The sequence below is a fragment of the Chaetodon trifascialis genome, chromosome 19 (assembly GCF_039877785.1).
Source record: "Chaetodon trifascialis isolate fChaTrf1 chromosome 19, fChaTrf1.hap1, whole genome shotgun sequence".
NCBI classification, from domain to species: domain Eukaryota; kingdom Metazoa; phylum Chordata; class Actinopteri; order Chaetodontiformes; family Chaetodontidae; genus Chaetodon; species Chaetodon trifascialis.
In genome coordinates, this window is record NC_092074.1 from 9,818,351 (window position 1) to 9,889,159 (window position 70,809).

At 42.7% G+C, this 70,809-nt stretch overlaps 5 protein-coding genes and 1 long non-coding RNA gene across 7 annotated transcripts; 2 read left to right on the forward strand and 4 right to left on the reverse strand.

Moving 5' to 3' along the window:
* Positions 1-1,067: 1,067 nt before the first annotated feature.
* Positions 1,068-10,608, reverse strand: LOC139347727 (E3 ubiquitin-protein ligase pellino homolog 2). The gene is made up of 7 exons (XM_070987480.1): positions 10,247-10,608; positions 5,660-5,789; positions 5,166-5,267; positions 4,597-4,794; positions 4,215-4,400; positions 3,898-4,103; positions 1,068-3,769 (listed from the first exon to the last, which is right to left on the reverse strand). Exons 1-7 carry the CDS (start codon positions 10,324-10,326, stop codon positions 3,385-3,387), a joined length of 1,287 nt encoding a protein of 428 aa, XP_070843581.1. The 5' UTR covers positions 10,327-10,608; the 3' UTR covers positions 1,068-3,384.
* A 10,125-nt stretch (positions 10,609-20,733) lies between these two features.
* Positions 20,734-23,462, reverse strand: arf6a (ADP-ribosylation factor 6a). The gene is made up of 2 exons (XM_070987478.1): positions 23,274-23,462; positions 20,734-23,142 (listed from the first exon to the last, which is right to left on the reverse strand). Exon 2 carries the CDS (start codon positions 22,495-22,497, stop codon positions 21,970-21,972), a length of 528 nt encoding a protein of 175 aa, XP_070843579.1. The 5' UTR covers positions 22,498-23,142; positions 23,274-23,462; the 3' UTR covers positions 20,734-21,969.
* Positions 23,463-25,509: 2,047 nt separating this feature from the next.
* On the reverse strand, positions 25,510-27,563 carry LOC139347889 (uncharacterized). The gene is made up of 3 exons (XR_011603355.1): positions 27,482-27,563; positions 26,284-26,411; positions 25,510-26,147 (listed from the first exon to the last, which is right to left on the reverse strand). It is a non-coding gene; the product is annotated as an uncharacterized lncRNA (long non-coding RNA).
* A 673-nt stretch (positions 27,564-28,236) lies between these two features.
* prpf39 (PRP39 pre-mRNA processing factor 39 homolog (yeast)) lies at positions 28,237-36,585 on the forward strand. Of its 2 annotated transcripts, none has more exons than XM_070987013.1 (15): positions 28,237-28,374; positions 29,765-30,202; positions 31,157-31,350; positions 31,536-31,661; positions 31,951-32,069; positions 32,249-32,416; positions 32,570-32,750; positions 33,189-33,296; positions 33,403-33,567; positions 34,008-34,134; positions 34,281-34,549; positions 34,977-35,161; positions 35,259-35,342; positions 35,582-35,696; positions 35,914-36,585. In XM_070987013.1, exons 1-15 carry the CDS (start codon positions 28,362-28,364, stop codon positions 36,001-36,003), a joined length of 2,382 nt encoding a protein of 793 aa, XP_070843114.1. In that variant the 5' UTR covers positions 28,237-28,361; the 3' UTR covers positions 36,004-36,585. The 2 variants fall into 2 exon arrangements, with proteins under 2 accessions (XP_070843114.1, XP_070843115.1); XM_070987014.1 differs by having other exon boundaries at positions 35,259-35,333; positions 35,914-36,581.
* A 558-nt stretch (positions 36,586-37,143) lies between these two features.
* On the forward strand, positions 37,144-38,949 carry faua (FAU ubiquitin like and ribosomal protein S30 fusion a). The gene is made up of 5 exons (XM_070987016.1): positions 37,144-37,212; positions 37,679-37,760; positions 37,921-38,065; positions 38,493-38,548; positions 38,720-38,949. Exons 2-5 carry the CDS (start codon positions 37,686-37,688, stop codon positions 38,843-38,845), a joined length of 402 nt encoding a protein of 133 aa, XP_070843117.1. The 5' UTR covers positions 37,144-37,212; positions 37,679-37,685; the 3' UTR covers positions 38,846-38,949.
* Positions 38,950-39,182: 233 nt separating this feature from the next.
* fkbp3 (FKBP prolyl isomerase 3) lies at positions 39,183-41,220 on the reverse strand. Its single transcript, XM_070987015.1, has 7 exons — positions 41,090-41,220; positions 40,607-40,708; positions 40,382-40,483; positions 40,145-40,280; positions 39,953-40,020; positions 39,739-39,836; positions 39,183-39,528 (listed from the first exon to the last, which is right to left on the reverse strand). The coding sequence occupies exons 1-7, from the start codon at positions 41,192-41,194 to the stop codon at positions 39,474-39,476; spliced, it is 666 nt and encodes a 221-aa protein (XP_070843116.1). The 5' UTR covers positions 41,195-41,220; the 3' UTR covers positions 39,183-39,473.
* Between the last annotated feature and the right edge of the window lie 29,589 nt (positions 41,221-70,809).

Consider the following 70,809-nt stretch of genomic DNA (forward strand, 5'->3'; position numbering starts at 1 on the left):
ATATAAAATAATATAAAATAGCTGTACATAACACAGATGTATTTAAAGGAATGCATTATTAACTGTGAGGTTTTACGCTGTATAATACGTGTCAGCTACTCACTCACCTGTGGTAAGATGAGTTCATAAGTTGAGGTTTTGCCATCTGGAATAAAAGTCAATTGATATATATATATATATTTAATAAAAAAAACTGTTAGGGAAGAGCTAATGATGTCACTGTTGGTATTAAACAACCCAAAGTTAAAATACTGGATCGGAAAAATTCATCGATACTAAAAATCTAAAAACAGAGGGAAAGGAAATTGCATACGGACGCCTAAAGCCCAAAGAGGGCTCAAACGGAGAACAGGGAGAGAAAAATCAGCTCAAATAAAAGTCAGGTCATAAACTAGAAGCCAATGAGGGTGCTGCAACGGTTCTCCCATCCACATGCCAATGCTGTTACGTTAATGGTTGTACATATCTTCAAAAGCAGGATTCACTGGATTCGGCGTGCTTAGTAAAGGGCAGCTGATCGAGATGTTCTCATCGCCTGTTTCACTAGACCCCCTTTATTATGACCCGTATGTGACCTGTGGTGATCTACCCCACCGTATGCCCTCTATAATCTGGCCCATACGTGATGTGATGGCTCTCACATCGAATGCGTCGCTGCTGTGAAACTTTTCCGCTCAAAGCGTCTTCTGCCGGGCTTCCTTCAGGCCTCTCCAGCTGTGAATCGGAAATCTCTTATCCTGAGCTACAGTAATTATCAACACCGCGTCAATCATCCACCGCGCTGTGGGGAGTTTAAATCTTGCATTGAGACTTCAGATGGAAAATACAGTATTTTTGAAAGCAGCAGGCTGACTTCCAGTAGCTTGAAATGTCCCACGATTGTCTAAATGCAACATGAAAACAAGCGTGGACGCCTTTCCGCAGTGGAGTGGTTTGGTGGAAAATATTAGCATAGTAGTACAAAGTGGAACTGAACAGGTCTCATTCACAAACCTTACGCATCTATCAAGTATGAGGATTTTTTTTTTTTTTTAGGCTCTCTGTATTTTTTTTCCTTTTTTTCTTTTGGAGAGGTCTTCCAAATAAAGACAGAAATGCTGCAGTTTTAACAGCTGAGCACTCGGAAGACATCTTGGTCTGCGCCAAAAAAACGACAACAACAAAAAAAAAAACGCTCTCAGCATGAACAACAGGTTGGCAATCAACCGTGCAAAAGTTTTCCAGTAAGTGTGTGTGTAGTGTACATACTGTATGTGTACGTTCAGCACATGCAAGCTAGACACAAGTCCCGTGTGAGTGTGTGTGTTATCAATTATACGTCTTCCACACTTGAGGCTATTTTGAAATCGTCTGACTGTTTCAAGCTAGTTCACCAAGCTACACAATAATATTCGGTTACAAAAATAGTATCACAATATAGACCATTCAATATGAGCACCAGGGAAGGCTAAATATAGCCTGAGTATTTGGCTACATTCATTGTCTGGGCAATGTTTTTTTAACGGTAGCAGTGTGTTAAGTGTGTGTTTGTTGGACACAGTGTTGGCAACGTTTTCTCACTCACAAGCTCTCCTAGATCTACCACACGATAATATTCGGAAACATACAGAACTTGCTTACACTGAGTAACAACGGTTAACTAAAACCAATTATCAATTATAAAAATAGTTTTTTTTTTCCTTTTTTAAACACTCAACATCGAAAAGAATTCCTCCCGCTTCCCCAAATAAATCCCGCCCCATTTCCTAACAAAATAGTTTTCTTTGAAACCAAATAACAAAAAAAAAAGGGTTATCTTTTGAGGTTATACAAGGTCAAACCTTTTTGACACTCCATCACACTAACATGGACCCTGTTTAGCATAATTCAGCAACCAGAGGTGTGTTCAAATTCAATGACAGTAGAAACTTTCAGCCTGAACACGCTGCTATCTGTCAGCAGGTCGGCGACTGATGCATCTGAAACGAGTAGTGAAATAAATCAGGTATTTACTCGCATCACCTTTAAAATCTAGTGCTTTGGTTACATCACACATACTCCATATAACCGGCCAAAGACCTCATTTGGAAATCAAGGAAATCACGATTGAACACGCCTCTGGTTGAGCCCTTAACCTGGAAACCATTTCAGCCATGCTTGAAGTGACCGCCGACGTAACACTTGGCTAAACGCAGCACAACATCTAGCTTATCTATGCGAGTGCTATTATTGCTGTTGAGAGTTCTGAAGTGGGCTGTAACCAGTTTCATTGCCAGCCACTGCTTATCCTTTGTTTGGCTGATAATCGGGACACGATCTGGCCTGAACAGGTGAGTGTGAAGATGCGCCGTGTGCTCTTCCCTCTAGTGCTTCACAGATAATCAAAGTGTCTGCAGAATTTCATTCCAACCTAATGATACACAAGGGGTCTCATTTACGGGGTCTCTCTGCATAGATTTCACACTAAAAGGATGCACGAAGACAAAAGATGAAAACTGCATACTATGGTTTACACAGAGCAGAAGCACCAGCCTCTGATCTCACCTTGTAATGTACTTACAATAAGTGGTGAGTGAAACAAAAGGTGGTTTCTGCAGGAGCTGAGGTCAGATGGGGTAATGTTTGCTGATCAAAGTGCTGCCACAACCAATAAAGAGCAAACAATCGTTGAGTGGTGGCATTTCACAACTACAGCAACACGTTTTAGAAACAGAGGCGGTCTGATATCAGGCCGAGAAGTGCAAGAGGTGGCATTTCACCGAGGTAAGGACACAGGGACGCTGCAGATCAGCCAAGTAAAAAAGGCCATTCCTTTCTTATGTGCAAAAAGCTACTTGTCATCTTATACATGGCTTCTGAAACTAATTTAGACAAGTTTAGATCGGTTTGATCATGTGACATATAGAATAGAATTAGTGGAGGGTTGTGTCATTTGATAATGGAGTGAAAAGAGTTGTTTAGGAAGGAGTCGAGCAGCATCGTTTGAGTTTCTGTGCAGGCACAGTTCGACCTATGAGAATGCTCTCTAGTTGAAGGGTTGGGTCGTTGGTGAAATCAGCTTGTGCAGGATTTGGTTGGAATGAAAAACAGGATATTAGACTGGACATCATGCAGAGAGGACAGTACTGACTATCATTCTCGCTTTGTCACCTGTTCTTCAGATCCTGTACCAATCAACACACACCAAAGGATAAACAAGGGGAAGGATTCTTCGGCCTCGAGCTGCATTCAATAACAACATTTGACAGTGCTCGTTATATACAGAGAACGTGAGGCCTGAGTGTAGAACACGCATGCTGCACACATCAATTACTAATCCACACCGAACACTGATCAACGCTTGCAACCTGAATGAAGCTCAGGCCTCTTCCTGTTACTGTGACAGTGGTTGCTGAGGAGTGGCGACTAGTCGATGGGGCCCTGGAAGATGAGCCGCGTCCAGCCGGGGGAGCTGAGGGCAGTGGAGCAGAAGGGGCAGATAGGTCTGAAGGCGTGCGTCCCGTGGGGGAGCGGAGTCTCCGCCCAGTATCTGGCTGTCCTCTCCGAGCAGACGTGGCCACACGGCACAAAACCGTGAGTGGGGGCTCCAGCGTCCACGTACACAGCAGGCTCACAGCCCAGCCACAGGGGCACGTAGGGGCCCACACTCCTGCACAGGGGACATTCTCGGCGGGCGGTGGAACCGTCGCCCTCTCCTGGCTCCTCCACTCCCTCGGATCTCTGGCCCCAGTCGTGGCGTCCATGGACATGGCCGCAAGTGAGGTAGACCCAGGGCTGACGCTCCTCAAGGCTGAATGAATGCATCAACAGAGTTTCGGTATTTTCAACTTTGTGTGGCACATAGAGACGGTTATACGCCCTCTACAGGCAGGCTTCAGGACAGAAAATAACATGTTTGAAACAGATCATGGCTCCCACCTGTGGCTGCGTGGCAGGCTGGGGAAGGCCAGTGTGCTGAGGCCAACAGGACACTGGGGCCGGGACGCATTCAGCTCCTGGCGGAGTGCTTCCAGGTGACGCAGGGTGGGAGCACGCATCAGCCCCTCACCTGTACGCCACAGCAGGGTGGCACCACACAGGTCAACCAGGGAGCCGTCTCGTAGTGCACTGCTCTCACCCTCCGCCTGCAGAGGTCGATACACACACAGACACACGCTTACAATCGAACCAAGAATCAGGTCACACCCTTGATGTGGCCAAACGTGGACACGGTGACCAAACTGGCTGTGGCTCACCAGTTTGCCCCGGCTGGGTCCGGAGCGTGTCTCCCGCAGGGCGTACACGTCTCCACAGACCGAGATCTCCCTCCACAGACCCTGCTTGGGGTCCTCTGGGAAGCCCTCTGGATGCATCACGAGTACTCCGTTGGTGGTCAGGCCATCCATATGCCCATCAGGGTTTTTCCATTTGGTTGCTTTCTCCTGCACAGACATGAAAGCACACAAAGCATTCATAATCAAATGAAGACGATTTATCACAGGTGAAAAATGAGTTTCAAACCTTGACTTGATGTTTGTTCATGAAGCTTGTCAGCGTTTTAAATGACTTCAGCACTCTACATAAAAAAATACAGTCTTCTTTGGAAACCTTTGCATGTTGAATCTTCAGCCTACTCACCCCTAAGAAGATATTTTTGGAGGAATCAAAGCCGGCGGCGTAGATGCGTGCTGTGTACGGTGGATTGCGTTCACACACCACTCTGCAGGCAAACCGTGAGATAGTGCTGGGGGCGATGGAGGGGTCCTCCCCCTCCTTCCCCCCTCCAGAGGTGTCTGTCACCACAAAGTCGATGGGACTTTCTGTGGAGCGTCCGATCTGCAGGGGATAACAGAGAAACTGTCACTGTGATCCAGCAACATACCTGGCTGCCATTCATTAACACAAATGTCTTAAAGTGATAAATTTGTTGGAAACTAAATAAATCTGTGTTACTATTATAAGAGCAGAACTTTGTGCATAAAAATAGACTTTCTTGGAGATTTTCCACACATGTCTCTATTCTTAATAGTCCCAGTTTTGAACCAAAATAATCTGCCTACTGTAGAAGTTCCTTTGATGATATTACATAACCGCATATTTTGGGAGAAACTTGCTCTTGATGACAAATCCAGGATTATTTTTGTCATGAAACGATACTTGTGTGAAAAAGCTGACCCTCTGTTTTCTTGAGTTTGGTGCTGTGTTACCTGGAACATGTCTGTGTTGTTGTCATGGCAGTACTCCACCACCACCGTCTGGTTACGGGACAGAGTGAAAGAGATGCTGTGCTGCCCCCTGCTGTGGACGGCCTGCAACAACAATGGCAACAAGCAGAGTTGATGCACCCCTCTTCTAGAAAAGTCTTTTTTTCTTGAATGCTCGTGCATCGAATTGAATAACATTGTCTGTAAGATGTGGCTACATGAACGATTATAACATAACAGTTTCATACTTTAATGTCGCATTTGAAAGCAGCAACTGAAACATTCAAATGCCATTTTTCATAAAGTGACATTCATCAAGCAATCACACATCCATATGTAAGCACCCACGCACACACTAAGATGGACAGCTCACATGCTCCAGTCATCATGCTTAGTCATCCTTCCTCTTGCTCATTTAAAATAGACAACAGGGAATCAGAGGAAGGAAACCATTACACACAACATACAGTGCACACATACACACACATTCACAGTACCTTGCTGTCCTGTGGTGTGTTGAGGATGTGCACGGCGCTGGGTTTGACGCCGTTGGCCTTGGCCCTTCGGTACAGAGCGAAGCGGCTCTTTCTGCGCCCACGGTCTCCGCTTGGAAGAGAGCCATTGTACCTGAGAGAGGCAAACAAAAACAAGAACAGGATGAATACGCGAGCGCAAACACGAGTGCGTCACACTCAGATTAATCCAGACTAGAATTTAACTCAGACCGCGCCACACAAGTTCACGCATGTTCGTTCCAGTTCATCGAGCTTTATTGAGAATGCTTAATGGCGGAAAAGACGCTGTCAGCTCACTGTTTGCATACTGCACTTATGAGCTGACGTCACTTGTGGGAAAACTGAAGCTATAAATAAAATGTCACTGATGCTTCCAAGATGTCTGAAGAAATAACGGCAACTGGAGTGTGAGCTGAAATGATTGTGCGCGTCTTTACAGCCACATTATCGCAGACTCTTAAACGAATTGGAACAGCACACCCAGGCCACTCATGATTCATATTAAACCGCTGAACCTCAATGAAAAGGACAACCACCACTTGATCTTGCTCACTCGGTCTGTACTTGAGGCTCACTCTTGCTGAAGAGGAGCTCGCTCTTCATTTAAACTCCTTTTAAAGCAGTGCACAATCATTTTCATGACCTTCAGACTTGATCAGATCAGAGGGCATCTGGTCTGGCTCTGCTCTGATCTGTGTCACAGTGGCCTCACCACCATTGCCTGCTTTGACAGTGTTTGAACAATAAAGCTGAAACTATGACAGTCTGTCATAAGGAAGCTAATCAATAGCAATTTTGCCATAATGACTAATTAATTACTTCATAAAATGAAAATGTCAATAATCTGCTGGTCATAGCTTTTCAAATGTAAAATGTTCTCTCATCTGGTAACAAATTGAACACTTTGGCTGTTTTTTTTGCTGGTCAGACATCGTCAACAGTTTTAAGAGCTGTTGTTTTTTGCGCTCATCAGACAACAGAATCAGCAGATTCACCAATAATGAAAATAATCCTTAGCTGCAGCCCAATGAAATGAAACCTTGTACAAGCAGAATTGTTGATCTGAACTCGAGCTGAAACAATTAGTCAACTAATCAAATGGCAGAAAATGACCAGCAACACATTTTCTAATCATTTAACATTTGGTTCGGGCTCAGCCTCGTAAATGAATATTCTATTTGTCGTCTTCGCTGACAGTAAACTGACGATCTTTGAGTTTTTTTGTGTCGGTCCGACAAAACAAGACATTTGAATACGTGAACTCACTATATCCTGACATGAATCAGTTAATCATGCAAACCATGGGCAGATAAATCAACAACCAAAATAATTATTCGATGCAGGCCTATGCTGAACATTCACTTGTTTTACTACCGCCAACTACATAAAAAGCATTGCTCTGATAAAGCAATAGATGAGAGTGAGCTTTTGCTGGTTGCAAAATCTCAATATACTTAATATATTCAATACACGGGTTATAAATATCATGCAAATAATCTCTACCGGAGGGAAAACACACATTTAGGGGGAAGTACAAGGTGGGGCCATTGCCAACATGGAGCAGCTTCGTAAACAGCAGTTAACATTTGAGGCACTTTTCTTGTTCTGTTCGAAATATGAACTGAGGCTCAACAACCATTCGTCGCTAGCTTGGAATTCCCCTTGAATAAATTTAGGAACAAAAAACACAAATTCTGACCAGATAAGACACAAACTGAACAGGTGGCATGTTTTGAGCTGAGCAAAAACAACATGAAACCTGCAGTGGGCTGGAAAACTTCTGACTTATCTTTCTTATATCATCTTTATATTTTATCATTTCAATGAGAGCAGTGCCTTTTATCCGTAAAAACTACATGAATTGGCGTTGCTGGTTAAAGCTATGTGTGTCTCTGAAAAGTTTGTTGACATTATGCATTTTTAATGAGCTTTACTTCGATGAATCTCAGGACCACAATTCACTTTCAGTGGGCAACAAATATGAGGATAGTCAATAGGGCGTTGGTGAGAAGATCAGTTATGCTATCTTCAATAACCTTCAAACAGATCTCATTTTCTTATGTTTTTTTTTTTTTTTTAAACGTTGAGTCCAATCACAGAGGATGACTCAGTGCTACCTGCTCCCTCCATGGCCCTGTCTGTCAGTTCAAACTGGACCTCTGGCTGAAAAGAGAAGGACTGGGTCAGGGGAAGAAGATGTATGAGGACAGGCTTCTGAGGGGTCTGGTTAAAAGGCAAAAGATGTGAAATGGGAGTGAGGATAAGAGGGCACAGGAGAAAGTCAGCTTATGGAAAGAGAAAAGGTGGCCAGCGCCTTGACAGAAACAGAGACGGAAAAAAAGCCAGCAGCTATCAGGAGTATTCCAGACACAAAACTAAAGCTGAATGAATGAAATGAAGTGAAGGGCAAAGTGCAGGGAGACACGAAGGACAAGGAAAGCTGAGAGACAAGGCGAGGTGGAGGGTCGAGGGAAAAGGCCACTGGGAGAGCAACAAAGCAGGATTTGCCTGGGCAGCTCTGGCCTGCATCACGCATGTGCGTACATCATAAAGCACAATATGAAATATTCACTCCCTCTGCCCCTCGACACGGGGTTTATTTTCGTTGAGGGCAAGCCACCAAGGAGGCCTGCCTCTGTGAAAGTCAGCACTCAGCAAAACACTGGGAGGCTGGCTGGGAAGGGACTGGTGAGAGATGGAGGAATGCGACAGGGGCAGGGTTAAGAGGGGTTACGCGTAGAGAAAAAAAAAGGTGTGGGAGAGATAAGTATGAAAAACAAGAGGGTGTTTGCATAGTGGAGTGGGTCATAAGTGACTTGTGCTTCGCTGGGATGCTGGACAGGGGCAGCGAAGTACACGGTGTCCAGGCTAACTAAGGCAACGAGCGATGGCAGGCAGCCACTGCAAGATCACATGGCCTGCAGTGAAGCAGGCATCGACCACACGGGGCATGTGATCATCAAGGCTGACAGATGCAAAGTTAAACCACACTTGTACAAAACAGGCCAGGAAAATGTGATATCTGACAGGAAGTAGTGGAGAGAACAGCCTGTTCCAACACCGGGTATCTGCTGTCAAAGCTACCTGCATGAACTGGTCATGGGCCTGAATCCTAACGCCACTTATCTGGATGTGGGATCACCACTGTGATAATGCTAATATTGACATTAATACTATATTGTCTATGACTGTAATCAGACTGTGACATTTTTAACATGCTGTAAATCATGTTGCGTAACAAAATAACTGCAATAACGGAAAAATGGTCTTTCTGTCCATTTTTCAGCTATCATACAGCCCCTGTTCAAAACCGCAGAGATGATACCCACAACAGCCTGCAAGCCTGTGGCCGTCACTCTGGCAGAACAACACCAAACCACACCTCAATCACTACAGTTTTAAAGTGAGCTGATGCAAATGCATTTTCAACGCTCAATGAGGTGCATTACACACCGTGGCGCACACCGCAGTGCAAGCTTGTGTTTAAGTTGCATCGCCAAAACCTCAGGACGGGCATTAAATGATCACTTCCTTCCTCTGATCTGAGGGTGTAAAGGACTGCTATGTTCAAACAGTCAGATGACGAGGAGGGCGACTAATCAGTATTCTGATGTGGGCAGGCTACAGCTTCCTCTCTCCATGTTCAGCCGGAGGGGAAGAGATAGGCCATTAGGTCAGTTATCTTTGGCATACACAGGAAGCTCTGCGGGGCAAGAGGGAGGCCTGTGCAAGCCTGGATATGACTCTGTGTGTGTGTGTATGTGTGTGTGTGTATTGTGGCATTTCTGGTCCCTGCAGACCCTGCACAGTGTGGTGGAGCTGCAGGGGTGGAAATGCCGTGGAAGCTGGTAGCTGTCATCAGCACATCCTGCCTACTGTGTGCTTGTGTGCGCTGGTGATGTAAAGGGGCTTTTCTCCGCCTCCTCCTTCCTTGGCATGGATGGTCATCTGGCTGCGACGTTTGTGCATAAGTAATAAAAGAGGCTTCGTGATTAATATGGGAAAGATGCGCGTATTTTTTTCAGACAATGATATCATCCCCAGTCCCACTTTTAGCAATCTCGGATCCGGCATAGTATGACATCATTGGGATTTTCAGCCCGAGCGATCCAGCGCTGCTTACCCCCACTACAACCATTGATGAAAAAGCGGCTACATCCGTAGTAGCCTTACGTGCTATGGCCACAGCAGATTTCGCACCTTTTACACTCAAACGCACCACGCAGGTTGTGGAAACAATACGGTGGCATACTTTCAGAGAATATGCCTTCATTTGGAACATGAAGTTAAGTTTGTATAATTACCACAAAGCCGCAGACTGGTGCTATTCAATGGCAAAGGACAGTAAATGAAAAACGAGCTAGAATGTGTAACTATAGTGGCTTTTCTGTCCGAAAAACGACGATAAAGGGGATTTTCTGTCAGAGCGGTGGATTAAAGCTGAACTCACACGTCATCTGTTGGTTTATTGTGCTGATGGTGCCGCTACATGTTTAACGTTCATTTGCCTATGGAGCTTTTCTCCGTCCTACACAATTTTACTACCAGTTTAGGTTTTAAGAGACTTACCCCAAAATGACCAATTCGCCGTATTTTACCGGGTCTTTAACGGGCACATCATCATCTCCGTCTTTTTTCGGTGAATTCATCAGACTGGACTGCTCCAGGGGAAAAAACGCGTCCAATGGCAAAGTGGTGGGATAAAACAATGCTAACACACTCGAAAGTGCAGGGAAGTGATTTAGGTCGTAGTCTATCAAAGTTTGGGCACTGTTGGGCAAAGTTTTTCCGGACTTCTTCTTGTTTGTTTTATTGTTTTAATCCCGTGAAGGCGCATCTTTTCGTGGCTTTAACGCCGGTGTGTAGCTAGTTAGTATCGCAACATATCTGCTCAGTAGCAAAGGATACAACAACGGCTAACGGCAGAGAGTGGGGCGTACCAAATTTTGCGGGGGTGGTTGTGGAAGCATGTCCCAAAATAGTTGACATGGTTTCTTCAAAAAGGACAAACACACGTTTGTCGGGGTTGTAACGATTGACAATACTGTACTAGCGATTAGGAGACAAAAACATGGTCAGAATTCAATATTCATTTGCATTAAAGCGTGGACCCTCCTATTGAATCAGAAATGGATGCAGCCCTGATGAGACGCTGGCTCCCACTGACAGAATAAAATGAGGCATTTCGAAATCCAGAGGAAGTGCCCACATCCCCTGGCATGTGGAGGCGTACTGGCACATTTAAAGTAAAAGACTAGGCCGTTTGATGTTACGTATGGAAATCATATAGCTCAGATCTCGTGGGTGATTATGGAGTCTGACGTAATGAGATGCTTCGGGGGGTGTGGTGGAGCTCGGATGTGGGTCACCATTGCGCCCCAGACTAGACACCTTCTTTTCTTCATGTCTGCATTTCATGTGGGAGTCGGGAGACAGATATAGGCCGACTGGAGCCCACTCTTCCACCTCTCTACATGTATTTCTTTCTGTCTCACACACACACAAAGAGTGGTGCCTGTGTACTCATAATACTGTGACCACATGAGGGCAGTGCACTTCAGTTGCAAAGTACAACTTTCCAGTCTATGAAGTGTAGCTATTTACACTAATCTGTATGTGGAAGCATCAGTTTTACATGTGCACACCCACTGTATTCCACCATGTGTTCTGTGCTGTCATACTTGACAGTTGAGTGACATGACTGAAAGGGACAGAAACCTGCAGCTGGGTCAGATACAGCTGCCTTGTCACATACTTGGCACATTTCCCTCCAACAACCTGCTTGCTGTTCATTGTTATTTGATGAGAGAGAAAGCAAAGCCTTCGCTGCAGGCTTTTTGAACACAACGCATGGCTGGGGTGTCAGTAAGAGAACCTGATCAGTCTCAGCAGCGGCATAGCTGCCTTCATCTGGGACAGTAGCCTGTGTTCAGGCTGGGTGGTATGACATGTCGTGGCTTGCATGCAGGGTAAGGCACAGAGGCGCCATGCAGTATGCTGCATGTTGCTCTGCAGCGTGCAGTGACGTTGGCCCTCGCTATTAGATAAGCCATTTTCACATTTGCCTGTGCAAATTTACGGATGTTACCTGAGTGATATGATAATATGTTCAAAATGGAAATGGTCATGGCCCTCCCTCACACATTAGCAAAGGTGCTGCAAGCACAGGGAGACTATTCAGGATACTGGAAGGGGTGATGATTCATGCATGACCTCAGCATAAGACAAACCAAACAACCACACCCTCAATCTACAATCCTGATTCCTAAGAAGTTAGGGAGCTGTGTAAAATGTAGGCTAAAAGAAAACAGAATCCATTGAAGTGAACATCCTTTTTTGACCTATATTCAGATGAACACAGCACAGAGACAGGATATTCATTGTTCAAACAGATAAGTTTTTTTTTTGTTTTTTTTTTGATTAATAGACACTCATTCTGAATTTGATGTCTGCGACCTGTTCCAGAAAAGTTGAAGGCAGGGGCAGACTGCTGTGTTGCATCACCTTTTCTTAACAGCACTCAGTAAGCTTTTAACTGAGGACACTAAATGTTGAAGTTTTGAGGTGAATTTTTTTTTTCTCATTCTTGCTTGAAATATGGCTTCACTTCAAGCAATCTGGCATTTCCTCTCTTGTATTTTGTGCTTCATAATGCACCACACATTTTAAATGGTGGACAGGTCTGGACTGCAGGCAAGCCAGTCTCATCCATGCACTCTTTCACTACAAGGCCACCCTGTTGTAACCATAGACTGCATAAAACATGGACAGAGTCTCCATGATGTCACCCTCGCTCCATCCTTGCCTGTGAACGACTGAGCCTTTCCAGGATGCCCCTTTTATACCCAATCATGATATTATCACCTGTTACCAATGAACCTGTTCACCTGTGGAATGAGCCAAACAGGGGTTTTTGGAGCATTCCACATCTTTCCCAGCCTTTTGTTGCTCCTGTCCCAATGTGTCTGAAATGAGTTGCTGGCATTAAAATCAGAATGAACATATGTTTACAAAAACCAATGAAGTTGATGAGGTAGAAAATTAAATATATTGTCTTTGTACTGAAATGTTTTTTGGCCATAGCATTCTGTTTTCATTGTTGTTTTACACATTGTCCACACGGTTCACTGTGGTTGCAAAGTAATTAATCAATCATTGTATACCTCTTCAGGGTTTACAATGGTACGTGTTCACTGTGTGTATCAGAAGTTAACCTCCAACATACTTTTCTTATGAGATACAAAGCAGAAACTGGATGGACCAGATGTGTGTGCGTGTGTGTGTGTGTGTGTGTGTGTGTGTGTGTGTGTGTGTGTGTGTGTGTGTGTGTTTCAGTGAATGTGACTCTCTTTCTTTTCCACTCTGAGATTAAGGTCACACCCTCCTCGCTGTGTCTCTCTCTCAATCTCTCTGTTCCTCCATGCCTTCCATTTTCTGCCTCTTTCCTCTGCTCTGTCTCTCCTCTCTGGCTGTCGCTGTCCTTGTTTGGCTGAATTTCAGCATTAAACTGGAAAATATGTCTGGCCTCCACCACGCAGGATGAATCCTCCCTGTTTCCCTTTAATCTACGTGGTTTATGGCAATAATAATAACGTTTGTGCTGTGGGGATTATTGACTAAGTCTTGTCTGACCAGGAATTAACAATGTAAACAATGCTCTGAATGGATAAAAGCCACCCTATGTTAGGTAATGAACTGCATCTGATACAAAATATTCAATGTAGTGCTTCATTAATCCCCTGAAGAGACTTTCAGCAACAGAACAGTGGGTGGGATTCATCAACCTACTCAAGGAAACTCAGCAGGTCAGATTTTTGTCATTACAGAGCTGACTTTCTGTTCATGAACCATTTTTCCGCTGACAGAACCAGCCCACTTCTGCAAATAGGCAAGAAAATCATTCATATCATCTTTCCATGATGTCATCAGTTCTGTCACCGAGATCCTCTTGCAATTAAACTGATTTAAGAGAAACTGACGTGAGTAATTAAAAAACAAATGGACAAGGCAGTTGTGATTGACGGCCACTTTGCTCTACGGTGGCCTCGTCAGCCAGACAAATCCTCATGAGTTAAAACACAGCGTGAGGTCTTGGCTGGCTTACATGTCCTGCTGCTGCTGCTGCTGAGTAGTATTTGTATTCAGAGTTCACAAAATATACAGTATTGACACACAAATGCCACGCGGTAGTTTAACTCTGTGAGTCCGAAGCATGAAACAATTTAAAATCTCCATTTACGGTGCTTGCTTTGACATTTATGTCACCGGCATGAACATGAAGGGTCTTAGCAGCCAAACTGGAGAGGAATTTTTAGTCTACTTTGAAGTGTGTAGTAGTTAACAACAGTGTTGCATCACACAAGTCATCTTGAAACCATATTTGGGGAGCAAATCACAGATCAGATTGTATGCCTAATTGTGAACATGTGGAATGCATTACCTCTGCTATCATTATGCAACTTTCGGCATGCTGTATTTCAAGTCAAGCAAAATGTGGTAGAAAGAGTAGCCACTGTTAGTAACTCTATACTTAGATGCTATAAATAACAGCGGATCTCTTGATATACACAGATATGGCCACATATTCACAAATGATAATATATACAACAACAAAATGGAAACATCCTGAATAACTAAATGGTTAGGGACACTGGAATAAATCACACTATTAAAGACAGACGAGATGAATAGATTAGAAAACTCTCACAGGCTATATACTCATAACTGCATGATACCACTAATGCTTTTGGCTTACAAGCCCGTTGTACGGCATGGGTCTTGGGTTCATGGTGAATGTGACTTCTGGATAGCTTCTGAATCGTTTCTATGATTTATAACCAGAACGTCAGTGTACAAGTGACGTACAGACACCTCAGGGCCAACTGGCCTCAATCTGGACTTAACAGATGCTGATTTAAAAGACGGAAACATGGTTTTTTGTAGAAAAATGGTAAGGAAAGGATGACAGTGAATTTAAACCACTTAGATGTGCTACAGCCATCTGCCACCGAGTCTTTGTCAATGTTGCCATAGAGACAAGAGCAAACAAAGAAAAGGTATTCTTGCAATTCAGCAACCCCGTTGCCCCTTGTCTGTAGTTAAATCTTAGATGGGCTGCTGAAGCAGAACCTCAGACTTCTGGATGTAATGCAACCAAACAGAGCAGCAAGAGTGATTAAATCACTTTAATCCAAATCATGATAGGATCTCTTATATGTATGCAGCAGTGTTTTACTTGTGTGAGTGCGTGAAGGCTTGCTTGCAACAAAAAGGCAGTGTCCTACCTGTGATGCACGAGTGCACACATGCCTGCTGGGCGTGTGTCTGAGTGTGTGAGAGACACCATACTCCCTCGACTTGATGAGGAGGCAGACTACACAGAGCAGGCACGATACTGCAGATGGCTCAGCATATTCCCATTCTCTGTGGGCACTGGGACACAACAGGCTCCGCTAGTGATTTTTGGCTCCCTACAGGGAAGACTAATTGCATACACAAACAGGTTTGTTGCAAAACACTGAAAATGAATGGCATCACTAACTATGGCGGTTGATTGTATAAACTGTAGATAATAGCGTTAACAGACACAGTCACACAGAGCCATATGCAGTGTATTTCAAATGTTTTGAAATGTGTGCTGATCTGGGGGCAGTTTGATTGCACATAATGGTGATTTTAGATTTAGCACATCATTGAGCAAGACTAGAAAAGATGATGTGAGATCATGTGAGAGGCGGGAGAAGAGGAAGTCATTTGAGGGCTTCATAGAAAGGACTGAACCAAATCAGTCAGAAATGGACCAAATGAAGCTGCTGCACACGTGACAAGCTTCACTTTGTGTTCGCTTGGTTAGGCAATACACTTTATGTATTCCATAATCTCAATTTGAATGAATTATCAGTTATGTTCCATCATGATATACAAAAAAAGAGAGAGCTGAATAAATGCAACACTTGCGAGGAGACCTGTTATTATAATCTAATTCCAAAAGTACCGTGGAACACCTACAAACTGTCATCTTCACGGAAATAGGAAACATTGTCCCAGTGTGGGATGTGAAACTGCTTGTGTATCCTGAGGTTTTTTAATAGCACAACTGCAGCTCAGCTTAAACACTGACTAGTGAGCTGAGATGTCCTTTCACAAATCACTGAGCTCCATGGAGCACCTGCCAACAAGCTGCCATACATGCACACGTATGGACCCGAGCACATAGGCTACACACACAGCTGCCGGCGTGAGCTGTGCTGGGAGCTGCTACATGAAAGCAGATGGCTCCTCAGACGGGTCATTAATAAGAGCCGGTGGGGAAGGCTGTGTGTGGTGGGTTATTTTTGGATTTGGTGTTGTGTGTTATTTAGGGATGAAAGTTGTATTGGTGACTCTATTTCTGTGTTTGTGTAAGTGGGAGGTTGCCAACAGGCACCAGAGAGTGAGCGACATTTCGAGTAATTGGCTTCCCTGTCCAGCCTGGCTGTATTCCACAGCGGACCTATTAATAATTACACAATGTGTGAGTGGCAGCCCTTGACCTGACTTCAACAGGTTGTTATCACCACAGCTTTTCAAGAATGTGTTAAGGCATAGTGACACTAGTTGATTGTTTTATCACGGCTCCACATGAGGTAGCAGTAACAGAGACATAAATGATGCTGGTTCTGCTCCTCTGAGCTAAACTTATATTGACAGCACTGCACTGTGTCTCGGTTTCACAGCAGAAAGTCAGTCCAGATAATTACAGTGCTGTTTAACAGACACATAATTTTCTTCAGAATAACAATACTTTAACCCTCTTGTAGCGCCCAGGCAGGCACGGCTGTTGTACTTCTCACTACTACGCTGTTAATCGTTTTATATCTCAATGAGTCCATCTGTTGCTGTGGCGTGCCATGTGTCACACAGGAAGGTTGCAGCATATGTCACTTCCTGTCACAAGCCAACATTTACACATCAGCTCAGGCCTTTATCTATAGAGAAAAAAAAAGAAAATCATGCAGCTTCCTGTTTTTTATCTCACATTGTTTTTATCTGCTGAAGACAAGACATAATTTTCACTTATCACTCCCTGCTCACATATTTAGTTAACTATGCTAGAGATCGGTTTACTAATCTTGAACACAACCTCATCAATGAAACTGTAGATGAAAACATGTGCACCAGACCTGGTTGTCAAATAGGTTCTGTTAAAATCAGGCTTTTTCTGAAAGATATGAAAAAGCAATACTTTCACTTCTCAGCCACCATTAATTATATCTGTGAGCCCCAATCGTTGCACACATCCCTCCCACTGCACAGCTCCTCTGCCAAATGCAAACACAGGCCTCGGGCTCCCTATAATCATTAGCACATTGTCCAAGGTGGAGGGAAACGCAATGTGTGACAGATTCTGAGGAGCTTAAAAGTGCGTGGAAGCTGAGTGTCACTCCGCATGCTGCTTTTATGACTCTGTTTAAACAGGCCCCATGATACACTAAGACTTGTAGCTGCAGCCCATCCAGCCGGTCCTAAAGTCCCTTTGTGTATGTCTCTAGCAGCTGGACAGGAAATGCCTGTGAAGACAACACTGCATAAAATCATTCAGTCAACAGATTTTGAAAAAGGTGCAAAACAAAAGCAATCCAAGGGTGCATCTTATCCTTGATGAGCAGAACAAGAATTTGTTAGATAGAGATATAAGATGGAGGGGTGTGTTTGAGGAACACACAGGAACTTCTTTACAGGAGGGGATTAAAGGAAGCTGGGAAACAGGTAGCCAACAAACAAGGTAGACCTGTTTGATATATGTATACACACACACACACACACACACACACACACACACACACACACATATATATATATATATATATATATATATATATATGTGACTTGGTATTTATCACGTTGTGGGGACAAAAAGGCTCCAGGAAATGAATGTAAGTCTATGTAATGTCCCCGCAAGTGATAAAAACACAATGTTTGTGTGTGTGTGTCTGTGTGTCTGTGTGTGTGTGTCTGTGTGTGTGTGTGTGTGTGTGATTATATGACAATATATAAATTATCATACAGAGTGAGTTAAAAAATGTTAATTAGTGAGCTTTAGAGGTGCTGGTTAGCAAGTTTTGCTACCTTAAGACAGAGCCACGCTACCTGATTTTAGTCTTTGTGCTGTAGTTTCACATTTAATAAACAGATGAGATCTTATCATGTAACTCTCCACCAGGAAGGGAACAAGCACATTTTCCAAACATTCAGTTGTGAAATACAACTGTAGTTTACATGCTCGTGACTGGACTTCACTGTCGGTGGTCCATGAGCTGCAGCTATGTTTTCTAAATGTTATCAGAGCTTCTCCCTCCGTTCACTTTTCATTCCACAGATCCTGTACATACTGTATCTACACCGGCCAACCAAACATCGAAGCACATGTACACATTTGTACAAACATGATGAGAAAAAGCTTGAGGCTGAAACTCTGAGTGCTCTATGGAAACAACTGTGGGTTGAGACAGACAGCAACCGTCTGAGGTGTCCCTTCAACTCTAGATCTCACTATATGAGTGTTGGCGTATGTGTCTGTTTCATTTGTGGCTGTAATTAACATGAACACAATCAGTACATTTTACAGTGCATAGACTGATTATAGTCAGCCAAGATTTACACAGGCATGACACACATCAGCTGGCTCCGCACCGGGCAAACAGACGAATGTTTCCTAGAAAGCAAATGTTAATGGCTTTTAAACTATGAGCTCTTGAGCAACTGAGTCGGATGAGATGAAATGCACATTGTCTGTGCATTTCCTGATTTGCTGAATGAAGAACTGCAGGGAGATTAAAATCAAAGAGGAACGCCTGAGTAAACAAATGACAGGGGAACTACCAATGAGCCCCATTTCAAAGTATTGTTTGAAACCACCCCCTCCGAAAAGGCGTACAATAGTCTGGTCCACCCCCACCCAGCCACATACAATGGCAGAGCTCTGGGGCTAAACCTGAGCGAAAATGAAGCAGGTCTGCTCAGGCTTTCATTCAAATCCAACACTTCCGTAGCAGCTTTCACTGAGGGGCTGTTTGCAGGAAACACATTCGTAGTGAATCACACTGAAGTCCTGATGTGACTGTTGATGATGATGACTGTGCTAGGGAGGTTGCAGGCTAACTGCGTCGCGTATGACCACAAGTCGAGGACAGAATGACGGTCTGCAACTTCTACGTCGGCAGCTCTACTCTGAGGCTGTTTTTTCTTGACAAAACCACAGCTGAATCTCCAAATTCTAGCTGCTTAAGAAAGAGCGACAATGCAAACTCTCGCATCGTGCCCTTTGGCTGAGGGGCCACAGGTGAGCCTGACAGCCTTTGACACCAGCCGGTGTGTGCAGTGCATCTGCTGCTGAGTGCAGTGACAGCTGTACAAAAGGCCTCTGACATGTGCAGCATGATTCACCGGCTCAGCGCTGATGTAATATCAGGAGCCGTTTCAAGTGGCTCTCCCTTCCACATTTCCTCTCCTGAGAGAAGACGAGTGTTTCTAGATTTCACTTTGGAATTTCCACATCTACAATGGACGCCACAAACGGAAAAATCATGAGCAAAAACAAGATCGGACTCGATGCTGCAGAGGCACTGCCCTCAACTGTTCAAATAAAGTGCTTTCATTATGACAGCACGCAATGCAGGAAACTCCTGTGAGTGGCCTGATTCCCAAAACAAAAGCGGAAAGTGACGGCGGTTTCAGGAGAGGTACCAGGCTGCAGCTTTCATGCGTCTATCTCTCGTTTAACTGCTCGTCCCTGTCCTTCATGCTGGTATGTCACATGCACGGCACTGCTTTCAACACAGCAACAGGTCAAACTCCAAATCAGCAGCTAAAGAACAAACAACACACGGTCAAAGAGAGCAAATACAGAGACGGAGAGCAAGCATTCCTGCACAGGAATTCCTGGACTGGGACTCTCCTGGACTTTGCTACAGGAACATATTAGGAAAAGAGCTGAAAACCTTCAACATGTCATCTTTTCAGGAAATTGGAGCGTGCTACTGTTCAGCAAATGAGCTTCAGAGACGGACAAAACACTGGAATCAGATGTTTTCTGTCTTCAGAGTTCAACCTGACACACTGTTGCTGTTTTCTCTCACCTACAGACTCCTAAACCACCAATTACCATGACAACTCTTCTCTTCCGTCTAGCGTTTCCTGACTTCACACGACCATATCACTCCCCACAATTCTCACCCGCCTCTTTCGGTGCATGTGTAGAGGGGAAGCTGACCAAATGCACACAGCTATTTTCCTCCTCCTTATGGCTTGGAAACACATGAAACAAAAATGAGCGGCCTCAAAACTGTATCTCAAGCCTGTGCCTGAGGCGACTCACATACGTCACATACGGCACGCCAGGCTGGCAGGGACCTTTGCAGAGGCTGTCACCCTAACCTCAGCAGTTACACAAGACACTGTGCTCATCCAGTGTTCAGTTATCCACTCTGCTCATGAACACATTTTCACCACAGTCCGCTCTTTATTATGATGACAGTGTAAATCTTGGTTGGTAAGAAATGTGTCACTTCCTGCTTATGAAAGCGTCCTAATTTACTTTACTTTGAAGCCTTGTTTAAACAGACAAACGTGAGAGTTCCCCGTTGCCAATAGAGCAGCGAGTATCCTGTTTTTTTAGTGTCGTTAAAAGTTTAGGCTTGTTGACTTTTGCCTCTTTAAATTTGCTTTCCGTGTTTGAAAATGTCAGAATTGGCGGAGTCAGTTCCCTGACGGACAAACTGATGGTATGAGACCTTCAGCAAAGCAGAGGTTTACCTGACAATCACTACACTGAAACCAGAGATCTCATCACTTATTCACAGCCGGTGACTCACACATGCGAGCGCAGAAAGGAAACCGGCTGAGGCTCACTTCACTTCACAGTTCGCTCTGACTGGTCCCTCTTTCAGCCATTCTAACGCCCTAAACTCTCACTTCCTCTTTGAGCAGCTCAACATTTTCAGAAGAGAAACGTTACTTTCGCTACTCCTCCGAAGACAGCAGCCGCGTATTGAAAAGGCGTCACGTCCGTACTGATCTGGATATATTTTTTTTATTATTTCATCAGCATAGGAGAAAAAAGGGGAACAAAAATAAAACAGAGCAGTATCCATGATCTATTAACAGAAGGTTGGTGTGTGTCTGCAGGAGCTTAGAGAGTACAAGAAGAGGATGACGATGGGTCAAAAAGAAAAAGAAGAGGAGGGTTGCAGTGACTGAAGCACCTATGCTGGAGCTGGTGGGGGGTTGGGACTGTTTGAAACACTTGCTGGGGTCCAAAAGTCAGTCACAGAAAATCTAAATGTGCACAGCCAGCCAGCTGGTAACCCCCAGCGCCCTCCCACCTCCCTCCTAAAGTGTAAACTCGGCAGTCGAGTGTAAGTGATTTTGGGGCACCTGTAACCTGGGTCCCTCCTAAGGCAGCTCAAACTACAAACACCTGACAGTGATGGAAGCTCTGGGAGGAACAGAAGAAGTGACAATAAGACTGGTGGTAACAGATTCAGATCCTGAAACAACAAAAGTATATATCCATATCACAGTGTGTGTGTGTGTGTGTGTGTGTGTGTGAATATCCAGCGTCCACATAGTGTCTTCCAAACAAACCGCCACAGCAGACATGATGGATGTAATCACTGCACAGGAAATAAGTACGAACACACTTCTTCAATCATCCCAGTACAATCAATTAGGAAAACAGTTGCCTCTTTTTGAGGTCCTAACAAGTCCACAAGACACATTCTTACAAATGAGAGGCAGTTTGAGCCATGAAAGTGATATGCTGATGTAGGCAACAGTTTTCTGGACGTTCCCATCCTTTGGATCCGTAGCTGGGTCATGAGAATACTGAACGAGAGCTGAGCAGGGGGCGAAACCGTAAAGAGCGTGTCCCAAAGTCCCCGAAAAGAAATCATACAACGAAACAAAGGAGGAGGAAAACAAAAGAATTTGCACCAAGAGCTCAAAAGTAAGCTTATCGTATATTTAAACAGTACTGATTATACAGAACGTGAACCAAAGCAAACTACTAAAACGAAAGCCAGCCAAAAAAACAATTTGTCTTTTGTTTAAATGAAATCTGGGGTTATAGTGAAGTCATCATTATCAAAAAGAAACATAAAACAAAATATAATTGCTACTCTCTTTGACATATATACTCAGCAGAGAGGTCATGGTATTAATTGCTTCAGATTGCATTTTTTTTTAAACTCATGTTTTCATTCTCAGCTACTTTTTCTTGCCTCCGAGTCTCCAGGCTGGTGAAGGGAGAAACATTAAGATTTGTAATTTGAGGTAAGCCAGGTCAGGCCCTCGTATAGTCCATCCCCTGTTGTCGCACACGAGGGCTGAACGTACCAATTCCTATCTCTGATCCGGGTCAGGCCTAGCTTCTCCTGGATCTCGTGGGGCTTCATGGCATCTGGCAGGTCTTGTTTGTTGGCGAAGACCAGGATGATGGTGTCCTTCATCTCCCGGTCGTTGATGATTCGGTGGAGCTCCTGCCTCGCCTCATCGATCCTGTCCCTGTCGGCACAGTCCACCACGAAAATGAGCCCCTGGGTGCCGGTGTAGTAATGTCTCCAAAGCGGCCTGATCTTGTCCTGGCCCCCCACGTCCCACACGTTGAACTTCACATTCTTATAGGTGACGGTCTCCACGTTGAATCCAACAGTGGGGATGGTAGTGACCGACTGTCCCAGCTTCAACTTGTACAAGATGGTAGTTTTACCAGCAGCATCAAGTCCAAGCATCAATATTCTCATCTCCTTGTTGCCAAAAATCTTTGCGAGCACTTTTCCCATCTTGTTTGCAGTGCATAAATACTTTGCTAGAAGAAAAACAAGGCTTCTCTCATGAGAGCAAACAAGTTGTATTCAATACAACTGAGAAGTTAGTTGACAGTGTGTGCCGAGAGCCCTCCACGTGATGGCAGCGGTGGGCTGACACGAGGGTCAATATTCAAAAGGCTTTCCAGTGGGGACAGATGGATGACAGAACGCAGGACCTGAGCGTTCAGAGGGAGCGGTGTGCGTGGAGCCCTCGCAGAATTGGGTGGGGATATATTTTCATGATCCACTGCCCTCCGATGTAAGAAGAAAAAATTACATCCCCTTGTTTCAGACTTCCGTCAAAATCCACACATCAGAAATCTCTCACTTGAGCTGGACTTGTTCCAGAGTATTTATTTTATTTCTTTAGGTTTTTTTCACCCCCCACAAAAAGCCGACTATATGACTCAGGCCCTGTCCAAGCCCGGGGTTCCCACTTCCTCCTTGGCTGCCGGCTGTTCACACTTGCCCTTAGCCAATTCCAGTCGATGGATTTCAAAGCGCAGTTCTTGGTAAAACACACCGAAAGGCGAACTCTCCGTTCCGTTTCTGCGCCGGGACATCCAGACGAAGAGCGCTCAAAAGGTCATTGATTCGCCCGACTTTCTTCTCTTCCCCCTGTGACACAAGAGCGGTCCAGAGAAGGGAGGGGTGTTAGTACAGAGGACAACTTTGGATCCGAAAAAATATTCTCTCTGCAGACAGAAAAGCAAAACAAAAACAAAGGACAGAGAGAGCGGGATAAATACCTCCGTCTGCGGCAATCATCCCCCAGTCCCCGGGCCGTTTCTCCCCGCTCTTGCCGCTCTCTGGCTCTCTTCCTCCCTCTCTCCCTCCAGCCGTTCAGTCACAGCGGTGGCGGTGCTGTGTTACCGGAAAAGGTGCGGACCCAGATCAGCCGCCACTTCCTCTACACTCCTCACACACACTAGTGCGGCGTTCAGGGACCCCTCGTGAGCTCCGACATCTGGACGCGCGAAACACATTCCCACTATCTGGGCACTGCAAAGTTATTTTCTACTGTTTATTTGTTCTTATACTGTATTGTTTGAGCTATTTTTATGGGTGAAATTATTTTATTGTAATATTTATCGTGAGTATTTGTAGTATAGCTATTCTGTTTAAAACAACCCCCTGAAAAATGTGATGTGATGTCACATACTTCTGTGCACCAATCAGGGTTTAGCAATATTTAAATCAAAACCTAATGACAACTGGGGGGAGTCACTGTCAATCAAATCGGATCAACCCACACCTAATCCACAACAAACAGTCGTGATGAAGCCGTTCGAGTGTTAAATATAGATTCAAAACCCCCAAAACAACAACTTCTTGCTTCCTTTCTTCAAAATGAGTGTTTCATGTTACAGATGAGATGCAAAGCCACGTTTTCAGGGGCTTTGCTACCAAGATGGGACAGCATTACCAAAAATTTTAGCTGTTAAATAACAATAACTGCTTAGTTGCTATTTGAAGATGTTTAAGTGTGCCACCTGAAATTCGATGTGATCCAACACACACAAAGCATTAGCTGGAATGCTGACCGGCATGGCCATTTGCTCCCACCAGCACCTAACAGCAGGCCAATAATTGAAATATAAGTTAACAATTTAAGATGTTTAAGACTGAAATACTTATTTTTTTATTTGTATGAAATTATTTAATAAATCGAAATTTTTTAGAGGCATTAATTAATTAACCTATAATAATTGAACACTATAAGCGTCTAGGCAGGGTCCAGACAGACAAACCACGATGGGTATGAAATACAAACGCACCCTTTATTGAAATTCTAAGAATTCCGACTGTACCCAAACGCACTATGCGCCATTTCGCATGCGCGCTTCAAAAAAACTGAAGCGCAGACCGGTTCATTAGCTTCTGTTGACGCCATTTGAGCTTTCATTGTGCATTTAATTGCCTCTGATGTTACGCCTGCCACAGGAATTGCACATAGGCGTGTACACATGAAACGGATGTAAGGATTCAGGAGACCTAAGGACCCGACGAAAGGGTTTACGGTCGGGTGTTTCCGACATGTCTAATCATTCATTCAACACGGTCTCCCATGATTAGTGTGACGTAGACACTGTGAGGAGGAGGGTCACTGTTTGATTGTCGAAAGCAGAGCACATGACACCTGCTTACTGAAACTGAATAAAAACCAGTATCTCAGCCTGCATTCAGACTAAGATTTCAGTCCCAGCAAACATATTTTTTCTTTTTTCAAATATATGGCCTCATACAGCTTTGACATACAGCTTCATCAGCTCAGCCATCCATTCATTCCTTCTCTTCATTCACTCGCTGTCTATCAGGGTGACAAAGAGCCAACTAAGCGCACTGAGCCTCCCATTCCAGATTCCAGATCCAAATTCCCAGTGACGTCGTCCTCTGTTTCACCGATCACATTTTCGGTCAAGACACCTGACTGCCATTTCAAGTACTACTTCAGTCACTGCTCAGGCACCTTATTATTACCATATGAAGAGCAAAACAGACAAAAAGTAGCACAAACAAACAATAGTAACGAACTTTGGTAAAACCGATCAGAATTTATTACTGTTATAATACAGTGATTCTAAAATCTAACAGCCTAATCGTTAATCATTGGTTTCACACATTACACTGGGCCACTGCAGCAAAAGCCAAAAAAGTGTAAAGTGGTTCATATAATCTATTTAAACACAGATCTCAATAAATACATGTGTGGTCTGGAGTGTCCACTGATCTTTAAAGCTCAAAGCTACCATTTCACTTTAAAAGTAACCGATTAGACCTGTATTTTTATCATATTCCTATTATTCCCACATCGACCACCAAAAGATGTAAACGTCAGGGCTTTTCTGGCATCAGTGCAAAAGACTGTCCAGAAATGCTGGGACTGTCCTGTGAAGATGTACAGCAGAAGACACATAATAAAAGGCAGGTTGTTAAAGACTGGCTACAGTGGAAGAGCACTTCACAAGGACGTGAGGATCTCACTTCAAAATACTCATTTTCCTATCTCTCTCTGAGGTTTCTGTACATGGGCTGAAAGATGTCCTGAAATAGTCCAAGTTGGCCCAAAGATAGCACTCGAAACAAAACAGTGATGTCACAGTTACCCACAGTCAACCTGTGATGAACTAACAATTAACAGCAATTTTTAACAAGAAGTCACACATTTCCAATGGAGTTTCAGGACCATCTGTGACAAAAGACAGAAAAAGAGATGAATGTATGAATGTTAGACGTGTGTTTGTCACATATAAACAAAGCATTACCATTACACAACTCTTTAGTTTGGCTCTTGTTGGTCAGTGGTTTGATGCAACAGACAACACAAACTCTGTGTTTACCCACAGACATTGAAATCCAGCAGACTCAAAGTTTTCACTGAAGACATCTGCGATATGTTTGTCTGATAGCCTCTGTGGAAATGTGTCCCAGTTCAATAAAATTTACAAACAATCTACAGAAACGTCTGCACTCATGTTGAGAATGCACCATTTTTACAGTCTATATTCAAGAATTTAATTTATTCGCTACATACAGGAAATCACTGGCAGCACACATCACAGGACCAGTCAGCCTTGTCGTCACACTCAGTCTGGCCTCGGACGGACACTCCACAACAAAACCTGTGGAGAGAAAAACAAAATAAACATCAGGACACTACTGAACAGTCAGTCAGCATCAAAGGATCCAACACAGAAAGCTTACAATCAGTTTTAAATGAGAGGTGTGTTTTGTGTCTAATCGTCCAGCCTCACTGACCTCATGCTCTTCTGTTGTCTCCCACAGACTCCAGCGCTGCATCAGCAGATTTAGGAGATGACCCAGCACCGGTCCAGGCCAAAAGACAGAGCTCTTACTGTCTGCTGGCCAGCCTACACCAGTCCTCGCTTCAGCTAAGTTAAACAGAGCAGAGCAAAATCAGTGACGAAAACATATGTACCATACATGCAACCAATATGCAACGGGACGGTTTTGGTTTTCTGAGGGAAACTAAGAAAAAAGGAGCCACACATAAGTGAAGTGGTTCTATGTAGACACGCAGAGACATGCAATGAGGCAGAGTCGAGTCAGCTCCTCCAGCTGTTCTGTGGACACACTGGACAGAGAGTGCAGCATCTGCTCTGCTCACATTTTGAACTGATCTATAAAAAGAGCACTTGTATTGGATTAGAAAATTTAGGCTTGGTAGGTCACCGGGACTGACTGAATGAAGTGGAAACTGTGGGGAAAAGGGACCCAAGCCCGGGCTAGACAGGTTCAGGTCGACTTAAACATCAATAATATCACTCTAATAATTAGCAGTCGTCATAGGAGTCTGATGTGATAATCTGATAGGTTTATTGTGTGTTCCCAAAATGTACACAATAAGCCAAACTGGTCCAGGGAACAGCTGAATCAGGAACAGATACTGTCACTTATACCTATTCTAACTCCTGCTAATGTGGAGCTTCAATCCAAGTTCATTCCTATTAATATTTGCTTTTTTGGCTGACCAAGGCGTTTTTGTTTAACTATCAGTGCTTTCCACCATGCATCACTACGCTCAGAAATTTATTGGACTTTTCATTAACTGAATATACAGTTAATATCATTCTCATCAACCAACATATTCCATTCTCATTAACTGATGTCTTCATGGCAATGGACACACACATTCTTGTTCCACTTGGTTCCTGACATCATTATATTTGAAGGCACACTCACACTTTCAGACTTCTCTCATTCTGTTATCATTATAATCTGCAGGTCACTTAAAGTCACCAAAAATAAAATGCATTTTAACATGATTATACAGAAAATATGTAATTATAATGATAGTAAATGTATACTAAATGTAATCAATATGTTATTGAATACCCATGAGTAAATACAGACTGAACATAGGATAAATATTTCCCACAAAACACTGATTTATATTTTTGATACTGTATATGTTACAGTGTTCATCCATGTCTACCTGCAGCAGATGTGCTGTCCATCACAGGTCATCTTCCAGATGTAGTGTGGTCGTATTCAAAACCTCAGTCTCCTACATCTTTTGCTCTCATGTGGCTCCTCAAGATTCATTGTAAACAGTGATGCGCCTTAGAATCACAGACCTTTCCCCCTACACTCCTCTGTACACACACACACACACACACACACACACACACACACACACACACACACACACACACACACACACAGGGGTAAGAATAATTAGGACATATGAACTCAATTTCTGTTAAATGTACACAGTGATGTCAAAAAATACTTTGACTATTGTGACATAAACACAAATTGGTAGCGTAACTCATGTAGCTGTTAGCTAATATCCACAACATGTCAGAGCACCTAAACTAACTTAAAATATTTAAAAATATATATATTCAAAAAGGTTAGCTAATACTGCTTACGTTATGGTTACGTGTTTCCTGGGGTAAGACCGCATAAACCTGCTAGTTAGCGCCATATTTTACACGTTGAAGCCCGAGGCTACAGTTAACTTTAACTGCTATATTATAGGCTAAATAATTTAACCTCTTTTGTTCTTTAGTTAATCAAATTCATGCGGCCCGACTCGTTTTCCTGCATCTATAAGTCTGTGACTTGACAGTTGTGTAAAGCACATAAAAATGTGGCAAAAAGTGTAAAAGGGCTTCAAAATATCAACGCTATAAACGAACACACGCGCTCACACGCACACACGGATGTATGCACGCAACCTGCACTGAGCATGCGCTCACCCTTTATCGGCTCTTACCCAAGAATGGTGGGCGAAGCGCGCCTCGCCGTCGTAGGTTAGACCGAGTGACTTCGAAAGCTACTCACAAGTTCTTCAGGTTGACCAACATTTCATGGAAGATACTGGTAAGGTCACAAAACGTATGTTTATTCATGAACTTGGAGTAATGTGGGCATACGTGTGGCATTTCAGCAGCCAGCTAACGCTAGCTAACGTTTCTAGCGTTAACGTTACCTTGTGGGATTGCCAACATTAGCCGGCTAGCTAAAGTGGAGTAGCCACCGGTACCGACTATCAACTGGAGATGGAGGGAAATGCTTAGCACGTTGTAATGGCTCTAGTTAGCGTAAGGTGAATTAGATGCAAAGGTTGTCCGGTGATATTACAACGTATAGCCCCAGTTAACCGAAATTTGTATCAAACTTCTTAAATGCGCATATTTGAGATTTTACTCAACGTTACGTTACTAAAATAGCGCTAATATGAAGCTAACGTCAACCTGTGGTCACTTCGGCGCTGCGATAGTGCTCGGCAAATAGATGGGCGTCTAGGCCCAAATGCTGATTGAACTTTGACTATGGAAACGACCCACCGAATGCAACATAGTTTCAAACGACAAACAACGCTATTGCAACTGCTATTTGATATGTTTTAACGGAATACGTAGCTAACGTTAGTTGACCGTTGTTAAATTATCAAGTCACACGTTGTGTTAACACATCACGTGGATACTTTATTTTTAGTAGCTAACACAAGGGTTTAAGCTAAAGCTGGCGGTGGTGTTCTTGTTTGAACAAGGAAGTGTCCCTTCGCACCAGTTGCTGCTTCTACCGGGGTGACCGGTCTGAGTGTAAAGCTAGTAAGCTTAAAGTTCACATTTGAAAATATAATTTTCATCTGCTGCTACTGAAAATATGGCACAGCATTGGTAACGTACCACTTTGATGACGGTGAATTCGGAAACTGTGAAATCGGTTCATCACTTTTCTAGAAAGTTCTGAGGTGATGATCGTCCCAATGGAGTAATGGTAATTTAAGTCCAAGTGGTGAATTTTGGCTCATTGTGAGAGCACTTGTGATCTCAGTATTGTAAATAATTAGCTTTTCCTGTCTAATATTAACACAATGTTCCAAAGAATTATTCCACTAGACTTATATTTTTCATTATTGATTGATTTCAATCTGGCAATAATCTTCTTGCTTAATCAAATGTTTAGTCTATAAAACATTAAACATGTGAAAGAATGATATTTGCAGTTTCCTCAAGCCCACCGTGATGTATTAAATTAGCTCGTTTTGTCTGAGCAACAACACCTAAATATATTAATTTAATTGCATATATGAGGAAGACAATTAGAAAATCCTAATTTTTGAGAGGCTGAAACCAGAGAATATTTGTTAGTTTTGTTTGAAAGATAGCTTTAAAATGATCAATTATCAAAATGGTTTGCAAATTGGTTTTGATGTCAACCAATCACTGCAGCTTTGGTGATTATCCAACCTACTTTTCAACAGGCCTACAACTCTCAGACGACACCATTACTGGAATGCTGGACACTGAGTCCCCTGCCATGGAGAGCAATGGGGATGCCTTCCTTCCTGACCTTCCTGTTCTAGGCCAAGCTGGTGACTGGTCCACGGACCAGACTGCTGCAGGACCACTCACCAACATTTTGCCCGAGGACTCAGATGGGTCCCAGGATGCTCTGGGCCAGCAGCAGCAACAAAACCAGCAGATTAATTCCACGGAGCTGGGATCTGTGGAGAAGGCTGTGGAGCAGTTTCAGCTTGCCAGTGCTCAGCTCTTTCAAGAGGAGCAGCCACCACTTCCACCACAGCCCACAGAAGAGGCGGAACAGCCATCAGAACACAAAACAGAGCCTGGGGAGTTTCAGCAAGACGGCGAGGAAATGAGTGTAGAGCCAGAGGCTGCTGTACAGCATGAGAGTCAAGGTAATGAAAATAGTTGTTGCTGTGTATCTAAATTAAGCTTTAGGATGGGACATAGCTAGACAGACAATCATTGCTTGACCATTGACTGACCAAACAAAATTACATTCAAATATTTCCTCTAAAAGCAACTGCATAAGTTTGAACCATGATGTCCATGAGTGGGCAATGCATTACTATAAGACACATACGTATAGTATTTCAACATAAACATGTTTTTGAAAAGATCTACATAACTACACATTACAAAATATACATATGAAATAACATCGTATACCATGTTTTTGAAGTATTTGCTCGTATGCGCTTGACCCACATTTAGTTTTCAATCAATGAAAGTGATGTTGTAGAGATTCCAATTTGTGCTGGTCCATGTGCCCTGGATGATTTCAATGTCCTGAACAAACAGGAGAGATTCCAGCCACATACCCTATTTTCCCCAATTTTTTTGTGTCCCAGTGGCTAATGGGGACAACAATTTTTGAAATTGGTCCAGTATTGTGTGAGAGCTTTGCAGTCAGCAGACACGGAACAGACAGCAATGTAACCCCTCTGGACGTTTGCAGACCAGTAGTGTACGTCCACTAAAAGTCTGAAGGCCTCACATTGTGTTAATGTTATTATTAGCGTTTGACAAAATTATGGAAAGGATTTTTATCAACATAAAAGACACTTAATTCAAATGTGATAAAGACAAAACTCTCCGAATTCTTGTCGGTTCATTTTTTCACTGTTCCAACAATCATCACCACCTCTTTGAAGTTGGTTTGAAGTTTTGAAATAAATTCTTAATTCACACGCTAAGAAGAGGAGCGAGAGAGACATTTAGATATTTAGGTCTCCTCTTAAAACCATGTTATAGCTTTTGTTATGCTTTGACTGTGATATATTTCTTTAAAAAAAAATTACTTAACACAATTTTATATGCGTTTACATCTTCTCTCCTCATGATTCCAGATGAGACTAAGGTACCACAGGTGGCGGAGGATGGCATGGAGCTGGAAGAACCATCCAAAGACACAACAGAAGAATCCACAGTTCCCCCAGAACCAGAGCTGCCCAGTGAGTTTGAAAAACTCTTTAATGGGTGTGAGGAGAACCCAGATGACTTCAATGGTTGGGTCTACCTGCTACAGTATGTGGAGCAAGAGGTAAGAGAAAACATGCAGATTATTCAGATATGTGAAGACACGGTCAGTTAGGGTTTTACCAAAACTGAACTGAAGGAGGTCAGACATTTACATCATGATCTCATTGAACTTCAAAGTAACTGGATTATTATAATAAAGGGAAATAGTGACATGAAATCTTTTTGCTGTTTCCTCTTCCTCTGCAGAATGTCCTTACAGCTGTGAGAAAGGCATTTGATGTTTTCTTTCTACGTTATCCTTACTGCTATGGCTACTGGAAGAAGTATGCTGATATTGAGAAAAAGCACGGCAATGTACAGGTTGCAGAAGAGGTAAATATCCATACCCTTTGAACAGACACATTTGTTGCTTTTTTTTGTCTTGGTTTTCTACCTTTTACTTTCTAAATATTTGGCTGGTCAACAGCTGGGCTGTCTGGCCATGTCCCTTTCATGTATCCCCTTATCTTATTAGTACACTGACTCAAGACCGTGTAACCCTTAGAGACTGCGTACAGCAACTGTTTTTGCATTAAGGTAGAAGGGCTAAGAGAGAGCCAATTTTCTGAATAAAGTAAAATTGCTCCAGCCATTGACCGGCTTATGTTTGATGTTTCCTAAGGTGTACAGAAGAGGCTTGCAGGCTATCCCTCTCAGTGTGGACTTGTGGCTGCACTACTTGACCTACATTAAAGAGAACTCAGACCCAAGTGACCCAGAGACTGAGGGACGCATTCGAGCGTGAGTGAAACTCTTTCTTTGTAGTATTTATTGCTACAACTGCATTTGTAACAGCATAAACTGTTTCCAGCTAAAATCTTCTTCTGTGTACGTGGTTCAATTTAATCAAATATTTGATCATTTATGCTAATGGGTGCTACAAAAAGTTGCATAAGATTCACAATCTTTTCTACCTTTAGTGCGTACAACCATGCAGTGATTGCGGCAGGCACAGACTTTCGCTCTGACCGTCTGTGGGAGTCCTTCGTTAACTGGGAGACAGAACAGCAGAAGCTGGCCAACGTCACCGCCATCTATGACCGCATCTTGGGCATCCCAACCCAGCTGTATTCCCAGCACTTCCAGAGGTAGGAGAGTGCGTCTGGTTCTATCAGCTCCTCAGTTATATGCCAGATACAACTTCTCTGTAGTTGACAAAAGTAAAGTAAATGTAACATACATATGAAACCTTTTATTTTTTTTTTAGTTAAATATTGTTTTGCTGTTTTTAATCTGTCCAGCTTCAAGGATCATGTGCAGAACAACAACCCCAAACACTTCTTGTCAGAGGAGGAGTTTGTTCAGCTGAGGCTCGAGCTCTCTAAAGCCAGCCTCGTCGCAATGGTCTGCGAAGGTGAAGAGACGCCTGTTGCACAGGAGGAGCTACCACCTGGTACAGAGGATCTTTCGGATCCTGCTAAGGTAAAAACTCTCATCCAAATCTGCAGCAGAGACACATTTCCAAAAGTACTGCTTGCAGGGGTTAGCAGGAGCCTGCCTGTTCTCCATGATGACATGGAAAGAAAGCTTTGTTCAGGTTTGAAGAGGTGTCTTTATGTCAGCAGCCAAGCCAATGAATGCCAGGGTGGATTCAAGCTGGCATCCAGTCAGAGACTCGCCCTAAAACTAAAGGGATCAAAGGATCAACCGTGGCCCATTGACCCCAGCACCTGCACCCAGTGGCTGATATGCAGGGTGCATACATACCTCCCTCCTCCTCTTATATCTGGCAAGCTCATGGTGATGTAAATCCTTGGCTGCAGGACTAGCAGTTTTGACATGAAGTGGAGAATGTCATATGGTAATGGTTACAAGAGGGCATTGACCATGTGTTTTTCTGTTTTGTGTGTCTTTATGTAGAGGGTGACAGAGATTGAAAATATGCGCCACAAGGTGATCGAGGCTCGACAGGAAGTGTTCAACCACAACGAACAAGAAGTCAGCAAGCGCTGGGCCTTCGAGGAAGGGGTATGTGTCTTCTTTTCTCCACATCTATGTAAATTGTTGGAAATATACAGTGTTTTCTTCTATATTCTTTGACATTATAAAACAACATTTCTTCATGTCTTTTTAGATTAAGAGGCCATACTTCCACGTCAAAGCCTTAGAGAAGACCCAGCTGAACAACTGGAAGGAGTACCTGGACTTTGAAATTGAAAATGGGACTCCGGAGCGCGTGGTCGTTCTTTTTGAGCGATGCCTCATCGCTTGCGCTCTCTACGAAGAGTTCTGGACCAAGGTAATGTGACCTTTGACCTCTCTCTCACTCCCGCTACTTCCCTGCACTTCCCCATCCACGATGTTATCACATCGACACAGTAAATCGTCCTGCACTCTCTTTGCGTGTAACGTTGATATGTGACTGTATCTGTTGTATTAGGGGATGGCCAGCTTGCCACACAAGATTTGACTGCAGCATTTGCCAACTACTACGTTGCATCTTCTTCGTCTCCCACTACCTTACAGAAACTTATCTAATTGGTTCCATGAAGGTGCTGATGGGTTTACACAGAAAATTTCTAAAAACGATCTTGTCAATGAAGAAATTCACTGTTTCTGTCAACTGAAAATTTAGGTTTAAAATGTGTTGTCTCTCTTGCCTTTCTCTTTCTCCTCTTTTCTTTTTCTCTATTCTCTCCTGCATTTCTTCCAACTCGCTTTCTCTTTTTCACTCTGAAGTATGCAAAATATCTAGAGGGCTACAGCATTGACGGTGTCAGACATGTCTACAAGAAAGCGTGTACCATCCATCTGCCCAAGAAACCAGCCATCCACCTGCTGTGGGCAGCATTTGAGGAGCAACAAGGTGAGTGACACTAGAACCAATATGCAAATTGAATATAGTCAAGTTCCCCAGGAGATTATTAGAGGAACTGTTATGAGATGACCTCACTATGTATATAGTGATCCAAACTTTGCCATACTGACAGTATTTTGCTTTTCTTTGTCCAGGCAATGTCGAAGAGGCTCGTGGCATCCTGAAGTCCCTAGAGGCATCGGTCTCAGGTCTGGCCATGGTGCGCCTTCGGAGGGTCAGTCTTGAGCGTCGCCATGGTAACATGGAGGAAGCGGAGGCCCTGTTAAGGGAGGCCATGGAGTCTGCGAAGAATGCTACTGAGATGTCGTTCTATGCCATGAAGCTGGCCAGGCAGCAGATGAAGGTGCTGAGAAGTCTGAGCAAGGCCAAGAAGGTGCTGCTGGATGCTATTGAAAAGGATGAGGTGAGAGCTTGTTGATGACCGACAGACATACAGAATTTGAAGAGTTAGGAAGCACTAGTAATACCCTCATAGCAGTAAAAATAATTCATTTATGTGGCTTATTTATTCATTTACGAACACATGAACACCTCTAATATGGACAGGTATTCAGTTTGGATACCATATCACATTTGACTATTTTCTTCTTTTATTTGGAACTTGCATATAAACGTGTGTTGTGTATGTAGATACGAATGTAATGCTGCAGGTGGTACGTGTCTATGATCTGGGGAAGAGGAGCCAACTTCGTTTGATTTACAAGCTGCAACTGATAAATTGTACTTATTTTGCCTTTCTGTGTGTAATTAGAAATGAATTGTACCACGTTCCACTGTGACTATACTGCACTAGTTGTGACATACGCCCTGATATCTTTGTGGCTTATCAGACAAATCCGAAACTCTATCTAAACCTGCTTGAGCTGGAATACAATGGAGACGTGATGCAGAACGAGGCTGAGATTTTGGCTTGTTTCGACCGAGCCCTGAAGAGCCCGATGCCCCTTGAATCCCGCGTCCTCTTCTGCCAGCGCAAGGTTGAGTTCCTGGAAGACTTTGGCAGTGACATCAATGTGTGAGTTTTTTGTTACTTTTAGAAACAGAAGTGGAATAACATTAATAAGTCTGTCATGTTTGATGTTGAATAATTGCCATTCTTTTACATCTTTTAGGCTTGTGGCTGCATATGAGGAACACCAGAAACTACAGAAAGAAAGCGAACCCACAAAGAGGAAAGCCGAGAACGGGTATGACAGGTGGATAGTGGAACAGGGCTTGGGTCACATCAACACATCATTTTCATGAGCAACTTTCCTGTCAAGTAGTAAACATTGTTATATAGTTATTCATTGTATCACAAATGTGTGTTTGATGCTAGCTAAATTTCCTCTTTAAAAGTTACTAACATAATGTAGGCATTACAGCACACAACACTCAACTCAATGATGATGTAACCAGCAATGGATTTTACTAACTTGAAACTATTCATCTCCAGCTCTCAAGAACCTGATGCCAAGAGACAACGCGTGGATGACGGTTCTGCGGCTGCAGCAAATGCACTGACAGACGTGCAGGCCAACAACTCTGCATACAACTATAACTGGTACCAGGTGGGTCTCAGATCTGAGCAGCTGAACACAACAGATTATTTTATTTACTATTTTAGTTTCACTTCATGTCACACCAAGCATGTATGGACATTTACTATGCCTATCTTTGAGTAATCAAAACAGGCTGACAAAAATATATCAAAGTTAAACTCCTGGAAATGTTGGAAATGTCAGTAATCAGATTAACTTTCTTTCTTTTTACTCTTTCCCTCCTTAGCAACAATACAGCGGATGGGGACAAAACTCCTGGGGTCAGTACAATCAATATGGCCAATATAGCCAGTACTACCCTCCTCCTCCAACATGATGTACAAAATCCTGACATGAAGATGGAGACTCAGAGGAAAGCATCCTTTCTGACCTGCCTAGATCCCCAAACAGGACTGCTCAACAGGATGTCATGGAGATTTCAATCCAACCACAGATGCTGATTTATTCCTTGTTTGTGGTTTAAAGTGCGCTAATCCCTTAGATTACACTTTGTAGCCATTGTTTGGAATATAATACACTTGGCCCTCCATGGCAGTCATGTTGATTAGTCATGTTGTTAAAAAAAAAGCATTAATTGCTACATTCATCTCCAACACTGGCTAATTCTTTTAGGAGGGTTCTTTAATGCATGTTATTTGTGAAGGCAGATTTATTTTTCCGTGTGATAAAGGCTTATTAATTTTTAGATTGGATGACTTAGTTTGGTCTCTTTCTTTGTGTTGAAGATTTGAACTTATAAAGGAGGCATTCGTTAATGTACCTCAGAGTTGTGTTTCTTCTTCCCAAAATGAAAGATTTTTAATATTTCATGGTTATGTTTCCATAATGAAAATGAAGAGTTCCTCCTTTTTTTTAATTTTGACTTGATTTCATAATAAAGAGGTTGATATCCTAAAGTATCCTGTGTTTATTTTGTCACCATATTCATTTTGAAGTGGCTCAAAAGATCTGATGAGCGGTTTGGAGGCATTGCACAAAAAATCCTTCAATCAAGTGTGTGCTTTTACAGAAATATTCTTTTCCATGTTCAGTATAAAGTACAAATGATCAACTAATACATGATGTAACATATTTAGCTTGTATTGAACAGAGGGTTCAATAACCCTAACCCCAACCCTATTGTGAAATATAAAAAACTGACAGTTTGATATTTACCGGTGAGTCACGTGAAGAAAAAAAAAATCTATAGTTCAGCTTATAAACAGGCCCATAAACCTGGGCCTGCCCTACCCTAACCCAGTTGATCATAATGTCCTAGTTGGGCAAGATTTAATGGTTGTTCCGTGACTTTTCACAGCTTCAACTGACTTTGTATCGTTTCAATGCAATTTACTGAGTTATTGTGGATTTAATAATGGAAAAAACAATTATTGATCCATCGAGTAATTTAAGATGGTTTACCGTTCAAAGCAGGATGGGCGTGGCCACGACGTCCAACAAGTCTGACGTAAGTCCACACATGCGCAGTGTCGGCCTTTAAACAGCCCTTTCTATGCTTAGCGTTGAACGACTAGCATCAAACGAGGTAAGGCCTGTGCAAATTTAGTGAAAAACCCTAAATATGTAAAACCCTGGCAGATTTTTGTACGCTAATATAGCACCTATACAAAAATCTATCACACGTAACACTTTATTTTGAACAGTTATGCTATATTTCATGTGTTTTTAAGTGACTTTAAGAAACGCGTGTCCCATGTGGCTAAGTACGCTAGCATAGCTTTAGCAAGATAAGAGAGAAGTGTGTTCAGCGTCAGGCGCGTCGCTTTGCACTGCTTCTCATCAATTTTAACTTGCCAGTTTAACTACAGTGTCTACTTTATCATTGTGTTTTCACGTTTGACTCATCTAACAATCTCGGACACAAACATAGCGTGGCGGGATTGGTAGCCGGTCTCTGCTGTCACAGATACATCCGACGACACAAGATAATTTCCGCAATTGTAATGTTGATAATAACTCAAGCCACTCGGCCTTTTCATATTTTCTTCCAGCATCAAGATGCAGCTCTTCTTGCGCGCCCAGAACACTCACACCCTTGAGGTGACCGGACAGGAGACTGTTGGACAGATCAAGGTAAAATATCTATAAGTTGGTGAGACTGCACCAGACCTTTCAGAGACTTCAGAGTACTCATTATCTGACTGCAGTGGTTTCAGTGATCTCTGTGAACCCTTGTAATGGTTTCTCATGGAAAGGGCTCTAATAAAAACGCTTATTGTTTGGTGTCTGTTAGGCCCATGTCCAGGGTCTGGAGGGTCTCCTGGTTGAGGATCAGGTGCTGTTGCTTGCTGGATGCCCACTGGAGGATGATGCCTCCCTGGCATCCTGCGGTGTCTCAGAGCACTGCACCCTGGAGGTAGCTGGCAGGCTTCTGGGAGGTCAGTACACAAATGCAGCATGCAGGTTTTTAGTAAGCAATGTAAACTTTAAGAGTTGGGCACCCATCCACCAAAGACACGGTAAACGAGCTGGCCTTCTGACACTTTGGGCATAAGTCAAAAGCTCATTTTTCCTGTTTATTACAAAGATATAATAATGACAGTACGTGACAGATTTGTTTTGTCTGGGCGCGCTGCTGCCTGTGTAAGACCAGCCATGATACCCAAACCAGCACAACCACTGTGGCACAAGCCATTGTATGTAAGATCATCGACTTGGATGAATACACAAATTGCTAAATGTTTTCAGTAGTTAGTAGTAGTTTTCATGTTAGTTTTGAATTGTGGGCACATTACAGTGCCTGAAAACTGCACATGCTTTAGTTTGTCTGGGAAATAACCCACTTAACACTTTCTCCCTCTTCAGGTAAGGTTCACGGCTCTCTGGCTCGTGCCGGAAAAGTGAGAGGACAGACACCCAAGGTAAGATGTTACGTTTTTCCCTGCACCTCGTGTTCTAGTAAAATTTATGTATGAAGATGACTTGTACGTGTTGTTTTAGATGTGCTATTTTTTAAGATGCATACATTAAAACACATACTGCATCATGATCTTGGAGAAATAACAGATGCATCTCCCTGTCACATCGTCAAGGTTGACAAGCAGGAGAAGAAGAAAAAGAAGACTGGCCGCGCTAAGCGTCGCATCCAGTACAACAGGCGCTTTGTGAACGTGGTGCCCACCTTCGGAAAGAAGAAGGGACCCAACGCCAACTCCTAAGCGCGTCAGTACCCACAAGGAGAAACACGGTCACCGCCCATGTTTTTACCGAGTCAGATATTCTCCTGTTATACAGAATAAAAATTTGCTTGGACAAAAGAGAACTGTTGTGGTGTATTCTCCAATCAAAGTGGTGTCTTTTAGCAAACTGGGGTTGCACGGTTTTGTCACAAAAACTGTTAAATTTAAATCTCTTACCCTGTTTAAAATACATTTTTAATCACACTTTAAAGCTGAGCACATCAGTGATAACTGATCTGCTCAATTTTGACATCCTACCTATGTGTACTTATAAAATTATTGGTCCCTATTTAAATGAAAACAGTGACTAAATGAATTCTTTTAGTCTCTGAAACAGGTTTATTCATTTACATTGTACATGCAAAAAACCAAAACAAAATACAGAATAAGGTTTCAGGGTATCTCATATGTACATTATTGACAGGCCAACACAACATTCTGATAACTGGTCGCTGTTTCTTGTAACGTGATTAGAAATGAGACAAACTAGAAACAGAACAGTGCAGTCCAAATGCCATTTTAACTTGTATTTCGACAGCAACCCTGATGAGGATTTATCCCCCTCTCCATCTTTGAAAAGTAGTGCATGCTGGCCAACATTTGTCGGTTAATCCACAGACACCAGCTCAACCTCAAAAATCAGCTTTGCGTTGGGTGGAATTCTGGTAGAGCTGGAGTTCAGGAAATGACAGCAGTAAGTTCAAATGTGCACAGTAAATAAATGAAGCATACCGACACTCCAGAGGAGTCTCAACCCTGACCTTCGACCTGCTGTGCATGCAGGGAAATTGGAAAAATCCTCTAGCTACAATGAACTGAGTATAAACATGTATTTGCATGACCTGCACAAATTCAGCCAAAGAAAAGGATACTTGGACTCGGGGACACCCTTCTTTCCGTAGGCCCACTCTGGTTCAATCTCAACTCGAGCTGTTTCACCCTTGCTCATTGTCAGAAGGGCCTCATCCCACTGTGAAAATTAAGGATTACTAGTGATGGCGTGCAGCAGAGAAAAATGTCATATTGAGGAACTGACAGGAATTGGGATGCACAGAAGGGAAAAACAAAAACACTGGTTTCACTTACGCCTCTGATGACTCTGCCCAGGCCAACTTTGAAGCTTAATGGTTTAGTTTGCTTCTTCTTTCTTGCCGCTGCAGGAAAAACAAAACTGATGGTTTAAACCTGAAGACAGAATCTTCATCACAGGAAACTGATTTCATCTGTATCTAGAACCATGAAGGAAGTACATTTATGTATTTTGGGTATGTGTCATACTTGTGGGAATATTGGTGTCAAACACGGTTCCATCCTCCAAACTTCCAGTATACCAGCAGCTCACAGTATCGCCTTTCTTTGGAAAGTTAGTCTTGTCACCTTTCTTGAGCACTGACTTGACGTACTTGGGTGGACCCTTTGAAAAGCAACACAGGAGCATTGTTTGAATAGTTGGTGCATGTGCAGAGCAAAGATGGAGAATTAACATCTCCTAAAGTCAACATCCTGGACCAATACCTCGTCAACAACCTCTGTCTTGACTTCTTTGGGCTTCTCTTCAATTTTGACAGCTTTAACCTGCTCGGTCACTTCCTCTACTGGTTCTGTACTTTTAAACCTCTGCAGATGACAATTAAAGCATGAATCACACATTCATTGTTGAAGGAGCTTGCGGGTGAAGTCAAGCAGTTTACAGATGCAGTGTCACTGTGCACAATATCAAGTGTCATTATGGCCACTTACTTTGCTTTCAAAGAGCTGGTTGTAGGCAACAATCAGCTGTTCTTTCTTTGCTGTTTTGGCAACATTTTTGATGTTTCCCAGCAGCTTGTGCTCATTGAGGAACTGTGGGGGGAAATTCAATCAGAGAGAGAAAGTCAGCAGATGATTATCTTTATTTAACCATCATCTTTGTAACATCGCTCCTGCGCAAATCATTGAGGTTTTCGTCATATATAAAATCCCGGTAGACAGTAAATGTATCTCTTCAAGGTCTGATGAAACATCAAGCCGTGGTTTATATCTGAATTGTGCATCACTCTTTTGTACAAATGCTGCTCTGTATCGTTGTATAGTGCCGAGCTGGATGCTCAAACACAGCAGCCCTGCTAATGAGGCGTCTCTTAGCTAACCACGCAGCATGCTGCAGTTCAAAGTGAGCGTTAACACTTTAACCCACAAATATTCAACGTAAAACCACAAACGGACTACAGCCGTGCAACATACCGAATGGGCCGCATTGTCCTGAATGAACTTTATAAGGTCTTTTTTGGGCAAATCATCACTTTTGAGCTGCTCATCGCTCCACTCCCGTGCTGGTTCAGCCGCCATTTTGAGAGGCGAACTGCTGAACTTTGACCCCCGTGGCGTCTTTGAAAAACCGCTTGCAATTTTTGTTTTGTTCTGAACAAATATTATACATTTATTTGACGGCATGAACTGCCGGGTGATATTCTTGAGAATTTAGTAAGATTTTATTTTTAAAGTGCACTGACTTAAAAAAAAAAAAAAAAAAAAAAAAAAAAATCAACACCAGAAACAATAAATGCTGAATCAGTCCTTCATCTCTAAATTCAGAAGAAATGACCACATTATAGAACCTAACTATTGAAGTGAGCCTGTAGTTACAATTAAGAAGTAATCAGTATTAGAGAAAGTTACATCTATCTAACGTGTTTCCTGCCACCTAGTGGACACATAAATATAACATGTCAGTGGAGGGCGTTACAACCAACTGTGGTCCATGAACAAGATAAGATATTCCTTAATTAGTCCCACAGTGGGAAAATTTCAGTAAAAAGACATTAAATATCAAACAAGCAATATAAACAATATAAACAAGGAATATTGAAAAATATGAACAATAGGTACTGATATTGCACATTGGATGATAGTACTCCTGACTGGAGTATTGATATTGAACATTGGAGTAATAATACACCTAATTGAAAGATTGATATCTTGCATCTTAAGTTGAAATTCACCTGAGCTAAATATTTTCACAGTATAAGTGAACACAGTTGATGTGTATTATAATGCAGTCAGTTTGAAAGTCTTGGTGAGTGTGTGGTCTACTGGGAGCACTGCTGGTTGTAAAGTCTGACTGCTGCAGGAAGAAAGGACCAGCGATAGTGTTCCTTCACACACTTTGGGTGAGGCAGTCTGTCGCTGAAGGAGCTCTCCAGTGCTGTTAAAGAGTCCTGCAGGGGGTGGGAGTCGTTCTCGATCATAGATGACAGCTTAGCCATCATCCTCCTCTCTCCTCCTCACCTCCACTGAGTCGAGGGGGCATCCCAGGACAGAGCTGGTCTTCTTGATCAGTTTGTCAAGTCTCTTCCCATCAGCTGTCGAGATGCTGCTCCCCCAGCAGACCACTCCATAAAAGATGGCTGATGCCACCACAGTGTCATAAAAGGTCTTCAGGAGTGCCCGCTGGAATAAAGAAGATATAGACAGAGAAAGTACAAGTCACAAATCAAAAGACTTCACAGTTGTCTTCATCACCTGTCACGAGTGACCGAAGTGTAGCTCAATTCAATATTCCTTTATTCGTCCCTCGAGGGGAAATTCCAGCTCAGGGAGCTTTGCGTAATCCATCCATCCATCCATCCATCCATTATCTATACCGCCTATCCCTTTCGGGGTTGCGGGGGGCTGGAGCCTATCCCAGCTACAATGGGCGAGAGGCGGGGTACACCCTGAACCGGTCGCCAGCCGATTGCAGGGCCACATGCAAGGACAAACAAACATTCACACTAGCTTTGCGTAATATAAGTCAAAGTTAAAAAACAAAAAAAAAAAAGTACATAAAACAGCTTCTATTTCCATCTTTTCCCATGACTGTATATATTTATTTATTTTTTTGCATCACTTGGTGACATTTCCAGCACTTCCTCCTGTCACCTCTTTGCGCTTGCTTACGCTTCCTCATTTCCTTTGTGCAAAACTTCCATGTGTTGTGTAGCATTTGCATACATGTGAGATCTGAATCAAGCTGCTCAATACAGACCTGCAGTGAGAAGAGAGCCGGGGGTGGTGAAAGCCTTCCCTCTGTACGATGGAGGAGAAGGCGCTTCAGTCGTCTGCTGACTCAGGTCTACTGCTTAGTTGCTGCATTCATGAGGGGACTTTAACGGTGGCATTTCCAGTGAAGACAATTGGAGAAATTGACGACGTTTCATCTCAAGTGGCTGTACACCTGAGCATAAACAACCAGGGGGAATGGCTCCTTGAATTTCTTAGGGATTGTAAATGCTGTGTCTCTAATGGAAGAATAAATCCCGGCAATGACACTTTTACATCCATACCAAGAGGAAAGGCTGTGGACTATATAATAACCTCCAATGATCATCTGAACACTTGCATTGACTTTGAGCTTTTGGACAGAGGCACATCAGGACCACATCACATTCCTCAGAAGTTGAAAGGCCTCTGGACTAAGCAAAAGTGGAGAAGGCGTCCATTATAGAAGGCATCCCAAATGACGCTTTAAAACCTCATCAAGTCTTTTCAAGGCATGCTCTAAATATGACATAATCCTGTCAGCATAGTTCATTATTGAACCTGGTCCAATATAATGGAAGTATGACCCCAGAATATCCCTCAATTAACCTACAGGGGCATCAGCCTTCTTATTAGAGCTTAGAAATTGTCTTCTAATGTACTGAACAACAGGCTCAGACAGTATTTAGAAGTGACACAGTGTCTTGTTGATGAGCAGAATGGATTTAGAAAGAAACAAGCTGTATCAAATATATCCGTGCCTTCAATATCGACTGTTAGGACTAGAACTGACAAAGGCAAACCCTCCTCAAAAAGGTGTTTGACTGGATTAAAAGAGATTCGCCTTTAAACCTATGGTGGATGGTGCATTTTATGAAGCAGACCTTGCCTAGCTGAGATCCTCTCTCCAGTTTCTTTTTGCAATATTTGTGAATAACTTGACTCTGCAGATAAGGGCTTAAAAGAATCTGAATTGTAGAAACTGTGCAGAATGGAGCTACATGGTGTTCTCTGGAGGTTCATAGATTTAGAGGATAGAGTAAATAAGCAGTTTAAGTGGAGTCAATCACACATGGGCAAAAGAGCTTTGCTCAGTTACTGAGGAGGATGTGCTTTATATCCACAGGAAGAGCTTGTTAACTCTACTGAAAGTAAGCTGTTATTGAAGTTTGTCCACAAACAGGTTTAACATATCTTGTCAAAGCCTAAATTAAGGACATTTGTGCATGTGGAACAGATGTTTGGCCCTGAATCATGTGTCACAAAGGTGTTCAGTTGCACAGTTGAGATCTGGTATTCTTCCTCTGACCATTGAGGATGGTCTGTTCAGAAGTTTTGAGTGAGTTCATTGCATTTTGTATCTTTTGTACAAATTAGGATGATTTAAAAGTTATTTTTTTGAAGCAACTGCTGACAAAAACCCTGAAATATTCTGGTGAACAGAAGAGCAAAATTGGAATGGCTGTTTAATTTTGATGTGTTAAGTTTGCTCAGTTTGTCTCAAAAAGACAGTTTTTTAATTAATATTTATTCTTACTTCTCCAGTATGTGTAGTCTATGTTTGTTTTTGTCCGTGATCAACGATGGTCTGAAGGTTTGACTGTGAAAGATGCTCACGCTGCTCACGCTGCTCACGCTGCTCACGCTGCTCACGCTGCTCACGCTGCTCACGCTGCTCACGCTGCTCACGCTGCTCACGCTGCTCACGCTGCTCTTGTCTCTGACTTCCTCTGTTGTCTGTAAATGCATACTCATGCATACTCCTGGCTCGTAGGATTTATGGTTATTTGTGGGCCCATGTGTGTTGTGTAGGAATTAGATGACTTACTAATCCCAGGAATCGGTCTATGAATTGGACACGTTTTTGTGGCCCTTTCTTCCTAAGGTGAGGGAGAGGACAGGGGGACATGCAATGAGGGAAACAGGATGAAGGGGGTAATGTAGGGTGAAATTCACTGTGCCTGAGCAGTTTATGGTACAGCATAAAAACCTAAAAAGGATCAGTGTGACTCTCACATGGTCATTGTTAGGGGGAATGATTTACCAACACAAAGCGCATGTGACAACCAGTTGTCCTTTTGTTGCCGGACAGTATAAAAGTCAAGACATTGTGGAGATCTGCAGAGGACACTCTGCATGAGTCTTCCCTCCATGCTGCATGTATTAAAGAGACCTGATTCATCACACCGAGTCTGTAATTCTTCTGAGAATTAGCAACTCTCAACGATCAACAGGGAGAATTTCCCTCACAGTTGATCACAGTTATATACGTCACACACCGATGAGAATTTCCTCTATTCATGAGAGTATACTTATCTGGTGTGTACAGATCAGCTGTGTTAGGTTCATTATCTAACAACTCCACCTTATTTGGGCGGTGAATGCAAAACTTCCTTCACCTGTCTGTCACTACTGGAACAGTAGTCTTCTTTTCAACCTACAATCCAATAATCATCACCTGCACCACAAACACTTTGGCACCACCTTCTGGACTAACTCCTGCTTCCTCTTCTGTATTTTTGGAAAGTTGACGTCACTTATATCCACACAGTTGTGAAGCTGCTACCCCTGCATCCACCCATGACTGAATAATGAAGCTGCTCAAATTTCACCCCATGAATTTCTTTCACTGATGGGACATTTTCAAGATATAGGCTTTTTTTGTTTTCCACATTTTTTTTAGAAAGTAGACATCCTTGGTCAGCTCACTGTGAAGTGAACATGTAACGTCTTTGAGAGATGAAATTATTTTAATCAAAGCTTTTATAGATATTAAAACCAATGTCGTTCAAACATTTAGATTTAATTGTTACTCTGCTTACTGCAAGCAGTCTGATTACACAACCCACTGACACATGTTGTGCTCTCAGAGTATATCTTGCTGTATGTTTCCCTGCCAGTTATTGTACATGAGGAGTTACACGCAGGCAGGTAACTACAGTGAGATCCTCATATTTTCTGTCAGTTTGCAGCCTCCTGCTGCCTCTCACAGTTATCATGTCAGCCTCATCTTTGTTGCATCATCTGGCCTCTCTGTCTGTGTCCCGCCGTTCTACTGGAAATCTTCGATTCTCGCACGAACCGTGAGAGCTCCAACATCAAGAGAAAAGCCGTGTCTCATCACTGACTTTGCCTGCTTCTATTCATCCATAACCTTGAAAAGCAGTGAGGTGATGATTTGCCATCACTTAGCGGTGTTACAGGGGCATGCAGGGTTTTTCTCTACCTTGTTGGCTATGAAGCAACAGCGGTGACTCCTGCTGAGAGGCTCACGAGGAAGAGGAGAGGGCTAATTGTCTCTTTAGAGGACATCCAGGTCTCATTTACACTCCTGTGATGCCTGTGAAAGAAAAGTAGTGAAAAAAGCACAAACTGTGGAGGCTTCAGAAGAACTGGAATCACTTTATAACTCTCTGCTTGATACAAAATGACTGAATAAAATGTGCCTCCTATTGTGATGTGATGTTTTCTCTGTGACATGTTGCCTGTATCTACCTGATACGCATCTGTGTATAGACCAAGTGTGAATTTTTAGCTATCACTTGGCCAGTGGGCCTACTTAAAATCTTTCTTTCTCTTTCCTTTTTCCCTTATCTCTGTCTCTTTCTTTCATTCTGATGCCGCCAGCGTAATGTTTGCTTTTGCATTTTGGAGTGATGAGCGCGCCTCTCTGTGTTTAGGAGTGTCTGGATGAAACTTGCTTCACAGAAAGTTTCAGGGGAAGAGAAAAGGCGATTGAGGATCATGTCTAGTGTATCGTGTTGTGACGAAATATTTCTAAGGAATGCAAAGCTGAGGAGCTTAAATGAGCTCACATATCAAGTGAGGGAAGAATTCAATTTGATGCAGCCCCTGAGAGCTCTTCACATCTACAGGTTACACAAACAAGTGATACACATTCTCTAAGATGTGCTTCTCGGCACGGAGCCGGCAAACAACATAATCCTCAAATAGTGTTTGCAGAGCTATGTCCTCAGTTACACTCAATTCAAGCACAAGCACTGTCTGTCAAGCCATTTTTGAGCAGCCTTTATGTTGGCATGTAGTGGCTAACTCTCAGGCAATGTACTATATACAGTACAAGCAGGGTGCTGTAAAATTAGACAGGAAGGAATAAGTATGGGTGAATTTATAGTTAATGTTTTATTGGAGTTAACCTTGATTTCGATCACCAAGAGGCATTTTTCAAAGCAGATATTTTGGCAAGTCATAGCAGCAAAAGCATGAGTGTAATTAATAACACTAATTAGCTTAAATGGAACAGAGCAATCATTAATGTTATTGGTGACAGTCATGCTTTATTTCCTATTAAGTCAACAATGTCTTAGGGGGAAAATGTATATTAAGCAATTAAGTATTTGTGGTAAAGTTGATATTAGATATTAGTTTGACTTTCTCTGCTGTGAGCTGACATTTAGTTCCCATGATTACAGCCAGATGTCTTACAGTGTTCCACCAAAGATCTAAATCACTGTATGCATGGAGCAATACTGGCAAACTCTGACATCTTAATGGAACTGCTATTAGTTGATTATGACTAAAAGTATCTATCTATCTATCTATCTATCTATCTATCTATCTATCTATCTATCTATCTATCTATCTATCTATCTATCTATCTATCTATCTATCTATCTATCTATCTATCTATCTATCTATCTATCTATCTATCTATCTATCTATCTATCTATCTATCTAATTTAGGTCACTGCAGTTCTATTTGGCTGCAGTTGCAGCCTTTGACCTCAAGGGGGTAGTATGTACATATTGTTGATATGGATGAAGCAGCTTTCTGTTCCACACCGACGAAAAGATTGATATTTTCAATATATGAGGTTTACAATGAGGCTTGACAGGAGGGAAAATGGCCTTGTTGAAGAGCGCAACAATAATAAATACCACAAACAGTGTGAATAAATAACAGGTGCATGGTTTGTAACACTGCTATGCCAGTAATTCACTGTCTGGATGCATAGTGCATAGTGTTAATTCAATGTTTATGGTTAGAACGCCCAGTGTGCATCTGTTTTATGCATGTGCAAAAAGTAGTAGGAGTCAGCCTGTATGTGCAACCATTAATTTGCTGGTTTTCTTTGAGATATTCAGTGAAAGACAGCTTAATTGTACGTTGTAACTGCACCCGCATGAAGTGACATAAGTGTTTCTTTTCAGTTTCTACACATCTACTGTAGAGCTCGTTCTAGCATGAATTAAATCAATATGCTTTTTTTAATGTTGTTTACCAGTGAAAATAGTGTAAGAATAGGAGGAAATACTGAACATGGCCATCATGTCTCTCTTTTTTGAATCCTCCGATGCTTTTCAAATATATTAATTTGCAGGCCTTGAATTTCATTACGAGCCATCTCCTAATTCTATATGCAGCAAACACCCCAAGGACAAATTTGATTAATTAAACAAGTTCAAGGAAAAGAGAGCAACAGGGAGAGACATAAAGCAAAAAGTCAGTGAGTTCAGATGGTCGGTCATTTGTATTGAACACAGATTTATATTTCTCCTTCAATGCCAGTCAGGAGTAGATGAACTTTTAAGATATCATGCACCTATGCAATAGCCAAGCAGCCAGGTTTCCTCTCCTGAAGCACTTTTCCACCCCCATCCCCCTACTCACAGCAGAGGAATTAAAGACTTTCATAATGGAAATCATCTCTCGGTGGCCTTGGTCCACTGTGGATAATGTGTTTTCTGCTCAGAGCCTAATAAGCTCCCCCTAAGCCGTATGGCAAGTGAGTTCACCTGCTTGTGCCCTGGGCTGTGAGAACATGTCTTCAGTATCATATGGAATATGATTCATATGCTGCTGCAGCTTAAAAAGCAGCTCACACTTCATGTGATGCAGGCAGAGCACCTCCAGGGTGGAAGGTGGGATAGGTCAGAAGTTGAAAACTCCACCAACATCTGGCAGTGAGAAAGTTGGAACTGTAACCTGTGGGTTGGTCAGTGGAGAGTGTGGAATTTCTCCTGGTATCATCTTACAGCGAGAAGCTCTCCATCCAAGAAGCTGCACCAGGCTTTGGAACATTTCCAATCCAGAGCTTAGCCTGCAGATCTGTAGTCTCAGTACTAGCCCACGCCTGCCCTGTCAGATCTAATCTCTTGGCTGCATGCCGTGAAATGGGGCTTATTAAGAGTTTAACTGAGATCAGACCAACCCTCGATCTGAGGCGTGCAAAGGAAAGGGGAAATCACTCACCTGAAAAATCTCAGAATCACAAGAACTGGGTGGCATAAGGGGTTGATATCAGTCACCAAAGGCTTTGCTGTACATCACTACGTGCTCTCTCCCTTCTGTCTCCGGGATGCATCATCTGTTAACTGCTAATTAGAAACCAAAGAGAGAAGATGGATTTGAAGTTTCAATTGGAACTGGTCCCAGTATGATATCTCACAGGGCTTAAAGGGACAGACTTCTGAGCCACATGCTCCCCAAACTCTTGTCTCCTCTCATTATTCTCACACTGTCTGTTTGCATTTAAACAATGAGATTCACGACTGCGTCCTCAGTGCAAATCAGAAATTTAAAACACTGCATTACAACCATTACCACAGCTCCACTGATGATGTCCACACTTCATCCTTCAATTGTGTTTATTCCTTAAAAAACACCTTTGTTGTTACTGCAGCAGTGGAGTGTTGGGCCTGACATTTTCCTCCTGCAATTACTTTACTTTGTCTGTCTCCAGACTCTATATACAACCTGAATTCACAAAATGTTGAATGAAATTGGGCCAAATAAAGCGAATTACATTGCAAAGAAATGTAATGTTGCCTGAATTATGCTTTTTAGCCATGCTAGCAGCATGGCTCTAGGGATGGGATGAAGTCTCTTGTAATGCATTGGCCTGTCAGTCAGTCCACCACTTGGTCCAGATTGAAATGTCTCTGCAGCTACTGGATGGATTGCTCTTGCACAACCACAAGGTGTGGTTTAAGTAAAACTTGTCAACAGCTAATGGATGGACTGCTGTGAAATTTGCTACACACATTCATGGCAGCCCTCAGGACATTCGTCCAATACTTTGGTTAATAACCAAATATCAGCAAAACATTCCCATCACTACTTTGCATGTGGTGCTGATTCACAATATGGCATGATAACATGTTAGACAAAGATGGTAAAGATGGCAAACATAATACCAGCCAGCAGTTGCTACCTGCGGCATATTAGTCTGTGTGAGGAAGGTAGGATGGTGATGTTAGCATTTAGCTCAGAGCTGCTAGCATGACTGTACCTTTTGTTATCAACATAATGAAGAAAGGTTGTTTTTTTTTATGGTGAGCTGCAATACTGAATGTAGCCTATCTACCTACTAACATCCACTGACAACACATTTAATTTGTTTTTCTTAACACAAAGACACACTTGTAGTGGGGGGGAGAACTTCAGCAGGCCCTTTTCAAGACAGACATCTTTACTTGTCAAAGCAGGAAAAGTAAAAGTGTAACCAGCAACATTAACATTAATAGGCCCATTCCATTAAATGTCCCAGTAAGCCGGTTGAAAAGGGTCCATGTTATGCTGTTTGTACGCCCACTATCCTTAAAAAACATAGCACCTCATTCACTGGAGAAATGTTGCCTGTACCCACATTTCCCAGCAAAACGAAACTGGAGAAACAAATCAGTAGTAAATAACATAATTTCAAGGAAACTGGATTGTGCCGACATATGCATATGTACAGTTCATGCTACAACAATAATAAAGACGTACTGTACATATCCCATTCAGAGATCAAGGCCCCATCTCACCCAGACACACCCATCGTCCAGGCTCCCTGCCTCTACCCGAGGGATCCATCTCCAAACGCACCTTTGGTTTGTGTTTACCAACCTTGGGATGAGGTACACACGTGCGTCCCCCAACAGGAAGAAAGTGGTCGATGCATTGTGATAGTGACGGGAATGCTGATTGCGGAAAGGTTTTGAGTCAGAGGCAGAACTGACATTGAAAGGCAGGTGTCAAGACAATTGGTGATGATTAGTTGGGATTGTTTTTCTCAGTCTAATTTGATTTGAATGTGACATGTGCACAGCATGATGGAAAGATAGTATTTTTTAATTTCAGGAAAAGGGAGAACGAGAAGCAAATGGGCACATTTATTACTTTGAATCATAACATATATTATATTACATTTTTGATTTGTTCATCTTTTGAAAATATGCAGATCTTCAGGGCTTTTTTTCAACCTGGCACTAACCTCCTGCTGCACACTTAAACACTAAAACCTTCAGATAAAATTCGAGCAAAACATTTTTGTCTTATAAAAAATGATGCCACATCTCGCCTTATTAGGATGGAAAGTAAAACACTGAACAATTTTGCTCTACTTACACAAAGCACAATGTGTTTTCAAACTCGAGATGTACTAACTTCTTTCCCATTTGTTCAAAGATTGTATTGCATTTTCGAGCAATCCCTTTCTTTCACAAGAACACGATCACGCACGGCCGTATGCACCGTGCACAAGGGTTTTTCTGTGTAATTGAAAATGGGTTTGCATTCGGTGGATGAAATTCCATCTTCCTACCTTCAGTTCCATCACCAGGATGAAGCAGATTCCACTGTGGCTGCCATGTAAAATACATCATGACTGCCTAGAGACGAAAGCTTATTGATAACAGAACATGTTTCTTATACTTAGTATTTATGAAACACCTCCCAGAGGTTATTTCTGAGGCAGAATCTCCCCTCAGGGGTGAGGCATGACAGGAAAGACAGGCACAGACAGGCACACATGTGACAGATAGCGTCATGGATGTCATGAACTCATTATGTTGTTTGCAAATAAAATTGCACTCCGTCGACAGCTCGGGCCTTAGAATGTCACTTTTTCTTCCCTTTAAGTGCACATGCATGAGCCTGAATGCACTCTGGAGAAAGATGAGACTGGGGGAGAGAGGGTATTTTAGGGATGGAGTGCTGTGTGTTAAATCCAGTGCATGCTCAGGGTACGCACCTGGTGCAAAACCATGGGACATTAAAGCACAACAGCCATGAAAGAGATGACCAGTCATTTTTTTTATATGCAGCTTTTATGTCCCCTCCAGCCAGCTGAGCCACTCAGGCGCAGAGTTTGATCAGTATGTGAAGCCTGACACGGACAAGGCACCATGCAATGAACATGAAAGGCTCAGCAAACACCCAGGCCATGGCGCACACACACTTACTCATGCAAACATACATCCACACATATTTTTTCTTTCATGTGTCAGTCCCTCACAACCTCTCATTCCTCTGTTTTGGTCAGAAAGGCTCAAAAACACAAAACCAGCAATTCACACACTTCAGGCCCCCCGCCGCCCTGCACTCGCTCTCAATCCCATTCATCTCAATAATGGAGAAGAGGAAAGTGCCAGTGCAAGATTGTCTGTGGCACCTCCACCACCTTGCATTTTTGAAGGTGCCAACCAATCTGTCTGTCTGACAAAATTCATGAAGGTGCCCCCTTTAAAGAGGAGGAGGTAGAAAGGTCATGTTTGAATAATGAATCTGTGCGGGGAATGAACTACAGCCTCGCTGTCTGTCTGAGTTTTTGCAATTTTTCTTCAGGTAGGTGAGGCTGTGACCAGGCAGGTTCACTGTTAGAGACACTCGAGGAAAGACAAGGTAAACTTTCCATCTTTCATGGATTGCTCAAACGAGGAACAATGGAAGGAGTCCAAAAGAAAAAACAAACACATTGCAAACTTATTAAAATATCATTTATGGCTTCCCGTTCTTTACATATACTGTGTGCCAAGCAAAAGAAAAAGACTGAGATGGTGATTATGATGATGATCATAACTGTGGTATTATGGCATTGTTCACTGGTATTAGCAGAAGGTCAGACTCTGTCCTGACAAAAAAAGCCATTATCTTGAAGGGTGAGATGGTCCACTGGGGCTCAGGCCTCATCAGTGTAAAGGACAGAGAGGGGAGGCTGCAGACGACAGATACAGTAGACAGGCTGAGGCATCCCAAGATGGCAATAATAACCCATGCAGGTGGAGATAGGTGTCATTAGGAATGGGCAGGGATGTCTGGCTTCGTCTTTTCTGGCACAGACAGAGACAATCCGATTAATTCAGGGCTGTGTCAGAGGTTGTTTCTTAAAATCTTGGGTTAAAGCCGCAGTGAGATGAGAAATCTGATTCCTCTGAATTTATGGTCACATATGTGGCCTTCTCTACCAAAATATGTACACGTTAATTAGTTTTAAATGAAAGGTCTAATTGGTTGACATTGTGTATTCTTAATGAGGAGACTCTACCAGGCAGTAGTAACTGCTGCCATGCCTCAGTTATTTAAAGTTTCCCTAATATTTGTTCAAGATAAAAACAGGTTTGTGGTGGATAAAGCCTTCAAGCAGCACTAGATTTTTTTTTGCCACTTGGGGCAGCGCAACAAGATATATACACAATTCTGCTAAAGTAAAAATATGTTAGCTAACAGCAGCTATTTACACATGCAGCAGCCATAAAAAACAAAAAATAGTGGCTCTCCTGAGGAAAATATATGGCTCTTAAGCAGCTAAATGCTCCACTATGCTCACCAGCTAGCTGCAAACTTAGCCTGTCATAGTGTACATTCTGTTTATCAGAGCTTTGTGCAGTGTTGGGAAATGAGCACATGGACACCAAAGAGCTTGATGGAAGTGAGTGGAATGCAGAACTGGGTGATGACACTGAGGGTCTGTCACCAAGAGTGACACCTTTTACATTAAAGGTAGTCATTTCCATCCATTATCTATACCGCCTATCCCTTTCGGGGTTGCGGGGGGCTGGAGCCTATCCCAGCTACAATGGGCGAGAGGCGGGGTACACCCTGAACCGGTCGCCAGTCGATTGCAGGGCCACATGTAAGGACAAACAAACTATCACACTCACATTCACACCTACGGACAATTTAGAGTCATCAATTAACCTAATGAGCATGTTTTTGGTCTGTGGGAGGAAGCCGGAGTACCCGGAGAGAACCCACGCATGCACGGGAAGAACATGCAAACTTCACACAGAAAGGCCCCGCCTGACCCGGGGATCGAACCGGCAACCTTCTTGCTGTGAGGCACCCGCACTACCTGCTGCGCCACCGTGCAGCCCTAAAGGTAGTCATTTGATTCATTGTTAATCAAAAATATGGATTAGTGCAGCTTTAAAGTCACTCTGCTCCAGAAGCTTAATCTGAACTGGATGTAAAAAACCTTTGATTTAAGGCTGGGATCCTGCAAGGTAATGAAATTTCTAGGTTATACCTTTAAATCTACTAAGAAGTGCCACATCATGGACACCTGCAGTTTTAAAAAAAATTCCTTGGATGGATGACTATTAGAAAAACTGCACTGGCTATTTCAGCTGCTGATATCCAGTATTTCTGAATGAACAATATTTGAACTTACATCAACACTAAATTACATTACAAATATATTAAAAACCTGCAAGACAGATCCTTTCCACCACCCTCACACTGTGCTCTTGATTCAGCACTGGAGTGCGTCATCCATGACTCACACAGGTCCCACGGTGCCTCTAAGTTAACTATTTATCATAGCAATATGTTGGAGTTTAATAAACTGAGCACACTTGAGGGGCTAAAGTATGAAAACGGTTTAATCAGCAGTAAGCAGAGTGGTTGGCCTCCAGTGGACAAACACGTCTGCTGAAGAGGGAGTGATTAGCTCCATGTAAACCCACGAAATTTTAGACAGAGACAAAGGGAATATGCATCTGTGATGATGCCTTCAGGCTCTGCCCACGACATCATCACTGTCACGCTCACTGAAGTTATATATTGCGTGCTGTCTCAGTGTTATGTTTGATCGAGCTGAGGCACTTCTGCAGGTGAAGATAACTGCTCACAACATGCTGTACATGCACAGTTTCCATGAAGTAGCAGGTGAAATCGCCAGCTATTTGACTCTCACTGCTTGTCTTTGCATGATCCTGTGCAGAGCTATCAGGGTAATCAAGTGGAATGATGCAGTTTTATGTGCAAACCTCCCCCTGCAGGAATATAAAGTGAAGGCAGGATGAAGTTCTGCTTTTAAGGCTTGACCCTGCTCCCCGGTGATACTGCATTCAGCAAGACAGGACTACAGCTCATCCTAATTATTTCTAACTGATGGGCCAATCCATCAAGAGAGGCGGTCTAAAAGAGGGAAGGGAGGAGGCGGAGGTGGAGAGAGACAGACTCTACCACTCTTCCTCTGAAGCATCTCTCCTTTCTGTGATTTTTATTCCCTGTTGTTCTTTCTTTTTTTTTATCTTTTACCCTTTCCCGTCTCTTAACACTTTTCCGTCCTCACTTTCCTAGAGTCGCCTCATCTTCCTTCCACACGCGAACGTGCCCTCTTTTATGTTGTGTATTTGGCAATGTGCAGGGAAGTCGATAGCACAGATACACAGGGTTGTTGTCGTCATAGTTCATAATGCAGCAGCGAGCGATCTTCTGTCCGAATGAGTCGATGTGAATTCAGAGAACCTATTTAGCTTTATTCCTCATATGAGGATTCCATGACAAATGTCCACAGTCCAGGGACATCGGGTCATTAAATTCAGATTTACAAGATTGATATCAATACTTATCAAAACACTAACGCCCCCTTATGCCATCAAAGGCCCCAGGCGCCTATTCTTCCCTCGTGAAGAGAGAGACGGATAGACCTAGACGATGGACAGGAGCGAGAGAAAGAGAAAGGGCTAGATAGAGAGAAAAAATGTCCTCAGTCACAGCAGCTGAGTGCGATTCAGCATCGCGGCATTAGCTGACGTCTCCTGATAACAATGGTAAGGGATTAATCAGTATTCTGTGCGTAGCTTAGGGCTGCACTAGTCCTTTATCACAGCGGCAACTGCAGTCTTCCTCTAAAGGTAAGGTTAAAATGGAGATTACGCTTTGTTCCTGCTCACCTCCTCTAATGAACCTTATCTCCCCTCAGTACCCATCTCTTCATTCTGTCTCGCTCACACAGAATAACACACCTTCTGCCCTCTTTTCCCCTCTCTGGAGAAAAACAAAGACGAGCTCTCTGTTTTCTGTGTCTCCTTTTAAGGGCAATGGGCCAGTCACCTTGTTGTCTCCTTCATTTCCGCTTTGAGTCATTCACATTGAAGCATGGACACTTCTTCGCTGCTTAAAGGCTGTCCTGTCCGATCTCTAGACAATTTGTCAAAATCCTTAACCGTGGATCCGATCGCTCATAACGCTTTAGAATTGCTAACTGCTTTTATCCAAAAGGAAAAGTAAAAGTCACATCTGCAAACCTGAAAACAATAATGTCTACACTTGAGAAGAAAATCAATTTAGTCAGACTAATTAAAACATCTTGTTGCAAGTCCAATACAATCCATCTCACATGCAAAGCAACAGCCAATTCACATAAGTACTGCAGCAGTTAGATATTATAGAACATTACACAGAGAAGAGGTAACGCTCTCACATTTGAATGCATGCTGACTGCCCTGCATGTATATATATTCATATATATATATACATATCAACTACCCTGCTATAATATCTATTTACACTGAAGAGTAAATGAGGTCATGGTTGACATATCTAACCGTTGATCAAAATGCTGTTTAATATTGATACAATCTGCGCAGACTACATTTAACAAAAGTAACACAAGGTCTCCAATTAAAAAGGCATTCTGCTAATATCGTCAGGTTTAATGGCTTCATACTGTAGTGTCAGTTGTGTAGTGTAATTGGATATTGTCATTCCAAACTGCAAACTAGTAAATGGAAACACAGAATTCTCTGTGTAAACATTAGAAACAAAATAGACTCATCCATCCATCCATCCATTGTCTATAACAGACTATCCCTTTCAGGGTTGCGGGGGGGCTGGAGCGTATCCCAGCTGTCATTGGGCGAGAGGCGGGGTACACCCTGAACCGATCGCCAGTTGATTGCAGGGCAACATATATGGACAAACAACCATTCACACTCACACTCTACACCTAAGGACAATTTAGAGTCACCAGTTAACCTAATGAGCTTGTTTTTGGTCTGTGGGAGGAAGCCGGAGTGCCCTGAGAGAACCCACGCATGCACGGGAAGAACATGCAAACTTCACACAGAAAGGCCCCGCCCGACTTGGGGATCGAACCGGCGACCTTCTTGCTGTGAGGCACGTGCACTACCTGATGCACCACCGTGCCACCCTAGATTCATACATTCATACAAAAAAGATTCATACATTTACAAAGGATCATAAATTAACTTTATCACTTTTTGAATGTTGTGCTACAGTTTGTGACACATCTGGGGTTCACATCCTGATGTCTTTTTATTGGATAGTGGTACAGATGTTCAGTAACGACTAATTTACACATCACTAACTTTCCTATATTTATTTCCTGAGTTTGATAGTGCAGTCAAATCTGGTAAGGAACTGGAAACTGAAACTAGCTAAATGTTACAAACAATGGAAGAACACATGCAAAATGAGAGATGGATTTTTTCTTAGATTGGGTTAAGCTTTATTGTCATTGAAGTACAAGTACTGAGATACAGTTTAGCATCTAACCAGAGGTGCAAAAAGCAGTAATGTGCACACTAATTTGCACACGTATAATGGTGTATAGAATAAATGGAATAAACAGTAAAGGGTAGATATGAATATGCTAAGATATATACAGTATGAACAGTATTAATAGTATGAAAGATATAGAAAGAGGGTTTAAGTACAAGTAATGGTAATAGTAAGACACAGAAGAAGCTGGCGGTTTGATGTGAAAACAGTGTGTACACTATAGGTCATACAGTATAGACAGTAGTATAGATATAAACACACTGTATACTACATTTACAATGCAACCCAGTCTAGCTCTCATACATGCAATACTAATCTGTTTACTGTCCACCATGGTCACACAAGGACAATTCAAAATGTATAACATCACCGTTGCTCATTTGTTCCCTCTTGTTGTCACTTGGAGAGCTGACTCACGCGGTGCTGAGAGAACAGCCACCTTTACGCCTGAGCAGGAGGCAGAAATATGGTGATGGCACATCATGCCATTCAACCAGAAGAGCTTCAGAGTGCTGTTTGTACATGAAGGTGGCATCTTTCAGCACAGCGACTCTGCGATCCTCTCAACCATCAACAAAGAGGAACTGCAGTGAATCACACTGAAGCTGCCTTTTTAGGGTTCCCTTTGAGAGGGAAAGTGGCAAAGTGAATAAGCAGAGGCACCAACATGTATACAGATAAAATCACACCGCTGTATGTTAATGTGTTGTCCTTCAGTGTTCTGAGATATGTAAATGCCCTCTTTCAGAACACATTATACAGTACATGTGTACTTACTGTTATTATGTGATTAGAGTGGTTTTCAAAACTACTTTGTGTTTGTATCTCTGCAGTGATGGACCTGGAGGAAAAAACATCCACCACACCAATTTGTTATCTTGATGAGGCACTATTCCACCTGGCGAAGTCAAAGGAGGAGATGTAAGAGGGGTAATTTGACAAAGTGTCCTCAAATATTAGAGAATGTTGTCATTTCCCAAATTTCTATCATTGAGCTCCACAATACAAAAACACTTTCTCACCTTTTTGAAAGGCCTTTTACAACCTTTTCATTTCTCCAAATGAGACTGTCGGTGAGGGCTGACTTAATGAATAATGTGGCAGTTTGGGACAATGTGAGTTTTGCTCTCAAAAGGCAATGGTTTCCCTTGCAAGAGTTCCATGCAGGTGTATTTGTTGTTTTTTCATTCGACTGAGGAATTCTCCCCATCAGCCTCTAAACCACGTTCATGCATCTCATGTGACAATATCAGCTGTGATGTGAAAAACGTGTGGCGGCTGAAAAGAAAGGAGAAACTAGAAGAACGGGGAGGTGAAACAGCACATATTTCTTTCCGTTTGCTTTCCCCGTGTGCTTTAAATCACCAGCCGCTCATGTTACATTAACTGAACCATATCTGCAACAATAGTGCTGTTCCAGGTGTCAACATTTTTACCTCCACCAAAAAGACTGCGTTTTAGTTTGAGTTAGGTTTATTTGTCTGTTTGTTGGCAGGATTATGGAAAAACTACTGGCCTTGGTGGACGGGTGCAGCATGGGATGACCAATGGATGACCATTTGTCCCGTTCTCGTGAACACGGTATCTTATTTGGCACAAATATCCATTTGGACTCAAGGATGAACTGCTCAGATTTTGGTGGACAAAGGTCAGAGGTCATGTGTGACCATACAACGCAAGAGTTCATATGTTGATTCTGATCAATGCTCTTAAAAACAAAATCAAAAACACTGCTCTTGCCGGACGGGGAGATTGTGATCATATTTCACATTCGGCCTAATGCTGAATTGATGATGCTAATCTTTGGTGTCTACCTTGAAACTGTGGTGGTTGTGTGGATCTTATGTGCTGCTGGGTTGAAGATGTGTGTGAAGCATCTGCGTTTTATAATCACTTCTTCGCAGCAACATCCTTATTTGAAGCGTTGTAGTTCACCACAGGCTCATTGGTTTAGTTGATATTGATCTTCAGGTGATTGTCTTTGCACCATGTGATGGAGCTCTCTGTCAGTCCTCTTTAAAAACAGTCTCTAAGTGAAGACAGCATGTTTCTCAGTGGAAAATCCATCCATCCATCCATTTTCTATGCCGCTTATCCCTTTCGGGGTCGCGGGGGCCTATCTCGGCTGTCAATGGGCGGGAGGCGGGGTACACCCTGGACCGGTCGCCAGCCGATCGCAGGGCACATACACACAACCATTCACACTCACATTCACACTTAGGGGCAATTTAGAGTCACCAATCAACCTAATGAGAAGGCCCGACCCGGCGACCTTCTTGCTGTGAGGCACGCGCACTACCTGCTGCGCCACTGTGCAGCCCGTTCAGTGGAAAATATTAACTGTAATCATACATGTGAAAATAGTGATAACCAATAATCCAAATGGCCCCAAAAAAAAAAAAAAATACACATTCAAAGTCTTCACTGCATACATTGCATGAGTCTGGACAGACACTGACGTAGACTGAGCTTGACTGGTTGGTGGAGGCAGTAATTCTAGTTTCTCAAACTAAAGTGTAGCTATGGAAACAGACAAATGTATGTCAAGTATGTGATATTCATCCAATTTAGAAGTAAATGCACAGCTGAAATGATGAGGCCTCAGCTAGGCACAACTATAATTTGACAAAATTCTAATAGTTTTGGAAACTCAGTATATCCAGACATTCATAGTGGTCGCAATTGTAGATTTGCATATTGTAGAATAGTGGGTTATTGGTCCTGGCCGTGGTGTGTCCTTCTAGTTTATAGTTTAAAAGGCACCTGTTTTATATTTAGCAGCCCCTGCATGTTTGGCTGCGTAAAACAATCTCATACAAAGTTATTGAAATTACAGATGTGATATCAAAGTATCGACCCATTAAGGGACATCATGTTACCACTATGTGTGATGCACTTTAGGAAAGGTCAAAGCCTAGTTTATTATAATGTTTAGTAGGTGACAAAACAGACTTTTTTAAATCACTGAGGTCTTCTGCTAAATTCAGTGTCATGTTTCACTCAGCAGAATCAATAAAAATGTGTAAACTGCATCATTCAGGCAGATGAGGGAAACACTGCCTTCAATAACTTTACACGGAGCTAAAATTAACACAGAATTATGTTAAATGTTCACTTAACGAGTTAGTGTCTGTTCATGAGTCATAATAAATCAGAAATTAACTTTCACTGGTAAATGTTCACCGTCAGCTTGGCTCCGTCAAATGTAACAATGTGTTAACGGAGCAGAGCAAGCTAATCGCTGACGTGCCCTGAATCCACTTTGAACTTTGAGTTATGCTTTCATTACATTTTGTCCTGAACAGGAATTAACACATATATATATATATGTGTGTGTGTGTGTGTGTTAATAAATCCATCAGCATACATAATTGATATATACCTTTCTGCAACCACTTCATGATGGCATGTCTTCAGGTGTCTTTTCAAATTGGTAATGTTTTTTTTAAGCTCATAGTTCATCTAAGACAGAGCAGAAAAAAAATAGCAGTAATATGTTGGTGGTAATTCTCAGAAGGCCAGTCACGATGAGTGACTCTCGACTTTCTCATTACACTTGGTCATTTGACAGCCTGCGCTGCTGCACTGAGTTTGATCCTTTTGTTACCCTGGCCAATCAGGAGTCTGGGGGAATATTCTTTTAAGCAACACTTAAAGCCTCTTAAGAACTCATTGGAAGCTGAAGCAGCTAAATGTCCAGTTTGGAAATCTGTAGAGTAGGACGGTATGTTCCCCCAGCTCCTTCTGCTCTGCTGTTGCAGTCACCGTTTATACTGACGTTAGGCTGCCATCATGATCTGCCATTTACGGTTTCACTTTCCAACCTTTTCCTCTGTCTTCACAGGGTGTGAAGGCAGTTTCTCTCTGTGCGCCTGTAGAGCTCGGCCTTCCATTTGCATAAAAAAACGGTAAAAAAGTGTTACTTCAGCTTCGAGGGGCATATCTTTTGTACATGCAGCATTGTTCGCACTGAATCTCTGCAGAAATGCTCAAGCCATTTCTCTGCATGAATGCCCTTTCTAAACCAACAGGCTTTAGATGAATTCTAAATCACTCAATGTGCTTCACTCTCCACTTTCTCTCTCAGACCACTCAGATCCAGAGCTGGCATGATAAATCTGTATGCACATCTGCCAAACCATCCCTGTCTCCTCTCCACCCCCCCCCCCCGCTCTGACTCCCCCCACATCCCTCCATCTCTCAGTCCCAGACTCATTTGATTTGGGGTGTAATTGCAGGTGCGGATCTGTGGCAGGGTGTGGAGAGGAGCGATTGCTGTGCTCCACTGAGTGCTGAGGATGAGAAAGAAGAGAACAGTGCCCAGGAGACTCCATGCTGCTATAGCTGGTTACCTAGACTCATAGCTAGCTCCAAGCGCACTAAGGTGCCAACGGGAAGCCGAGCTTGGCTTTGCCAGTTTAAGTCTCTCTGTCTTTGCTTTCCTCTGTCTTGTTCTGTGTCTTTCGCGCTTGACTCTCTCCCTTGTGGTTGCTTCTTATTCTCTATTCACCTGTCTCTCTCATTTTCTCTCCTTTTTTTTGCTTCTCTTCATCTTCTTTCAGCCTCTATTTTACAGTATCTATCTATCTATCTATCTATCTATCTATCTATCTATCTATCTATCTATCTATCTATCTATCTATCTATCTATCTATCTATCTATCTATCTATCTATCTATCTATCTATCTATCTATCTATCTATCTATCTGAGTAAACCTAAAATACAATATTTCTCTGTCTTTCTCTTCCACACGCTTTCCACAAGCATGCATTTTCAATTCGATGTGGATTTAGTTCCTGCAGATTTATTCTTGCTAGGACTCGAGTTACCAATTACCACGCCAGGTGCTTTCACATTTTCGATTTCACATTCACTTGCCTAGAAAAGTAAACCCAAATATGTGTGAATGCATATTGCAGACGAGTGGCCAGGATGATTCTTTTTGTGCGCAGCCTTTGTGCACAGCCCATCAGAGGAGCAGTCGACCTCGAACGCAGGAAACAGTTTGTAGGTTAGAAAAGCAGACATGTTTTTTTTTTTTTTTAGCGATCAGCTGCGCGGCTTCTTTCCACTACACAAGCTGTAATGTTTGCTATCATGATATTTTATTTTACGACAGTGGCTGGCCTCAAAACTGTAACAATCTCTATGGTGCAAGGTAGTAATCAAGTCCCTCAAACTGCATAATTACACCAACAGCCGATTGTTAAAACCCATCGGCCTCCCGTGGTTCCATGCCAACGCATTAAACAGAGGTATAGCCTGTAATTACAGTGAAGACACAGTATAAAGGGAAGTGCCTATGGACAGAGGAAAATATTAAGCTGGTTCCCCTGTGAGTTAAGACACTAGCAATTAAGTCCCAACATGCTACAGTGTACAGCAATCAGATAGACTTGGTTAGAAGGCTTAATTGCATGACATTGACAGGCAAAGCCTTCACCAAATTGGCTCCCATAAGAAATTAACTGATGCTCTGTGTGATAAATATTCTGAGTGAGTCTATTTTGGTAGAGTGAATATACAAACCAGCTCCTCGTTCTCTGTCGCGGCCTTGAGATCCACACCGAAGAGAATCAGGAGGGAGAAGATTTTAAGTCTGGGAGCAGTTGCTCTGCAGGACACTCTAGGCCTTCACAGGAAATGATTTATTCAGGAAGTAAGAGTAGCAGTGGGCCACGGGGCCTCCCCTGCCATCATTTAGGTGCATGTGCCTGCTTCATTTATCCTCCCCCTTTTATTGATTAATTCATGGCCCTGATTAAATTTTCACAAGTTGCCAATTGTCCTTCACAACGTCTGACTCCCCTGTCGATCTGGAGCCAGTGGGGACGACTGCCCTCCTGGTAATGGGAGAAAAAGACGCCGCTCCTGTGGAACATTTACTCCCTCATCACAGATGGAGCTGGTCTAAGAGTTCGCTTTTCCCTCTCTGAATATTTTACAAATTTCAGCCCATTATAATCTTTCTTTTTTGGTTACCCAGTGAGCGATTACTTAAATATTGATGATATGGTAATTCATCAATAATTGTGAGCTGCTGGGATAACAACCCACATATGGGCAAAGGAGAGTATCAATTAAGCAGTCAATCATTTCACAGTGCACAGTTCTGTATTAGCGGAAGGTGTTTCGCAGCAAGTTGGGCATTAAACAAAGTGCTATATGGTAAAATGTCAGATATCCAATCTGCATAGCACTGAGATTTATCTCATTACTTGTAAGGCCTTGAAGAAGCTCTAGGAGGAAAATATATTTAAAGGTAGATGCAAACCGCAAGATTTCTTCAACTAATTATACAGCTAGCAGCCGTATTTCCTAGCTGAGGATACAGCAGGAACCTTTAAGAAAAGCTGTGATTTAAGATGAAAATTAGAGTCGGGTGGCAGCGTGTCCTTAACACACTTAATGACCATGTTCAGGACGAAAATATTGCAGAAATGTTACACATTTGACAGAAAGTGTGTTACTAACAAGGCAGAGAGAAGAAGACGAGCATTGTAAGTTAACAAAGTTTCCCCAAAGTAACAGCTGAATTACCGTTCGCGCTTTGGTTCCGTCTGTTGAACTCCTGCTATTTTTCCTTTCATGTTCCACTTTTCTCAAGGCTATGACACATAAAGCAAGAAAACCCTTCTGACTATGAGAAATCACTTTCATTTCTTTGCAATAATAGAGTCAAACCCCACAATTATTCCCGCACTTCTCTACCTGATTACCTGATACGCAGCAGTGCACACACACACACACACACACACACACACACACACACACACACACACACAAAGAAAGAGAGAAGCTATGCTAACTTTGCTACTGGGATAGAATTTGTATCTCCAAAGCAATAGATCAAGCTCATTCCCATAACAAGATGATACAACTCTGTGCTGCAGTATGCCCACGCATGTGAGTGGAGACTGTGCACATCTCTCTCTCACTATCTGTGTGTGTGTGTGTGTGTGTGTGTGTGTGTGTGTGTGTTGAAATTATCAGGAGACCATGATACAATAATTCTCAATATCTGGCAGTCAAACATATATAAAAGAGATTATGTTGGTAGCATTATTCAATGCATTTGATTGAAATAGAAAAGATAATACATGATAAGCAGAATTCCACAAAAGGAATTGAAACACTGCTGAAAAAAACAACCTCACCAAAAGGTCCACTGAGTCGCTGCTCTGCAGCTTTTGATCGTATCACCAGATATTCCTCAACAGATGGAGATGCCCAGTTGTCATGGAAACATAAATTTACATTTTCCCAAGCACCTGGAAGACTTTTCACTAACGTCAACTTAGACTTGATGTTCTACTTTGACCCTGGACAAAACAAACAAAGGCTCCATGGCAGCTGCTGGACCTTGGGGCGAGACAGATCTTGTCTCCTGCTGTGTGCAAGGTCCAGAAAGAATCTTCACTGCCATCTTAAATCCATCCTTTGACCATAGCCATCCTTGAACTCGGCAACTTCATTTATACAAGAGGATATTATACACGGCCTCACATGTATGTACTTTAGACGGTGACATATTGTCAAGTCAATCAAATCAATCAATCAAGTTCATTTGGCAAAGACGCTAGCAAACAGCTCCCTGTTTACATCCACAGCAGATATAGAACAATATTAGTATCCATTTAAAATCTGAGGTCCAATATTCTCTTTATTTTTTAGCTATATTGGTTGCTACCAACTTGAGCTGCTTACTGGTTCACTATGTTCACTTGCTGCTGGCTGAGTTTGCTGCTGTCAGGTGCTGGGCAGGTAGCATACAGGGTGTTTTGTTAGCATTTTAACTTAAAACGACCACCTGCTGAGGCTGGAAACAAAGCTGATGAAAGCCGACTGGTGGGCCAGAAAACCAAACCAAACGATATCCAAAATAGACTAAAAAGCCATGTGAAGCTGGGGAGAGTTGTAGAGTCATCATGAGTGATCCCTTTTACATTATCATAGCCATTTAAAACATTATTCATTCAAATCATGTTGCTTAGTGCAGCTTAAATGTTGTCTTATGCATTCCTGTGTATGTGAATCTCAGTGACATTGCACGGCAAAAAAACAAACAAACCATCTGTGCCAATTGCAAACTCACACAGAGGAATTATGTCACATAAACTGCAGGCAGCGGATGTTAAACATCCCCTCTCCTGTTCAGAGAAGGTACAGCATGGAAGCTGTCAGACGGGTATTTTATAACTGAAGTGTTATCCAAACCGCAACCCTAAAATTAGTCACCACGTTCAGTTGCCATGGAGAGTATCAGACAGGGCTTTGTCTGTGTGTCAGGGAGAAGCATAAATCCCACAGCCCTGTGATAAAAGCCGCAAGATTAGAAACATGGGAATGTGCTGAATGCATCTTTTCTATCTCTATCTCTCCTTTGTTCTCTGCTCACTTTGCTGTTATGTCCTTTCTCACTCTTCTCACTGCAATTTCTTTCTTCTGACTACCTGTCTGAAGGGAGAAATGGACTCTTCTCGCTGTCATTCTCATGTCAGCCTGTTTTTCTGTGTCATAGTGTCCTCATGTATGATTATATATCAATTATATTATATCAACAAACACACTTGCCTTTCCTCACTCCTCTGCCTCTCATTGCCTCTATTACACATGCTTGCATACTTTCTTCCTCCTCCCCTCCTCTTTCCATCCCTCTCAGACTAAGGGTTACATGCCGTTGCCCCTCGTGCAGGCACCATCCCACTGTAAACGAATGAGTCTGTCACAGCGCAAACAATCTGCATTCATCATGTCTTATCTGCCTGGGCCTCCATGGCAGCAGTCATGATACCCGGGCGAAGCGAATGTGTTTGGGCCCGTGGCACCCAGGGTCAAGGTCTACGGCTCAGGGAAATATCGCATGGGCTCAAGGCTTATTTGGCGAGCTGGCGCTGGATTTAAGCATCAGGCTTGGAGGAGGGGACAGGCGGCTTGCCTTATCCTTGATCCAGGATAACGTTCATTCTCTCTCTCTCTTTTTTATTTGTCCGGGGATGGTTTGCTGACCATGCATGCTCTTTTCTAGAAATGCCGACTTCAGATTCAGCTGCAGCGCACACACTAACATCTGGCGGGATAATAGAAGAACCAGAGTCTTAAACCTAAACATAAACAGGTTTAAGTGCCTTGGTTGAATGCTTATCATAATTAATTGTTGAGATGAGCGAGGAGAGAGCGCTGCTTAATCACTTTTCCCACCCTGAACTTCTCTTCCAGCTGAAGCATTTACACTAGATATGACTCACAATTCCAAGGCGAAATATTATTCCAGTGAGGCATAATAAGTCAAACAACACATATATGTGGGGACTTACTGCCAGTTATCAAAGTCATTACCACAGACAGAAACATGCAGGCTATTTTTGTAAACAAAAGCAGCACCATGGAGCTTGTGTTAATGGCTTCTATGATGAACATATGTTTAGGCTGTCAAAAACGCCCGTCAATATCAGCGGGATAGCTGACGGAGCTTCAGTGGAGTTAAATGCATCCAATAAAGCGTCGGGACCTGATGGGAATCTGGATTTCAAAGCTCATGCTCTGCCTTAGTGGTGCACAGCGGCCAAGAGAGTACCAACAAAATAACAGAATCACATGAAAAACACAGACAGCAGAGACATTTTTCTCACCTTTTAATCTACAATTCATCCAGATTCTGTTTCTGGAGCTGCTCTGGCGTTAAACTCATGACTTCTTTTTGGCATCTAGCTGGCACTGCTGTAAAAACACTGATGACGGCTTGAAAAGTGTTTGAGCGCAATGTTTGGAAGAGAGATTGAATGATAGCACTGGTTTGAAGGTCAGAGCTGCAGCGCTGACCGCTGACCGAGCAACAGAGTCACTGACTCCACCTGCTGCCTGGCAGACCTCTGGGCTACCCATCATTCACCCACCCTGCGGACGTCCGCACCCTGGGTGACTGGACTACACCTCCCAGCTAGCCACTCTATCACTGCAGACAGGGCTCATGGGAGCGTGGGCAGAGGGCACATTGGAGGTCGTAGTCAAGTGCACGGCCCAACTGTTCCATCTGGGGGCGACTGTGTGAGGAGAGCAGAGAGGTCAAGGGTCACATGGACATTTCGATGGACTGCCTGGATGCCGGATGCGACTCTGCAGTGATAATAAAGATGTAACATGGCAGAAAGAGCACGACATGTGATATCTGTTGGTGTAATCATTAGAAATACTGTGATGGATGCCTGCAGCTGACCATGAACAACATGCCCCAACACATGTTTCTCTTTATGTAATTTAACCTCGAGCAGCAGTTGTGGCTGCATGCTTTCTCATTAAAATCCCATCTCTGTGCTCCTCCTTTCAGTCACCCATCACTCAAACAAAAAGGCAGATGTGTGTTGGGGAGCAGAGAAAATAAATCTCTCCATTATAGAACATCCTGCAAATCAATTTTTCATTTTTCCCCTCTTTTGCTTCTGAGTAAATTATATATAATATCCTTGAAGTGCCAAGCAGGAGTTAATTTAAGCGCACTGATTGTGCTGTGATTATTTCTTTTGTTGTGTATATATGTGTGTGTGTTTCTTTTTCATAATTCAAATTGCTGAGGGGAGGGTCATGCAACACCACACCGGGAGACTCTGGTTCCCCAGCTTGCGAGGATACGAATAAGTTAATGAGCACCTTGAACAACGTTCTTCTAAACAAATTGAGTTAACCTGCATTTTAATTAAATTTGGCCTTTGATTGACTTGTTAGTGCTGCGTTTTCATCCAGCTGCATGTGCATACCTATGAGAGAGGTAGAGCTTGAAAATGCATCTTATTGTATTTGGGCTCATTCTGCTCCCTGCTGCGAGGTGAATGGATTCACTGATGGATGCAACATGAATAACAATTAATCCAGATAATAGTAATGACCACTGGAGTAACTCCCTGCACTTACAGTGGCATTTGAGTGTTTTGTATCTGCTCATTGCATTAGCATTTGTAATTAGGAAAAACACTATGACGGACAATATCTAAAAGCAGTGGCCTTTCAACCGATTTACATTCCCCCCTAAACAAGCTCCATCCTAAATACCGTGTGCACCGTCTGTGGCTGTCGACAGTGAAATACACTATTCTTGACTGATAGGGACACTGTTCCGCTAATGCATATTTAATTGTGTGAGCCATTACGATGCTGGAATATTTCAATTACATACATGCATTATACTTTCCTTGGAGGAACAGCTCTGTGTTTAATTTGATTCTGTATAATTACTGTAAAATGAATTTTAATTGTTATATCCAATCCTAAAATAAATTGCCATATATTTTCTGCTCCCTGCAGTGAGGTGACTTTTCATTTGGATTTGAAACATTGCAATCAGACTTTATTTGGCTATATTAAGAAAATGGAGTTCATCTATGTAACTTTGTTTAAGCATAAGAATAAAGACATAAGGCTTCTATTAACCTATTTTGCAGCAGAATGTAGCCCAATGGATATCTAATCACTGAGGGCTGAACTCCCTCTAAACTGAGTGGGTTTGAATGTAAATATGGGACTCATAACCGTTTTTTGTTTCACCAAAATCAGACAGCACTTTCAGACAAATCCTAATTGGCCATGTTGTTTCTTCATTCAGACCTTGTCAGGAGCATTATGGGTGTCACAGACGCCTGAACATCTGCCACATTTATTACCGTTGACTGCCTATTTCTCTTTTAACGCAACACTGGCACCTGGGTCTGTGCTGCTCACTATGAAATTTTCACTATTAGAAGATGAAATATATGCACCCCATCTCCCTCTCCCTCTCCGTCTCTTGCTCTATCGATAGCTTCTGCTGTCCGAGTGAATCCAGCAGGTTCCGCTGGGTAGAGATGAGCTTCCCCTATTCGAAAATCAGCAGACACAGCCGCCTCATAATTAGATTTGCTTTCTGTGTGGCGCCAGTCCCTTCAATCTAATCTATTTATGCATTCCCTCTTTCAGGCCTCATTGAGATTCTATCGCCTTGTATTTGTACCCCGCCTGTCAAAATGGCCTTCTTTTCTTCACAATTTTGGGCTCATTTCACTGGCGGAGATGGGCGATGATTGCCCGCTGGTCTCATCGCAAATGAAATGTTCTGGAACTTAAGAGGCTTCTCTTCTCTCTTTAAAAGGCTGGAGTGTGTGTGTGTGTGTGTGTGTGTGTGTGTGTGTGTGTGAGTGTGCATGTTTGTTTAGCAGGATGAGACATATGCTTGGCTGTGGGATGTGTTTGTGTACTTGTGTATATGTGCTCATGTCCTTCTGTCTCTATAGTATTGATGTGGGCATAGTCTGTATGTGTGTGTGTGTGTGTGTGTGGCAGAGCGGGGTTGCAGTGGCGGCTGGGAGGAGAACGAGAAGGTGGAGTGTTAAAGTAAGATTAACTTTATTGATCCCTGGGAGGGAGGATTGGTTATTGTAGGAGCAAACAATAGGCTAAGGTCGAAATTGCAATAAACTGAACATGAAGATGTGAGCTTCATACCAAAATAGATGTCCTCTTGGTTTAAGCTAATTCTCAAATCACAGATTTGTGTAGTTCTCACAATGGTGACACTCAATGTGCAGTTTTCCACCCAAACATCACTCCATTTTTAGCCCTGATTGCCAGTGATGAACTCTAACGAGTATCTAGCAAGTCTTTTCACTTCATTGTGTTATCTCAAATGAAAGTGAGACAATGGGACTTCAGCTACAAGTGACAAATTAAGGATAATGCAAAAAGCTAAACACTGTGTAGGCTATCGGTAGCACATACAGAGGTAAATTCCTGAAGTCAACAAACTTGATCAGCAATGTCTATCTAAGTTTAGTCTTGTTTTAAGCTAACTTTTTAGTTACACAGGTGACACCGTCTGCAAATAGTGAGTGATTTGATGGAAATAGCAGAGTTTGTGTGTGCATGTGTGTGTGTGTGTGAAGGAGGCATGTATTACTCATGTTGTGGGGACGTAAATCTGTTTACACAGCCATTTTGTGGGGACTGGTCTTCCATATGGGTACAAAATGCAAGTCCCCATGGTAAAGGTACAGGTTTGGCAAGTATCGGTTAAAATATGATGGAAACACGACTGTGTGTGTGTGCATGCGTGTGTGCTTGACTAGCTACGTACATGGTATTTGTTCACATTAAAAGGAGAGAGCCTCAAAGTAAATAGGATGCAGGAGACTTGAGGCGGTTTCGGCTGTCTCAAGTGTTTCACTCCGTGTCTGTCAGCAATGAAACCTGTCGCAGTTTGTTGCCAATCCTATCAGTGTGAATGGCAATGTCCCCAGAAGGGCATGGCAAAGCTTCAGTACATCCGAACAATAAATTACCCCGATAACAACAATGAATGCTTCTCCTGACAAGTCGCTTGCTATTTTATCATTGTCCAGCTGACACCATCTCCGGTGCCAAGCTGACATTGGTCCACATTC

Excerpts from the sequence above, each read along its gene's own strand:
- LOC139347727 (XM_070987480.1), bottom strand. The coding sequence starts at position 10,326 with ATGAATTCACCGAAAAAAGACGGAGATGATGATGTGCCCGTTAAAGAC. Across the intron at positions 5,790-10,246 it reads GGCGAATTGGTCATTTTGGG|GTACAATGGCTCTCTTCCAA; the intron begins GTAAGTCTCTTA and ends TGCCTCTCTCAG. Across the intron at positions 4,401-4,596 it reads CCAAAAATATCTTCTTAGGG|GAGAAAGCAACCAAATGGAA; the intron begins GTGAGTAGGCTG and ends ATGTCTGTGCAG.
- arf6a (XM_070987478.1), bottom strand. The coding sequence starts at position 22,497 with ATGGGAAAAGTGCTCGCAAAGATTTTTGGCAACAAGGAGATGAGAATA.
- prpf39 (XM_070987013.1), top strand. Across the intron at positions 32,751-33,188 it reads ATCTTTCGGATCCTGCTAAG|AGGGTGACAGAGATTGAAAA; the intron begins GTAAAAACTCTC and ends GTCTTTATGTAG. Across the intron at positions 35,697-35,913 it reads ACAACTATAACTGGTACCAG|CAACAATACAGCGGATGGGG; the intron begins GTGGGTCTCAGA and ends TTCCCTCCTTAG.
- faua (XM_070987016.1), top strand. The coding sequence starts at position 37,686 with ATGCAGCTCTTCTTGCGCGCCCAGAACACTCACACCCTTGAGGTGACC. Across the intron at positions 37,761-37,920 it reads AGACTGTTGGACAGATCAAG|GCCCATGTCCAGGGTCTGGA; the intron begins GTAAAATATCTA and ends GGTGTCTGTTAG. Across the intron at positions 38,066-38,492 it reads AGCTGGCAGGCTTCTGGGAG|GTAAGGTTCACGGCTCTCTG; the intron begins GTCAGTACACAA and ends CTCCCTCTTCAG.
- fkbp3 (XM_070987015.1), bottom strand. The coding sequence starts at position 41,194 with ATGGCGGCTGAACCAGCACGGGAGTGGAGCGATGAGCAGCTCAAAAGT. Across the intron at positions 40,709-41,089 it reads AGGACAATGCGGCCCATTCG|TTCCTCAATGAGCACAAGCT; the intron begins GTATGTTGCACG and ends TTCCCCCCACAG. Across the intron at positions 40,021-40,144 it reads TGACACCAATATTCCCACAA|CGGCAAGAAAGAAGAAGCAA; the intron begins GTATGACACATA and ends TTTTTCCTGCAG.